This window comes from Melanerpes formicivorus, unplaced genomic scaffold (assembly GCF_026170545.1).
Source record: "Melanerpes formicivorus ecotype bairdi unplaced genomic scaffold, bMelFor1.0.p_v2 SCAF_57, whole genome shotgun sequence".
Classification (NCBI taxonomy): Eukaryota; Metazoa; Chordata; class Aves; order Piciformes; family Picidae; genus Melanerpes; species Melanerpes formicivorus.
In genome coordinates this window covers 4,506,705-4,578,793 of record NW_027142409.1, presented here as the reverse complement: position 1 = coordinate 4,578,793, position 72,089 = coordinate 4,506,705, and the positions used below count along the sequence as shown (strand labels likewise).

Here is a 72,089-nt window from a genome sequence, read left to right as displayed (position 1 = left end):
ATTCAAACACAGCTCCAATTAAGCAAGTAGCAGTTTTAAAGACTAGAAGTGGAAAGGCCAAAGCTGATCCAGGAGATAATGGGGAAGAAGAGCAGGAGACTGATCCCGGTGAGGGACCTTCTACTGGAAAAGATCCTGCTGAGGAGGAAGAGAAGGTTTGTTTTAAAGATCTAGCAGAGTTAGAGAGATCAAAACAGGATAGAGATGCAGCTAGGACAGCAGCTAGCAGTGGTGGTTCTCAGCTTAAAGAGATCCTTAGGAGAGTGACAGCAGGATTATTTGGACAACAAGTTGAGGGAGAGGAGGCAAAAAAGGAAGAGGATGACCTTTCTGGATGTTCTTCCCCCAGGGAAGAATTGAGAAATGTCCGTAAAGATTACACCAGAGCAGATAAGGAGCCAGTTCTAGCTTGGATTAGTAGATGTTATGATACAGGTGCACCAGCTCTAATGGTTGGAGACAAGTCGGCAGCTCAGTTAGGAACTCTCTCGAGGGATAACGGAATAGATAGACATCCAGGCAAGGTTCTCGGTAAGGTTAATCTGTGGATATGCCTTTTATTTGCAGTTGCCCTGAGATACCCTTCCCAAGATGATCTTCCACGGAATCCTAAGCCCTGGACTACATAGATGAGGGAATTAAGCGCCTGAGAGAATTTGCTGTTAGAGAGCTACTCTATGGTGAACATGAAACTCTGAATCCTGATGACATTCCTGTGGGTATTGGTCTTGCTAAAAAGATCATCAAACTTGCTCCTTCTAATTATGCAAACATTCTGGCAAGCAGAATTGTGGCAAGAAATTATGGTGGAGCTCCTCCTACGGTTGGCAAATTCACTGATCAAATGAGACAATTGGAGGATAGCATGACACGTGTTTCCTTGGTTTCAGCCATTGAAACTCTGTCTGGAAAAATTGAGAATTGCATAAAAGAGATGAAAGATTCCATATACCAATTGGCACAAAAGGATAACTCCAATTCTTCCTCCAGGTAGATACAAGTTTCATCTGTGAGGAATACGCGTCCTCCAAGGAGGTCATTCCAAAACAGATCAAATCAAAACAGACCATAAAGGCAGCCACATAGGACCATTTGGATAACTCTGCGTGATCAGTTTGGTGAGAACATGAACCGCTGGGATGGCCAACCAACTTCTCATCTTTTCAGGAGACTGAGGGAGCTGCAAAGTGGCAGAACCCGAGGTAGCAATACCAGAAGGGTAGCTGTTACTTCCACAGTTCCCCAGAACAACTCTAGTAGCTCCAAAAGTGGCTCCAGTTCTAACACTGCACATTGTGCTCAATGCACATGTGGGCATGTTCCCCATAACTAGGGGTGCCCTGTTTCCCACCAGGGGGAGGAGAAGGATAATAGAGATAACAGAATCTATTGGGATGTGTACATCCAGTGGCCTGGCACTTCACAATTTCAGAAGTACAGGGCCTTGGTTGACACAGGAGCTCAGTGCACCATAATGCCATCAAATTATCAGGGATCAGAGTCTATAACTATTCTGGGAGTCACTGGTGGATCTCAAGAGTTAATTAAGGTGGAGGTTAATATAAGTGTAATGGGTTGGGGCAAACCCCCTCCCCACCACGCGCAGAAATAACGACTCAGACAAACAGATTGCAAAAGTGATGGAAAGTTTAAATAGAGAACAGTGAGTGTGTGCAGAATGCTAGGAACACAGTGACAAGAAGAGCCCCAAAACAGACCCAGAAAGATCATATCCCCACCTGAGGGTGCACCCAAAACCCCCACGGCTCCTCCTTCCCCCCCCCCCCCCCCCCCAACTAGAATAGTCTCAGATTGCGAGATCTCAGATTGCCCATCCCCCTCTGGCCTTGGGCCTGATCAGGCCCATGGCCGGGAAATATCTCCCCCAGTTACCAGGTGCCGGAGGGGTAGGAAAGAGGAAGTGCCAGACCCCACCGTAAAACTTATAGGGGTGCAAGGGATCATGGTAGGAAATACATAATTCCCTGTGTCTACCCACTGGGCTGGACTTCTGGACACAGGAAACACCCCTGTAGCAGAGGGCACCCAGCCCAAACTATGACAATAAGTTTAACTGGTAAACAATGTGGGAAGCATACAGTTGTGACCGGACCTGATGCACCTTGTATTTTGGGAATTGATTTTCTGAGAGAAGGGCATTTCAAAGACCCTAGAGGTTACGAATAGGCTTTTGGAGCAGCTTCTATGGAAATTGATGGACAAAAATTGAAGCTGTCTGCCAGACCTGAGCTTTCTGATGAATCTACAGTTGTGGGACAACATAAGATACAAGGACATTAAGTTGCCGGTGGCTTCTCAGGCTGTGCATCACAGACAATACAGAACCAACCGTGACTCTTTGTTGCCCATTCAGAATCTGATTTGTCAGTTGGAGAGTCAGAGAGTCATCAGCAAAACTCATTCACCTTTCAACAGTCCAATGGGGCCTGTGCGAAAGCAGAATGGAGACTGGCATCTGACAGTGGACTACCGAGCCCTGAATGAAGTAACGCCATCTATGAGTGCAGCAGTACCAGACATGATGGAGCTACAGTATGAGCTGGAATCCAAAGAGGCCAAATGGTATGCTACCATAGACATTGCTAATGCATTTTTCTCTATTCCCATAGCAGAGGAATGCAGACCTCTTGGTTTCTGGAGTTGAGGTTACAGAGGTTCAGAGGCTAATTATACTCCAACAGAGAAAGACATTTTAGCTGCCTATGAAGGAGTAAAAGCATCTTCTGAAGTAATTGGAACTGAATGACAACTTCTCTTAGCTCCCAGGTTGCCAGTTTTGAATTGGATGTTCAAAGGCAAAGGCTCCACACCACACGATGCCACAGACTCAACATGGTCTAAGTGGATGGCTCTGATAACACAGAGAGCTCCAATGGGAAATCTTGAAAGACCTGGTCTAGTGGAGGTGATCTCATGTTGGCCTGAAGGTACCAACTGTGCTAAACCTCCAGAGGAGAAAGTAACTCGTGCTGAGGAAGCTCCCCCTTACAATGACCTTTCTGATGATGAAAAGAAATATGCTTTGTTCACAGACGGTTCCTGTCGTCTTGTTGGGAACAAGCGAAGGTGGAAGTCTGCAGTGTGGAGTCCAACACGCCGAGTTGCAGAGGCGAAGGATGGAGAAGGAGAATCCAGTCAGTTCTCAGAGGTAAAAGCTGTCCAGATACCTCTCGATGTAGCTGAACGTGAGAGATGGCCAAAGCTTTATCTCTACACCGACTCATGGATGGTAGCCAATGCTCTATGGGGTTGGCTAAAGAACTGGAAGAAGGGTGGTTGGCAGAGGAAAGGAAAACCCATTTGGGCAGCCGACCTGTGGCAGGACATTGCTGATTGAGTTGAGAGAATTCCAGTGAAAGTGAGACACATCTATGCTCACATTCCTTAGAACAAAGCTACTGAGGAACAGCAACACAACCATCAGGCAGATCTAGCTGCAAGAGTTTCTCAAGTAGACATGGACTCTAATCTTGATCTCGACTGGAAACACCGAGGTGAGATATTCTTAGCTCGGTGGGCTCATGATTCGTCAGGACATCAAGGCAGAGATGCAACGTACCAATGGGCTCGTGACAGATCCATAGACATTTCCATGGATGCTATCACACAAGTCATCCATGGCTGTGACATTTGTGCTGCTGTTAAGCAGGTAAAACGACTTAAGCCCTTGTGGTATGGTGACAGATGGTCCAAGTACAAGTATGGTGAAGCTTGGCAGATTGACTACATCCCTCTACCATGTTCTCGTTCTGGTAAGCAATACGTGCTTACTATGGTAGAGGCGAACACTGGATGGTTGGAAACTTATCCAGTTCCACATGCAACTGCACGCAACACCATTCTCGGTCTGGAGAGACAGATCCTGTGGAGACACGGAACTCCAGAGAGGATTGAGTCAGACAACGGAACTCATTTCAAGAACAACCTTGTCAAGAACTGGGCAAAAGAGCACGGTATTGAGTGTATATTCCACATTCCCTACTATGCACCAGCTTCAGGGAAGATTGAACGCTACAACGGTTTGTTGAAGACCACTCTTAAAGCCATGGGGGGTGGATCTTTGAAAAACTGGGAAAAACATTTAGCACTAGCAACCTGGCTGGTAAATAGTAGAGGTTCAGTGAACCCAGCTGGACCTGCACATTCAGATCTGCTACAGAAAGTAGAAGGTGATAGAGTTCCTGTTGTTAGAGAAAAGAATCTGTTAGGTAAAACTGTTTGGGTATTTTCACCCTCAGGAGAGGCTAAACCTGTCCGAGGGGTGGTTTCAGCTGAAGGTCCGGGTCACACTTATTGGGTAATGCAAGAGAATGGTGAAATTCAGTGTATACCACAAAGAAATTTAACTTTAGCCGAAAGAGGTTTATTTCAAACTGTTGTGCAGCTACATCGCGTCCAGAGGAAGAATCAATGAGGAAATCTACGGTGCACGAACCCTGAGATCCCTGAGAGCCCTGAGTCAGCTAAGGGACCCTGAGAATCCTTGTTTCCCTTTTCTTCGCTTTGTCGTCGAAGAGACAAACTGTTTTCCATTTTTCTCATTTTCTGATTTTCTTGGACTTTTGAATCACCTACATCTGAGCATAGCCGGAATGGACTATGAACTTTACTCAAGAACTGTAAATATCGTCTTGGATTGGATGGACAGTATATTAGTATATAGTAGAAGATAAAGCAATAATAAAAATATATATTCATCTGCCACATAAAATAAGTGAATAATAATGCAATATTCAATAAATATTTGAAGAATTAACTTATTATGTAAATTTGTGAAAGTAAATTCAAGTATTTTTATGAATAGCCAGTTTCAAGCTGTACAGTAAAACTTCTTTCAACAAGGTAATAGGATAAACATTGTTTTCATCTATATTTTCAGCTTGCCATATTCCAAATCAGGATATGTCTGCCTAGAGACAGCATAGTTTATACCAGTCACTTTCCATTAATCAAAAGACAATAACACTAACAGTCCTAATGAAACTACATATACACCTGTATACAGCTGTAATAAAACTCCCTCCCTTCTCCACCCATGCTGTTTTCTCAAAGCAGTAGTGTCTCTAAACCCAATGCCAAAATCCCTTTTTATTAGTGACTGATTAAAATCTGAGCACGTCAGAACATGTTAAAGTTGCCTTCTTAAGTCAGGAAAGTACACGGTGTTAGTTAGATGATTTAAGAAACTTTTTCCACAAGAGCTACACTTGATCAAATTAGTTCTCCTTAGGTATAAGAGAACAGGTGATTTACAAAGTCAATATAGTTTAGTAAGACCTCTGAGCCCTTAATAACAGTCTGATAACCATTATAGGATGAAAATTGCTTTTAAAAGTGTTATCTTCCAGATCTTTGTAACTACACTAGTTCTGTCCACAACAACCCCATGCAGTGCTACAGGCTGGGGTCAGAGTGGCTGGAGAGCAGCCAGGCAGAGAGGGACCTGGGGGTACTGGTCGATGGTAGGCTGAACATGAGCCTGCAGTGTGCCCAGGCAGCCAAGAGGGCCAATGGCATCCTGGCCTGCATCAAGAACAGTGTGGCCAGCAGGAGCAGGGAGGTCATTCTGCCCCTGTACACTGCACTGGTTAGGTCGCACCTCGAGTACTGTGTCCAGTTCTGGGCCCCTCAGTTTAGGAAGGATGTTGACTTGCTGGAGCGTGTCCAGAGAAGAGCAACAAAGTTGCTGTGGGATTTGGAACACAAGCCCTATGAGGAGAGGCTGAGGGAGCTGGGGTTGCTTAGCCTGGAGAGGAGGAGACTCAGGGGTGACCTTATTGCTCTCTACAACTACCTGAAGGGAGGTTGTAGACAGGCGGATGATGGTCTCTTCTCCCAGGCACCCAGTACCTGAACAAGGGGCACAGTCTCAGGCTGCGCCAGGGGAGGTTTAGGTTGGATGTTAGGAAGAAGTTCTATACAGAGAGAGTGATTGCCCATTGGAATGGGCTGTCCAGGGAGGTGGTGGAGTCACCGTCATTGGAGGTTTTCAGGAGGAGACTTGATGGGGTGCTTGGTGCCATGGTTTAGTTGTTTAGGTGGGTTGGATTGGTTGATGGGTTGGATGCGATGATCTTGAAGGTCTCTTCCAACCTGGTTTATTCTATGGTTCTATTCTAAAAAGAATGCAGTACACACTCATTTCTCAGGGTGAGCAGGTGGAGTGCAAAGACAGTGATGGAAAAGTGGTATTAGAAACTTCTCATGACTTCCCCATTGGTCCTTGAGTTATATGTAAGCTACAGTCCCAGATTTCTGTTACCTTCTTTGTTGGCTGTGGTCTAACAAACCCCTGTTTAATTCGGAATTTAATTAGATAAAACTACAGGGATTGTTTTCACCATGCATTACCCAAAATTAAAGCCAACTATGTGAGAGCTGGAAAAGAAGAAATTTTTGTAAGGGACTAGTCAGGGTAACCCTACTATTTCTACCATAGAACCCAGAACAAAAGAGGGTTTTGGAATATTCTGGAGGCATAAATAACCAGATTGCAGATAAAGAGTTTTGTAGTGTCGAAGTACAGTTCTTGCATCTGCATTTTGTGTCTTTTCTCCTTCAAAAAGTGTAAAGCTAAATAGATCAGTTTACTTAAATAAAAAACAGCTAAAGCCCATTACTTCCAGAAGCGAATTAGATCATATACTGTAAGGGATTTGGAGAAAACAGTTCAGATATATTAATATATTCTTGCATTTTGAATTGCCAAGGGGCTTCTGCCACTCTTTCACTTACTGAAGAAAACCTCCTGTTACCCTCATGAAGTCCTGCTCTCATAACATGTTCAACAGATGTCTTCTATTAGGAAGTGAATGTCTGTAGGGTGTAAGACTTCTTTAAACATGGACATATAAGGGATATAGATATTTTACCAGGATTATGTCTCTCTCTCATTTTTTTTTTTCTTTAATGACGGAACTTCAGTGAGAATTTACACAGGAAAGAAGGAAACCTGCAAAAAAACTATCCTTTCTGAAGACATAAAAAATATTCAGGGTACTAAATACATCAGTTGGTAAGGTTCCTTTTCTGATATTGACAAAGCAACTGGAAAAAATACCTGAATGTGAAAACATAACTTTTTGTTGAACATTTGCATTTACATAAACAAAAGAACATGTTTTAAAGTCAGGCTTAGGTTAGGTTTCATAAAGTGGTATCTTGCAGCTAACTTTTAGCCCCCTGAAACGTAAACTTAGATCTAATCTCTCAATAGTATTTGCAAATACTGAGTGCTGCAGAACGGGACCCAAAACCAAACAGCCCAGAACTGGCTATGAGAATAAGGGGGTAGATAGAGGTAGCAGCTACTCTAGCTACGAGCTGTGGTTTTTCATAATATATTGAGTAATGGCCTCAAGATGCACCAGGGGAGCTTTAGCCTGGCTATTAGAAGGAACTTCTTGACTGAAAGAATTCTCAAACACTGGAACAGGCTCCCCAGGGAGGTGTTGAATCTCCATCCCTGGAGCTGTTTTAAAGAGGCAGAGATGCAATGCTGAGGGACATGGTTTAGCACAAGACTTGGCAGAGTTAGAGAATGGACTTGGTGATCTTGATGATCATTTCCAACTGAAATGATTCTGTGAACACAGATCAAGGAAGCTATTAGTAAAAACTGTGAGGAGGAAATTGTGTCTTTGAACATCTCTATCATCAAAATTGTCCCTGACATGCTTATTTCTCTGTTGTCAAAGAACTAAAAGGGATTTCACATCTTATTCCAGAGAAATACCAAGAATGTAATCATTCCATCCTCTTGTGAAATGTAGGAAGTCTTCATTTTGTTCTTCAGTCACACATACTCAGGTAGCTCTTTGAGAGTTGTTGCTTTGCAAGAAGAAAGGATACTCTTCCTATTGCCTGTAAGATCTTTTCACATTGAAGGATTTAAGAATCATCCATTACTTCAATTTTATTTAAAAAAAAACAAACATCAAAGAAGTAAAGACATGACATTGTTACCAGGTGATTAGGATAGTCTTCTGGAGAAGATGAGGGTTATTTATCAAACTGGTACCTGATTAGCATAAAATGTAGAAAGCAAACACAGAGCAGTATTAAAATGAGCTATTTTCCCAGACGAGATGCCTGGTCACTATGATATGAAGTCACAGTCCATCCTCTGAGGTCTCTCATTTTCTGTCTCTCAGTCTCTTAATCTCAGACTCTTTCTAAAATGGCTACACACCTTCTGAAGAGATGCAAAATGCCAGTCAACACCACTCAAAGCAGCTTTAAAATAATATTCTCATAGAGATGTGTTCTCCTGGAATGCACGATCCTCCTTGGACTGAATCTCTTTATGGAGACTGTAACTATGTGCTGTATGAAGAGGAAAAGAAAGATTGGACTGTGCTTGGTTGAGCTTGGCACAAAATTGTTCTCATGTTTGAAAATGTTTCTATTTATACAGGGCACCCACTGCTGGCTCAGCAGCAATCCCAGCCACATAGTGGAACAGAAGTAAAAGATTTGTGTTCAGACTTCTTCATGCTCCACCTAAATGCTTTAAGCATGTAAAAACTCAAAAAACTGTAGGACAAGGCAGGTTGCATGTTAATGTAGCACCTAGGCTGTTAAATTCTGTCTTTCCAATATGAAGAAAATAATAAAGTGGAAAAAACTTATGTTAAATAAACAAACACACAAACAAACAAACAAAAAAACCCAAACAGTTTTGACACCATGCTACTGACTGCAAAACTATGGGCAATTGTGAATCTAAATTAAAAAGAAAAAAAAGTCAATAGGGACAATGTTGGGAGCAAAATGTGCTATACAGAGGGTTGGGAGCAAAGTGGGTTATACAGAGGTAGGGCAGTTGGCAGAGCTAATGCAGTTCTTTCACAAGTGAGGACTATGATGACTATGATAATTATTTTACTGTTTGTAGAAGAGAGCTTTACACATTTGGACTCTAATGATCTGAATAGCTTCATATCATTTGAATACAGATGAAAAAGCACAAACATTTATTGAAATACGTGTGTGATAAATATTAAAAAGATGCATTTCTATGCTTCCTTTTTTAAGGAAGGGGGTTTTGAAGGTTGAAATAAACTTTTTAATAGGTTTTTATAGGTAAATGCTTGGGTTTTTTTAAATTAAGCTTAAAAGGGCTGCATATCTTACTAAATGCTCTCTGGTAGAGACTCCAAAAGTAATTGAACTGTATCATGCTCTGAAGCAAAAAGGCATAGAATCATGAAATCATCAAACTGTAGAATTGTTTTGGCTGGAAAAGACGTTGAAGATTATCAAGTCCAACCATTATCTAACTCTACCAAGTTTGGTGCTAAACCGTGTCCCTCAGCACTACATCTCTACATCTTTCAAGCACAAAGGAGTACCCACTGTGTTTCAGGGAGTCTGAAGTTGATATAAAAACTGCACTCATCTCCCATAGATGAATCTTCCTGTTGTATAAAAACCTGGTTCTATTTATTAAAGACTCAGGGAGATCTGCTACAAGTGAATAATTTAATTTCAGGTACCTAAAAAGAACTACAGAAAAATAAACTCATTCTTTGAAGTTGTATGAACAAAATCCATTGAACAGAAAGTCAAGAAAATAAACTGAGAAAAATTCACAAATTCCTGCCTTAATATTTCCTGTGTCATTGCAAAGTTCTTTATGTTTATTAAAGTATAATTTATGTTTTTCTAAATGTATTCAGTTGTGAGCAAAGCATGCAATTGTTAAACACTGAAACAATGGATATTTGTTTTAACTTTGTGTTACTTGTTTACTGACACTGAAATTGTGGTTAGACTGTTAGCATGCTTCATCCATTTCCAGGACAGAGTTAATGTATTAAAAATATAATTCTTACAACTCTGTTCCATTGTTTGGGATCATTCTAGAGAAGTGAGGTAAAGAAACACTATAACTGAAGTAACTGTAAAAAAAGGAGAAAAGAAACTAAATTCTAATAAAGCACCATAATTTTTCATAGTGACCTTGGAGTTAGTTCAACCCACCAGCAAGTTATCATTTAAAATGGAATATATATCGGTAACATAAATTAACATCTCAGAATATAAAGCTTTAAATTATTAAAAAATAAATGGGATTTTTTTTAACAATGAGATAATAAATTAAAAAACATTGTTTAATTACACAACATAAGGAAATGAAAGAAGTATTTTAAAACTTGGTATTTTATCATAACACATAATGTATATTTGCATGTACTTTACCATGGTGAAGCAAAAGGTAGCATTTTATATTGACATTACTCAGTTATGATTTTGGCAGTGTTCCTCTAGGAAACAAAACAAAAAGCCAGCAACTCACACCTTGATTTTTCTTTTCTTTTATGTTCAAGCAAAAGACTGTAAGTATTTTCACTGAGTAGAAGGTCTGGATTACAAAGTCTCCTGGGCATGTTATGTGATTTAAGAGCTCAGGAATAGAAAACAGAGGGAAGCATCTTTGAAAAGATAAAAACAATTCTGATAGAGAAAAACATAACACAATTTTAACTAAATTTGGCTGCTGAGTACTGAATTTGTATTCTAAAGGGGGGCAGTGGCCTTGCTTATATGGCAAATTGGGCAGGTAAAATCCATCCTTTAAAGCACATGAGTTTTGACAATATTTCTTGTATATCATGGAATATATTAAAGCTGCATCACAGCATTAGGATAAAGAGATTAATGTGTTTTCTAATTATTATATATATACATATATAACAAAAAACAAAACCAACCAATCAACCAACAAAAATATCTCTAAATCTAAGATAAGCCCTGCTTTACACTGTGTTTTCTTAAATAGACACCAAAACATAAAAAAGAAGCATGTCCAGCAGGTCAAGGCAGGTGATTCTGCCCCTCTACTCTACTCTTGTGAGACCTCACCTAGATTTCTGCTTCCAGTTCTGGAGCCCCCATCACAAAAAGGACACGTATCTATTTGAGACGGTCTGGATGAGGGCCACAAAGTTGATCAGAGTGCTGGAGCACCTCTCCTGTGAGAAGGTCTAAGGGAGCTGGGTCTGTTCAGCCTGGAGAAGAGAAAGCACTGGGGAGAGCTTATAGCAGCCTTCCAGTACCTGAAAGAGGCTACAAGAGAGTTGGAGATGGACTTTTTTATAAAGGCCTGTGGTGATAGGTCAAAGGGACATGTTTTTAAACTAGAGCAGGGTAAATTTAGATTAAACATTAGGAAGAAGTTCTTTACTATGAGTGTGGTGGAAAACTACAATGAGTTGCCCAGAGAAGTTGTGGATGCCCCCTCTGTGGAGGTGTTCAAAGCCAGGTTAGATGAGGCCTTGAGTGACCTGGTCTAGTTGGAAGTGTCTCAGCTTATTGGGGAAAAGTTGTAACTACATGATCTTTAAAGTCCCTTCCAACTCAAGCTATTCTGTGATTCTATGGTTCCAAGTGGGAGGGACGATGCACTTCAGAAGTAAACACACCGTGTGTCACATATGAAGCAAGTGTTGCATCTGAAATAAAAAATGAGACTTAGCCCTCTACTCCCTGTGGTAACATTGGCAAATTCCTGACACTGCTGACAGATTTGGCACAAGCACAGCTTAATTCTTGTCCAAATTATGATAACCTGAAAGAGGTTTAAAACTAATTTCTCATTACACATGAAAAGGCTTCACAATCACCCATTTCAAAGGCCTAGGGAGAAGAATCTGAAGTTTATTTGCCTTTGTAAGGCCTCTGGAGTTGGTATAAGAGCTGAAGCCAACAAAAATTCTAGCTAGTTTCTTATATTTTTTAAATATTTACCTAAATTTAGGTTTACAATTACATTTGGATTGAAGATCTAGTTTTATTTTTGAATTCTGAACACACTTTTGTACATAAGAACATGAGAAAATAGGATTAAATGAGTTAGGGGAAGGAATTCATCCTGTTGGTAGGGCTAAGTCTGGATGAGAAACAGATTTAATGTCTGTGACAGGAAGACTGAAGATCTAGGTTGAGTTCTGGATCCTTCAGTGCCTAGAAAGTGGATACAAGAGTATATAAGTGGCAGGGACAATGGCTTCTGTTTAGTTTCAAAGCAGATGTGAGTTGCTCTTTCAAGAAAAGATGTAAGATCAGAACCTGGAGGAAAGAAGTAGCACAGTGTTTTTGATAGCAGTTGAAAAGTGCAGAGGACTTTGAAAGACCTGGTGCTGGAGCATCAAATTGGTTCTGGATAGTTTTCCAGATCTTAGTTCTGCACAGAGTTATCAATATAGATAAAATTCAGTCCTGAGAACAGAAATGGAACTCTCCAGCATCTGAAGAGTTTACCATCAATACTACTGTGGTGGGTTGGAAGGGTAAGGCCAAGAAGCCTCCTCCCTTCCCCCTTGTAAGGTAAAGGGAAAGAAAAATTGAAGGGAAAGGAAAAAAAAACTCACAAGCTGAATTAGCAAAGCAGTGGAGCTTTATATTTACAAAGCAATATAGGGTATGCGGGGGAATATATACAAATTTACAATATTTACAATATATACAAAGATATACAACAGAGTAACACAGAAATGAGAGTAACCCCCCTCGGCAGAGGGGGTTCCCCACCTCCGCTCTCCCCTCTCTCCCCCCCTTTCCCCAGAGTAGGTCAGAAAAGAGAGAGAGAAAGAGAAAGGAAGAAGTTAAAAGCAGTTTTGTGTTAATTGGAAAGCAGTTAATACAGGCCTTCTATCTTATCGGTTTCAAAGCCGAAGTCTTGGCAGAAAGCCCAGCACAGAAAGCTGCTGCCCAAAGAAGAGGCGGAAGCAAGACTGCAGAAAAGTGCTGGGAAGACCAGTATACCTTCCTGCTGTCCCAGTTCAGAAGGTGCTTCCTCCCACTTCACCAATGAAATTAGTTTAGATTATTCTTTCCGTTTACCAACTTCCATCCACCATATTCCCTTTCTTAAGGGGACAACGTCAACCGGTCACAACTACCTATACCAAGTATGGATCAAAGTATAACTAAAGAAAACTTTGATTTAACTTTGAGAATATGAAGAAGCAATGAAAAAGATTCCTCTTCAAGTTCCTACAGACTTGCACACTAGAATATACAATACCAGAGGCTTAAAACGGGTCATATACAGGGCATGGCATAGTCCACAACTGCAGAGTACAAATACAATTTCTGGTTTGGGTGGCAGTTCAACTCCATGAAGCAGGAATTGCATTTTCATGTGTTTGCATGCCTAAGATGGTGTGATTAGCAGGGCCAAATACGTCAGAATGAGATGACTTGCCAGTAAGTCTGTGTCGTGGATATGCCCTCGGAAATGCGCGGCAGATCCATCAATGAAATTATAAGTTTATTTATATATGTACAAACTCTGTAATGGGGTATTTACAATCGCCCTTCACAGGTATCAATATTCGGTTAGTGGAACTATCTTTACAGAATGTTATATATGGGCATTTAAATCAAAATGATTCACAGAACTTATAATCGAAACTGAGTCAGAGAGTGGCGGGGGAGGGGTTGGTCAGTGACCGGCAACCCTCCACCCGGAGCAATATAAACACTATCCTAACTGAAGCTTTACAAAAGGGCTTGGCTTACTCACAAGCTGAGAACTTCGTGGAGTCTTTCTTCAATAATGTTTATAATCCAGACAACGTGGCATGGATGTGCCGTAATAAGGAGACAGGAAATTGCGCCGGCCGCATGGCCACACCGCGTGGCTCTGCTGTTCTCTCCCAGGATACAAAAGTTTCCTCGCTTGGAGGGGGGCAGTGGCAGGTCAGCAACGCTGGTTCACACGGGCTACCAGGTTTTCTCCTACAATGGATCACGCAGCGGTTGATCCCACAGAGTGCTGTCCACGGCACCGCACGCAGCTGGGTGATGGTGGCAAAAGGACCACTAGGCCTCCCGAAGCACTGGCTGGCACGCACACACACAGAGGCTCCAACACCGAGGTGGGGGGGCTCATTCACCAAACGATCCCTATTTACCATTTGCCCCAGTGAATACTGGCCCAATAAGCATCTGTTGCCAACACAAACATTAACCAATGAACTGACACCTACCAAATATGGCCTGAGTATATGCTATACTCGGGGAAACAAACATATAGCCTGCCTCTTGTACTACAGGGGTGAGACCACGCCCAGGTAGGCTGTTTACCTGGACTCAGTGGCGCCAGGATCCCCCCTGCTGCCTCCAGAAAGGAGGGGGAACAAAGGAGGGTTAACACATAGAGAAATATATCCTACCCAAATGTTTGGGGCACAACCCTGATCATAAGCATCCTTCACTACAGTCTGTTGTTCAAGTTTGGTTTATATTTAATTTCAATTTGAAGATTAATATTAAGAATTGCTGAAGATGTGGGCTACACATAACCCATAAGACATAACCCATAAGACTCAGAGTAAGAGACAGAAACTGTTAAATAGCTAACTATTTTTGGGAAGCTGTAAAAAATGGCAGAAAAGATCTGGAAATTGTAGAAACAAATCTCTTATAGATCCTGCCTTTAGCAAAATTAACTGTAATAAATAACCCCTTTTTACCAGCAATCAATGGCTATGTCAATATTAGACATTAGGTTTTCCAAGTCCATCCCTCATCTTGGCTCAGAGGATTCTAAACTATACTGTAACCAAGCTTATCTCTAGAAGCTTTGCTTTATAACACTTTGTCGGCGAAGAGATAAACTGTTTTCCATTTTTCTAATTTTCTGATTTTCTTGGACTTTTGAATCATCTACATCTGAGTATAGCCAGAATTGACTATGAACTTTACTTACAAACTGTAAATATTGTCTTGGATTGGATGGACAGTATGAACAGCCAATGAAATTGTTTAGAAGGGGTGGACTGTGACCGTTTGAGGCTGTGCCTTTAAGAAAAGGACAGTACTGGGGCACTATGGCTGAATGTTTTGGAATGTTGATGAAAACAACTAGATATTCTAAACTAATTTCATTGGTGGATTGGTAAAAAGGAAGTTTTAAGCTTAGGTGCTGCTGGGACTTTCTTCAGTTTGACTCCTTCCCTTCTCCCTTTCCAGCTCATCTGCCTCTGGGGTCCCTGCCAGACTGACCTTGGACAGATAAGCAAACTAAGGCCCACTAACATATTCTGCTTTTTTAACAATTGCTCTTTTTCTTTCTTTCTAACCCTCTTTGGCAAAAAAGGGGAGAGAAGGAGTTACAGGGGGGGAACCCTTCCTCCAGATGGGGGAAGGGAATCTCATCCTGTGTTATTTTGTTATATATTCCTGTGTATATATTGTAAATACTGTAAATTGTGTATATATCCTGCATTCCCCCAAAATTGCTTGTAAATATAGCATTTCCCTTTTGCTCCTCCGGCTGGCTAGCTGTGGTTTTTATTTCTTTTTTCTCTTTGTGGGGGGAGAAGGCTGGGCCTTTCTCTCAAACCCACCACAAACACCTAAACCTTAAAACAAGCATAAATACAGCTTTAAATAAGATATACAACCTAAACCTGCCTCAAACCTATGGAAAACTCACTCATCTCTATTGTTAAACTCTTTTTCAATTTCTGACAAACTGTTACATTCCCTTACAATAATTTATTGTGGATTTATCCTAGATTTATGTGAAGCATACTTGAACTATAAACAAAATCATTTACCCCAGCCAGCAGTGGGATCATCCTAATTCAGCAGGCAATAGAAAATACAAAACTGTCAAAACTTTTCAGTGCCTCTTGTAGAGTCCACATTTAACCTACCTACATTTAACCCTGCCCTCAATACTAGCCTTCCCTTCAGCTATGGTTTAAGGGCCCATAAGCTCCTTAATTAAACTTATTAGCCTTGTATGCTCTGCTTGGTCTGGCAATAAATTCAATTTCTTAATCTGATTCTCTCACCTTACACTGATTTCTATTCCTAAACATCATTATAACAGCAAATACTCTAACACAACCATCAGAAGACTCAAAAAAAGAGTAGTTTTTCTCCTAACAACATTAATCTTCATTCTGTCTCTGAAAAATAAATCTTGAAAGACTTCCGTCTCTGCTGTGCTTAATACTACTCCATGCCATAAAAATCACCATGTACTTTGCCTTTTCCAGAGAACTGTGTTCCCTTCCCTTGCAGAACTAACCTGAACTTCTCATTCAGACCAAATTCAGCTGTAATTTTGGTCCCACAGACCTCACATGAAGGATAAAGCCATTATCTCATCTCTACTCCCTGTTATCATAATTCTACTTCTTATATTTAACATGCGACTACCCCTTTTCCACTATTTTTGAGTGATTTATTTCTTAAGGTTACTGCTGAATCTTGCTAAAAATTCAGATGTTGGATGAAGACTGGGTCTGGAATGCCTGTATCCTTTTCCTCCTTAACTTGAATCTGGTATCACAGCATACACCTACCTTTAGCCAGAAAGGAAAATAAAGCATTTGCCCTGGTGGTTTCAACACCCATTTTAGCTCCGCATGGCTTGCACATACAAGACAGAGTTCCGCTCTATCCATCCCAACACCATTAACTGCATTCCTGTTTTTCATCTTTGCTCTCAATTTGCGTCTATTAGTCATAATTGCTACAAGATGAACCATGACTCTCCCACTCCTCTTGGCACCAACTTTTATTCCAAAAACATAGCCTTTCTTCCAATACTGTATTATCAGCTATATCATCTCACTTTATAATGTTATAAAACTGGTGGATACTATTATCTTCTATAAAGATTTAGGGAAGAATGAAATCTCTTGGCTACAGCTAAATGCCTAAGCTTTTGAAAAAGGTGTGAGGTTCTAATATAACACACAGAAAAACTTAACTTTTCCTGAGTTCTCAAAGGTCAGCAAAAACAAAAGTTGAACTTGCAGAGGTGGATGGGTTCTGTGTGATTATTTCCAGCCTGTATTTCCCATCTATTGAATTCTCAGGATGCTTGATCCATTGAAAAATATAATTTTACTTAGTAAAAGCTCCATTTAGGAGCATAACAGACATAAATTCAAAATGAGACAAGTGCTGGATATGATTCAAGTAAATATTTTACAACTGTTCCTCCAGCTCCTACAGGCACATTTAGGTATGATACAGGTGGGTTTGGGGTACATGTAAGGGTTTGAAACAAAACAGGGACAAGGGCCTGAACTGCAGCTCAGCTCCTGAGCAAACACAGCTTCTTGCAGCTATTTCACATCTCCTTTCACCAGTCTGATCCAGGTTATGTGGCTTCTTGACTACAGGTGGTCAAACTTGAAGAGGGGAAGATAATGCAGGGGATGCTGATGCACTCAGGGCCCTGACTGTAAGAGTGGTTGGGTATCACCTATGCAATGTTTTGGTAATAAATTCCTACCATAAGAGATGAATGAATGTATGATAAAAGGAAAGAGGCACCTATGAGAGCAGAGTGACCTCATATCATGTCTATATCAAATAACTAGGAAGATCTAGCTTTTGGTTTTAGTGAATGCTAGACTACATGTTAACTTGTTATCTTCCATTCCTACAAGAATTTCTGCAGCAGGTCTGGAATTTCCTAAGCTGCCTTCCACTAACTGGATGATTTGACAACCCAAGGGTGTCTGGATCTCAGTAATACACCTGAAAGCTCCAGCAATGCTTCTAGGATACCCTCATTCTGATTTTATTTGGAACCATCATTCCCTATGAGTTCAACATCATTGTACTTGCCCTATCAGTTTTCTTTTTATTATGGTCAGGGCAACAGATTTCAATAACTTTCTCTAGTTCTGAAGTAAAGGTTCAGCACAAGGGCTAAACTGCCCTGTCTCCCAGCACATGAGTGAGGGGAAGAGTAACACACAAAACTCAGGGCTGAGATAAAGAGATAAGAGTTTAATGTAACATAAGATATCGGAAACACAATGTGTAATTACCTTATCTAATAATCTAATAATTAATCTAATAATACAATACATGATTACCTTAGCTTAGCCTATTTGCAGATGAAGCACAGTGAAATACGCAGGGGAAAGCAAACAAATAAACAAACAAAAGCAGCATAAAACAGAAAGCCAAAACCATCAGCTACCTGACTCCTACTCTTTCCATCACCATGCTTACAGAAAAGGAGACCACACCCAAGAACCTGGAACCCAGAAGCAGCAACTGGAACAAAAAACCTCACATGTTGCAATCTGAACTTCAAGCCCATAATACTTTGCTACAGTTAGCACTTTCCCTTTTTTTAAGCCAGCATGACAGCAGCGTGGTATGAATAAGAGTAGTAGGTTCAACTCAATCCATGACACTTGTTTTCAAAGTTAGTAGTGTGTCTGGAGCTTTTACTGTCCCTTAAGTTGTTGCAATTGCTCGTGGGTTATTCTTGAAGCTTGCATGGGAACTGCTGCTGCCCCTGACTCTAGGCGCAGCGGCTGCAACTGTTGCTGGTGGTGTTCTGCTAGCTTCTTGTTTCTTTCCAAGGACCTCTGAATCTCCGTTTCCTACTAGCAACAGGCTTGCTGCACACATTTTTAATCTCAGGTGCAGTAGCTTGGCCTGTGACCATCACAGGAGTACTGCTGGTATCACTCAGATGAACAACTCTTGGTCCCTGTTTCAACACAAAACCAATGCTGTAATTCTACCCAAAGAACAGGGACAAAGCCCTTGTAAATTAAAGGTTCTTTTAGTTATAAGAATTAGGACACATAAAATGGGAGCTCCACTCTTTCAAAATCCATATGTTCTTAAAAAATTGGTATGCAAGTTCTCCTGCTCCTTCTAACCTGGACCTTAATTCACTGAGGTAGGAATTAACTTCCTGGGATTATTGCAAGCATGTGTATAATTGTTTTATTATGGAACACAAACAGTCAATTTGCTAGATTCAAAAAAAGACACACAAACTCTTTTTGATGGAGCTAACAAAATTAGTTCCTGTGAGTCATCACTGAATTGCTGGTAAAGTGAAAATATTCAGAACAGGAAGAATAATTAGCTTTAAACTTGAACCCTGCAAAGCTCACACAGCTAGGATCAAACTAGGAACCAAGAGGAATAGAATGTCTTTTATTTTATTTTCTAGCAAGTTTCAATAGGTAGTTTATAAGGGTAACAGAGCTGGAGAGCAAAGCATAGTCACCTACAGGATTATAATGAGGGTCAGGGATAATAACTGTCATGGGTCTTTGGCCTGCAGTAGAGTTCACTCTGCTTCAAATTAAGATTTCCTCAATAGAAAGTGCTTAAAATATTATTATTTTTTTTCATGTGGATTTTACAACAACTTCAGGTTGTGGCCGGTTGACGCTGTCCCCTTAAGAAAGGGAATATGGTGGACGGAAGTTGGTAAACAGAAAGAATAATCTAAACTATTTCATTGGTGAAGTGGGAGGAAGCACCTTCTGAACTGGGAGTGAACTGAGCATTTCCAGGACTTTTCTATCAGTCTTGCTTCCGCCTCTCCACGGTGCAGCAGCTCTCTGTCTGTGCTGGGCTTTCTGCCAAGGCTTCGGCCTTGAAGTCCAGATACAGGCCGGTATTAACTCCCTTCCAATTAACACGAACTGCTTCTAACTTTTTTTTCCTCTCTTTTCTTTCTCTTTCTATCCCATTCTGGGGAAAGGGGGGAGAGAGGGGAGAGCGGAGGTGGGGAACCCCCTCTGCCGGGGGGGGGGGGGTCACTCTCATTTCTGTGTTACTCTGTTGTATATCTTTGTATATATTGTAGATATTGTAAATTTGTAAATATTCCCCTGTATACCCTACATTGCTTTGTAAATATAGCTCCACTGCCTTGCTAATTCAGCTTGTGAGTTTTTTTTTTCCTTTCCCTTCAAGTTTCTTTCCCTTTTACCTTACAAGGGGGAAGGGAGGAGGCTTCTTGGCCTTTCCCTTCCACCCACCACATTTTTTTTTATTGGCGAACCCAACGCGCGGCAGATAATTAGTTTAATTTATTACTTGATTGATTTAGTGTTTTCCAGCTGAATTAGCAAACATGAAGGTATTGTGGTTTGTGGAGCGATTATTCTTTTCAATTTTTGGGGCTCTGGTTTACAGATATTGTTTGGGTTTGATTTTGGATTACCTGGGTAAATATTTGGTGCGGACAATTTATATGTGGGTTATGTATAGAGTTAAACTGTGGTATGGAAAATGTATTAATTTATTATGGCCAGTGAGATACAGGAATGTTACCTCCACCACTCTCCCAATTGAGATAAAGGGTTTTAAGATTCCGCCTGAGGAGACAGTAACTTTAGGTGATGCCTGGGACCCAAAGGTGATTTATTTGATGTGTATAATCCTGCTTTCAGTGATAATTAACATGTATCTGCTGGTCTCTTTGCGGCGAGAGAGAAAGGTGTCCAGGGCGTGTTTTGTTATTAAAACTAGATCAAAAAGAAAACGCCATGGCTCTAGGTCAGTCCCAGACTCATCTAGTGACGAGGACTGTGGAGAATCCGTGTCAGTTAAAAAGAAGGCTAAAAAGTTAATTGGTAAGGCAGCTCTAAATGACTTTTCTGCTGATTCTAGCAAGCTGCCAAAGGCGGCAGCTGGTATCAACATAGCACCTACTCCTTCTCCTCCTTCTTCTTCGTCGGCCATTAACGGAGCAACGTCACTTCCACCCACTCCCTCGGTGGGACCGGAAGTCACTGCCCCAGCAGCTGATTTATCTCAGGACTTGTCAGCTTCTATTAAGGTGGCTGTAAATTCAAACACAGCTCCAGTTAAGGTGGCTCCTTTAAAGACTAGAGGTGGAAAGGCCAAAGATGGAGAAGAAGAGGAGCTGGAGACTGATCCTGGTGAGGGGCCCTCTACTCTAAAAGATCCTGCTCAGGAGGAAGAGAAGGTTTGTTTTAAAGATCTAGCTAACCTAGTGAGATCAAAGCAGGATAGAGATGAAGTTAGGAAATCAGCTGGCAAAGGTGGTTCTCAGCTTAAAGAGATCCTTAGGAGAATGACAGCAGGATTATATGGACAAAGAATTCAGGGAGACGAAGACCAAGATGATATTTCAGACTGCTCATCACCACAGGAGGAATTGCGAAATGTCCGTAAAGATTTCACTAGGGCAGATAAGGAGCCAGTTCTAGCTTGGCTTAGTAGGTGTTATGATACAGGTGCTTCAGCTCTAACAGTTGGAGACAAGTCAGCAGCTCAGTTAGGAACTCTCTCGAGGGACAATGGAATAGATAGACATCTAGGCGAAGCTCTCGGTAAGGTTAATCTGTGGATACGCCTTTTAATGGCGGTTGCCCTGAGATACCCTTCCCGAGATGATCTTCCATGGAACCCTAAACCCTGGACTACCATAGATGAGGGAATTAAGCGCTTGAGAGAATTTGCTGTTAGAGAGCTACTCTATGGTGAACATGAAACTCTGAATCCTGATGACATTCCTGTGGGTATTGGTCTTGCTAAAAAGATCATCAAACTTGCTCCTTCTAATTATGCAAACATTCTGGCAAGCAGAATTGTGTCAAGAAGTTATGGTGGAGCTTCTCCTACGGTTGGCCAATTCAGTGATCAAATGAGACAATTGGAGGATAGCATGACACGTGGTTCTTTGGTTTCAGCCATTGAAACTTTGTCTGGAAAAATTGAGAATTGCATGAAGGATCTAAAAGATTCCATATACCAATTGGCACAGAAGGATAATTTCAATTCCACCTCCAGGTGGATACAAGTTTCATCTGTGAGGAATACACGTCCTCCAAGGAGGTCATTCCAAAACAGGACATTCCAAAACAGGTCATTCCAAAACAGACCACCAAGGCAATCACGTAGAACTATTTGGATAACTCTGCGTGATCAGTTTGGTGAGAACATGAACCGCTGGGATGGCCAACCAACTTCTAATCTTTTCAGGAGACTGAGGGAATTGCAAAGTGGCAGAACCCGAGGTAGCAATACCAGAAGGGTAGCTGTTACTTCCACAGTTCCCCAGAACAACTCTAGTAGCTCCAACAGTGGCTCCAGTTGTAACATGCAAAGCTGTAACACTGCACACTGTGCGCAATACACATGTGGGCATGTTCCCCATAACTAGGGGTGCCCTGCCTCCCGCCAGGGGGAGGAGAGGGATAACAGAGAGAATAGAATCTATTGGGATGTGTACATCCAGTGGCCTGGCACTTCACAATTTCGGAAGTACAGGGCCTTGGTTGACGCAGGAGCTCAGTGCACCATAATACCATCAAATTATCAAGGATCAGAGTCGATAACTATTCTGGGAGTCACTGGTGGATCTCAAGAGTTAAGTAAGGTGGAGGTTAATATAAGTTTAACTGGTAAACAATGGAGGAAGCATACAGTTGCGACTGGACCTGACGCACCTTGTATTTTGGGAATTGATTTTCTGAGAGAAGGGCGTTTCAAAGACCCTAGAGGTTACAAATGGGCTTTTGGAGTAGCTTCTATAGAAATTGATGGACAAAAATTGAAGCTATCTGCCAGACCTGAGCTTTCTGATGAATCTGCAGTTGTGGGACAACATAAGATACAGGACATTAAATTGCCGGCTGCTTCTCAGACTGTGCATCACAGACAATACAGAACCAACCGTGACTCTTTGTTGCCCATTCAGAATCTGATTCGTCAGTTGGAGAGTCAGAAAGTCGTCAGCAAAACTCATTCACCTTTCAACAGTCCAGTGTGGCCTGTGCGGAAGCAGAATGGAGACTGGCGTCTGACAGTAGACTACCGAGCCCTAAATGAAGTGACACCACCTATGAGTGCAGCAGTGCCAGACATGATGGAACTACAGTATGAGCTGGAATCCAAAGAGGCCAAATGGTATGCTACCATAGACATTGCTAATGCATTTTTCTCTATTCCCATAGCAGAGGAATGCAGGCCTCAGTTTGCTTTCACCTGGAGAGGAATCCAGTACACTTTCAACAGATTGCCAATTGGCTGGATCCACAGCTCAAGCATCTGTCATGCAGTGATCCACAATGCTCTGGAGAAAGGCGGTGCTCCAGAACACATCCAGTTCATCGATGATATCATTGTCTGGGGTAAAACTGCTGAGGAAGTCTTCGAGAAAGGTAACAAAATCATTGACATTCTTCTGAATGCAGGTTTTGCCATCAAGCGAGACAAGGTAAAAGGACCTACCACAGAGATTCAGTTTCTGGGAGTGCGGTGGCAAGATGGACGCCGACACATTCCAGTGGATGTGGTAAATAGAGTCTCTACCATGGCAAGTCCCACAAACAAGCAAGAGACCCTACGTTTCTTGGGGATAGTGGGATTTTGGAGACTGCACATTCCTGGATACAGTCAGATTGTGAAACCTCTGTATGATGTGACTCAAAAGAGAAACCATTTCCACTGGGGACCTGAACAACAAGCAGCCTTTGACCAGATAAAGCAAGAAGTAATTCAAGCAATGGGTCTGGGACCTGTCCGAGATGGTCCAGACATTAAGAACATTCTGTACACGGCTGCAAGTGACAATGGTCCAACCTGGTGCTTGTGACAAAAAGCTCCAGGTGAGACACGTGAACGACCTCTTGGTTTCTGGAGTCGAGGTTACAGAGGTTCAGAGGCTAATTACACTCCAACAGAGAAAGAAATTTTAGCTGCCTATGAAGGAATAAAAGCATCTTCTGAAGTGATTGGAACTGAATCACAACTTCTCTTAGCTCCCAGATTACCAGTTTTGAATTGGATGTTCAAAGGCAAAGGCTCCACACCACATCATGCCACAGACTCAACCTGGTCTAAGTGGATGGCTCTGATAACACAGAGAGCTCCAATGGGAAATCTTGAAAGACCTGGTCTAGTGGAGGTGATCTCAAGTTGGCCTGAAGGCATCAACTGTGCTAAACCTCCAGAGGAGAAAGTGACTCGTGCTGAGGAAGCTCCTCCTTACAATGACCTTTCTGATGATGAAAAGAAATATGCTTTGTTCACACACGGTTCCTGTCATCTTGTTGGGAACAAGCGAAGGTGGAAGTCTGCAGTGTGGAGTCCAACACACCGAGTTGCAGAGGCGAAAGATGGAGAAGGAGAATCCAGTCAGTTCGCAGAGGTAAAAGCTGTCCAGCTAGCTCTTGACGTAGCTGAACGTGAGAGATGGCCAAAGCTTTATCTCTACACCGACTCATGGATGGTAGCCAATGCTCTATGGGGTTGGCTAAAGAACTGGAAGAAGAGTGGTTGGCAGAGAAAAGGGAAACCCATTTGGGCATCAGACCTGTGGCAGGACATTGCTGATCGAATTGAGAGAATTCCAGTGAAAGTGAGACACACAAAGCTACTGAGGAACAGCAACACAACCATCAGGCAGATCTAGCTGCAAGAGTTTCTCAAGTAGACATGGACTCTAATCTTGATCTCGACTGGAAACACCGAGGTGAAATATTCTTAGCTCGGTGGGCTCATGATTCGTCAGGACATCAAGGCAGAGATGCAACATACCAATGGGCTCGTGACAGATCCATAGACATTTCCATGGATGCTATCACACAAGTCATCCATGACTGTGACATTTGTGCTGCTATTAAGGAGGCAAAACGACTTAAGCCCTTGTGGTATGGTGACAGATGGTCCAAGTACAAGTATGGTGAAGCTTGGCAGATTGACTACATCACTCTACCACGTTCTCGTTCTGGTAAGCAATACGTGCTTACTATGGTAGAGGCAAACACTGGATGGTTGGAAACTTATCCAGTTCCGCATGCAACTGCACGCAACACCATTCTCAGTCTGGAGAGACAAATCCTGTGGAGACACGGAACTCCAGAGAGGATTGAGTCAGACAACGGAACTCATTTCAAGAACAACCTTGTAAAGAACTGGGCAAAAGAGCACGGTATTGAGTAGATATTCCACATTCCCTACTATGCACCAGCTTCAGGGAAGATTGAACGCTACAATGGTTTGTTGAAGACCACTCTCAAAGCCATGGGAGGTGGATCTTTGAAAAACTGGGAAAAACATTTAGCACAAGCAACCTGGCTGGTAAATAGTAGAGGTTCAGTGAACAGAGCTGGACCTGCACATTCAGATTTGCTACGTGATGTGGTGTGGAGCCTTTGCCTTTAAACATCCAATTCAAAACCGGTAATCTGGGAGCTAAGAGAAGTTGTGATTCAGTTCCAATCACTTCAGAAGATGCTTACCAACTTCCGTCCACCATATTCCCTTTTTTAAGGGCACAGCCTCAAACGGTCACACTACGGAAAGTAGAAGGTGATAGAGTTCCTGTTGTTAGAGAAAAGAATCTGTTAGGTAAAACTGTTTGGGTATTTTCACCCTCAGGAGAGGCTAAACCTGTCCGAGGGGTGGTTTCAGCTGAAGGTCCGGGTCACACTTATTGGGTAATGCAAGAGAATGGTGAAATTCAGTGTATTCCACAAAGAAATTTAACTTTAGCTGAAAGAGGTTAATTTCAAACTGCTGTACAGCTACATCGCGTCCAGAGGAAGAATCAACGAGGAATCTACGGTGCACGAACCCTGAGATCCCTGAGTCAACTAAGAGACCCTGAGAATCCCTGTTTCCCTTTTCTTTGCTTCGTGGGTGAAGAAATGAACTGTTTTCCATTTTTCTCATTTTCTGATTTTCTCGGACTTTTGAATCATCTACATCTGAGCATAGCCGGAATGGACTATGAACTTTACTCACGAACTGTAAATATCGTTTTGGATTGGATGGACAGTATGAACAGCCAATGAAATTGTTTAGAAGGGGTGGACTGTGGCCGGTTGACGCTGTCCCCTTAAGAAAGGGAATATGGTGGACGGAAGTTGGTAAATGGAAAGAATAATCTAAACTATTTCATTGGTGAAGTGGGAGGAAGCACCTTCTGAACTGGGAGTGAACTGAGCATTTCCAGGACTTTTCTATCAGTCTTGCTTCCGCCTCTCCACGGTGCAGCAGCTCTCTGTCTGTGCTGGGCTTTCTGCCAAGGCTTCGGCCTTGAAGTCCAGATACAGGCCGGTATTAACTCCCTTCCAATTAACATGAACTGCTTCTAACTTTTTTTTTCCTCTCTTTTCTTTCTCTTTCTATCCCATTCTGGGAAAAGGCGGGGAGAGAGGGGAGAGCGGAGGTGGGGAACTCCCTCTGCCGGGGGAGGGGGTCACTCTCATTTCTGTGTTACTCTGTTGTATATCTTTGTATATATTGTAGATATTGTAAATTTGTAAATATTCCCCTGTATACCCTACATTGCTTTGTAAATATAGCTCCACTGCCTTGCTAATTCAGCTTGTGAGTTTTTTTTTTCCTTTCCCTTCAAGTTTCTTTCCCTTTTACCTTACAAGGGGGAAGGGAGGAGGCTTCTTGGCCTTTCCCTTCCACCCACCACAATAGAATTGTCAGGGTTGGAAGGGACATCAAGGATCATCTAGTTCCAGCCCCCCTGCCATGGGCAGGGACACTTTCCTCTAGACCAGATTGCCCAGATCCTTATCCAACCTGGCTTTAAAAACATCCAGGGATGGGGCTTCCATCATCTCCCTGTACAACCTGTTCCAGTGTCTCAGCACCCTTATGGTGAAGAACTTCTTCCTGACATTTAATCTAAATCTACCCTCCTCTAGCTTGGATTCATTCCTCCTAGTCCTATCACTACCTGACATCCCAAAAAGTCCCTCACCAGCTTTCCGGTAGGCTCCCTTCAGATATTGGGAGGCCACAATAAGGTCTCCTTGGAGCCTTCCTTCTCCAAACTGAACAATCCCAACTCTCTCAGCCTGAAGCAAGTATAAACATAATACCATATCATATCATATCATATCATCCTATAATATCATAAATACAGTTGGTTTTCAACAACCAAAGTAGGTTGTAGTGGATGTGATGAGACCCTGGGCTACTATTATGAAAATAGTTTGGTCTGGAGATAGGCTGGGGTTCGGGAGTGAAAAGAACTGGCTCAAGTGCTATACAATTCAAATATTTGCTTGAGTACGGTGAAGGCTGGAATTAACAAGCATGGTTTATGGTAAACATTTTTTGAACTGAGGTCTAGTAACTTGTTGATGTCATGAGTAACAGCATAAATAACCTGTGTCAGGCATTTCTCTCTCTCCCTTCATAAATGAGTAGAGTAGCTGCCACTATGTAGTTTAATACTCCCAACACACAACAGAATAAGACATGGGAAGTCTGAGGAAGTCTCCTTTGAAAGAGAAATAAATTATATTATAGTCAGTGCAGTAACAGCAACCACCAAGAGTGGAGATATTACCAGCCTCAGACAAAGAAATGAAGAAAAAAAAAGTGACAAAACCAATAAATATGTGAATGCTTTGAACTGGTGAACACTTTGAATGTAAAGAAACTAAGTATGCACAGACTTCTGAAGTATCTCTTCATCAGGCACCAGAGGGTTTCCCAAAACCATTATGTCCCATACAAAGCAAACAGATCTTGTAAATAGAGCCTAGACTTCTATAGCAAACATACCCAGTAAGACTCATGTGTTGGAAGGCAAATTATCTAACTTTGCTAACTTCTCAGATGTCCTCTACTCAGGTCTTTCACTTCAGCAGATCTATTGCTTTGCAGGTTTACAACTAAGATTAAGATGAGAGGTGGGATCAGGACTACTCGTGGGGGCAGCACCAGCAAGAATCTAAACCTCAGCAGCCATTTTTCATGATCAGGTCTTCCTGACAAACTTAATACTGGTAAATGCTGTCACATTTTCCAAGGAATGCCTCATTTATGAATATGCTGGAAGCTATCACTCTTAGCATAGATCCCTGAAGGACTGTACTGATAACATGCTTGCACTGTGAAAATTTACACTTTCATCTTCATTTTCTATATTCTAGGCAACTTTGTTTCTTATTTATAGGATGCTTTATTTATGTAGGAGCGTTTTGAGGGAGTTTGTTGACAGTATCAAGCAGATTTCCCTAATGCACAGTGATTCCTCAAAAAAAAAGTACAAGCAATTAGTAAGGCATGACTTTCCTTTACAAAGTTCATGCTAACAATATTGAAGTACAGTGACAGGCAGCTAACACCACCTGAACTATAGGAAAGCTACCAGCAATGGCCAAAAAAATTCCATTTGCGGCCTGGCTGAGTGAGGAATTCTAATGCACTGGAAGATAAATGAATCACAGCAATGAAACAGCACCATAAAACCAATTTAAGGGCTGTAGAAAATGTCAAAAGAAACATTCCATTATAAACTGGCATGAGTCAGTTGTTTTGCCTTGAATAACATGAAAATCTCTTAAAATGAGCAAGTAAACAGTAACATATCTCTGTTAACTTGCATTAATGTATGAATAATCCACTGATATGTGAATAATGCAATTTGGGCTGCTTTCATTAGAATCTCTTCTACAGACATAAAGCACACAGATATTTCATCAACTGAGAGAACTGGGACCAGGTTAATGTGATTCTACTAAGTTAAATATCATCTGAGATTGATCTTCTGTATGTATTTCATGGGAAAAGATAAGAAAAAGCCATGCAATTTCCCTTTCATGGCAGCAAAAATGTACCTGTTTTCCACATTACTGGCAGCTACTAATCAGAGCATCCTTTTACTCTGGACATATATATGATCAATATTGGAATAACAGCTTGTTTGTGTGATTGTCTCAAGGAAAAAGAAAGATATTTTAAAATGCTGCACTTTTTCTGAGGATGGAAATTGTGGATTTCATCTAGCTCCTAATCACTATTACCTGGTCAAACCTGTGAGTATTGTCCTCTTGCTCCTCTAACAAGTGAGGAATGGACAAAGAAAAGGAGATCAATATCTGTGACCATTTGAGGCTGTCCCTTTAAGAAAGGGGACATTATGGCTGAATGTTTATAAACGAAAGACAGGTCTAAACTAATTTCATTGGTAGATTGGTAGAAAGCACCTTTGAACTTGGAGTACAGCAGAGACTTGTGGGCAGTCCTGCATTTCTTTCTTCCCCCTCGCAGCTCGCAGCTTCTGGGCTTTCGGCCAGACTGACCTTGGAACTGATAACCGCAAGGCCTGACTAACTGCTTTTAATTAACAATTATTCCTTTTTCTCTCTTTCTAACCCTCTCTGGGGAAAAGGGGAGAGAAGGGGGGTACAGGGGTGGGGAACTCTCCTCAGCAGAGGAGGGAATCTCATTTCTGTGTCGCTTTGTTGTATATTTCTGTATATATTGTAAATACTGTAAATTCTGTATATATTTCCCTGCATCTCCTAAACTGCTTTGTAAATATAGCACACAATCCCTTTGCTAATCCGGCTGCGTTTTTTTTCCCTTTCAATTTTCTTCCCTTTACTTACAGCGGGGGGAAGAAGGCTTTGCGGCCTTCCCCTTCAACCCTCAACAATATCTCAGTCTGAAAGAAGGGTGGGGATTTTTTGAACTCCAAATGCTGCGTTTTCAAAAAGAATAATTGCGAAGTTCAAAGCTGCATTGGGCAACACTGACCAGGGAACATTCTCATACTGTGACAGCATCTAACAGAAACATCTGACTACAATGCCTGACAACTGAAACTACCAAAGTGATATTTCCACTAAACTAGTACTGCAATAGAAATAAGATGAGCATAAATAGACATATCTATTTACATACCTGATGGTAGCAATAAAAATCCATCTGCATGCCTTTAGAGACAAATTCTTTGATCTATCAGAACAACACGTTACAAAATTTGCATACAAGAGAAGTAACCACTTGGTTGAATATTTAATTGGAAATTAACATTTTAGGACATAAACTTTTCCCTTGTGGCATTTGTCACTATGCCAACTGACTATGCCAATCAGAAAAGGTGGAAACAATTGCATTCCTTCTCTTATTCAGGCTGAACTCCATGTGAAATCTCATAGTGAATCTCCATTTAATTTTTTATCTTTCTTTATAACAAGCAGGAACAAATTAAGCAACATAAGGTTTTCTCATACTGAGACCTGGTGCTTTGTGGTTCTTCTTTTTTTTTTAGATTTTTTAAAATTTAACTATGTTTCCTAAAAAGAAACAAGTTGAGTGAAAAGTGTAGAAGAGAACTTTAACGGTGTGACATTTTTTAGTATGACACTTTAACACTAACCAAAAAATAAAAAATAAAAATTGAATCTTGGTCCCACTTTGTGATGTATCTATGTCAATTTTCAGTTTCAGAACCATTTGGTATTAGTGTTCCGTGAGGCAGACTTAGAATAAGCTGACATTTTAGCTTAGAATAAGCCAGAAAGTGAATAATAATAACAACAACAACCACCCCTCAAATTAATAGAACATTTTCATCTGCCTCAAAATTATATTATTCTGTTATGTGTGAAAATTTCTTCATCAAAAAACAGAATATTAAGTTTTGGGGGACAACCAGGTCAGAAAAGAGGCTGAGGGCAGCAACTGCAATAATAAAATGTATTGTTACAGCTTGTTAAATATAATGTAATGTGAGGCAAAATAATTTTTTGCCTTTGAAGAAAGACCATCTTGTAAAGGTCATACAAACTTATTTTTCAACCTTTTCTTTTCCTTTGGGCTAAAACTGAAGCTATTGACAATTCTTGTCCATTGTCATACAAGATATAAAAGATCTAACATTTATATGTACATGAGGGGGGGAAATTGTATACTGCACTGTAACTAAGTTGATTTCAATGTGATTCTGCCCAATTTATATTGATTCTTTGCTGACTCCAGTCAAAGCCCTGTACAGCTGCCTGATCATAAAGACATGGAACTATTTTTTGAAGCTGCTTTCAAGTTATGAAGCTGCATTTTGAAGTTGCTGCAGTTCCCAGATTTCAATGCTTATTTCATTCTTGTTTAGGCCATGATGCAAAAAAGCTCCTGTCAGTTCTACCAAGTGGTAAGTTCTACCAAGCGGTAAGTGTCCCCAAAACAATGGCCAGTTTGCAGATGCCTCTGTCTCTTGCAATAATGGTGGGACCCACCTCTACCAGAGGACAAAACTGAATGCTGCCAGGGTCAGTTCCTGGTGCTGGAATGCAGACACCAGCAGTGTTAAATGGTTAGTCTGGGACAACTCTGATTCCCCAGTGCTGTTGGGAAGCAAGGCAGCCCAGGAACTGTTCCAATGAATAGTTTGTGTAAGGCTGCCCTCTCACAGACATTAAAATGGATGCACAGAATGGATGTGGCCTATCCTGTGCCAGCTGGCTTAAGTGTCACAGACTTTATCAATGCTCTTGAGCACATTATATTTGGCCCTGCAAATTTAGCCTATGTATTACAGCTCCTGGACTTCCTGCAGATTGGCTGGTTCAGGATGTTTCTCTCCCCTAAATGACAGTAGACTTCCACACAAGAAGAGACAATATTCACAGCCCTCTGATAGTGATGTACAATATATTACACTTGTAATGGGTTGGGGCAGGCCCCCCTCCCCACCACGCGCAGAAATAACGACTCAGACAAACAGATTGCAAAAGTGATGGAAAGTTTAAATAGAACAGTGAGTGCGTGCAGAGAACTAGAAATACAGTGACAAGAGAAAAAGAACCCAAAACAGACCCAGAGAAATCCCATCCCTACCTGAGGGTACACCCGAGACCCCCAGGGCTCCTTCTTCCCCCTCCCATTGCTAGGCTAGTCTCAGCTGGCCAGATCTGAGACTGCCCATCCCCCCGTGGCCTTGGGCCTAGCAAGGCCCAAAGCCAGGAGATCTCTCCCCCATGTTACCGGCTGACGGAGGAGGAAGAAAAGAGGAAGTGCCAGACCCCGCCGTGAAACTTATAGTGGTGCAAGGGATCATGGTAGGAAATAACCTAATTTCCTGTGTCCACCCACTGGGCTGGACTTCTGGACACAGGAAACACCCCTGTAGCAGAGGGCAGCCAGCCCAAACTACGACAACACTGAAAATATATTCTGCATTTTAATCTCTTTATAACACTGAGTGTAGAATCAAGAAAGGCTAGAGTCAAGATCTCACCTCTATAGTCTGCCCTTTTATAGTCTTCTACTGCTTTGAACAAACTTTGTCTTTCCCTGGAAAGCAGCTTATTTCATTATGAAGTTGTTCATGAGGAGGCTACCTGGGAACAGTCAGAACTGCAATTCTGGTTTCTGGAATGAGAGAAACACTGGTCAACGGTGAACACAAATATAACAGGCTCAGGGCTGCACAGTAATTGTGCAGCTGCTTATGGCCTGAAAGACAGTTTCTTAGGAGATTAACCCCCTAGTCCTCCCTCATCTGCTTCAGTAGACACATGATGTGACAGTTTAGGCTGTGCCTTTAAGAAAGTTAGCTGCAATTTTTCTAGCTGAATAGTTGAGTGTAAAAAGGAAAACAAGAAAGATAATCATCCAAAGAGTAAGTATGCTTGCCTACAAGCCCACTCTAGGCCATGATCCTGCTGATAGGTCTGCTCCACATCTGATCTGTCAAAGTCACCCAGCTGTCCACCAGCCAGTCACAGGCCTGCTCCCTAAATGAGCAGTGTGCCTGCCTACTGATGACCACAAAAGGAAAAAAGTATCTCTGCTTTTTAAAGCCTTGATACTTGTGCTTAACATTCAGATGCTAACAGTGAGTCATATGGGATATCCTTATGTTGCCTGAGATGGCATTTGTTTTGTAGCATAACATTTTTAAGAAGCAGTGCAAATGCACTATGACATAACATTCTCAAATTCAGACTATACCATCAAAACCTGTTATTATTTATCAGCAATGGCTCTAAAATACACATGTGATCCACTTGTCCCTCCAAGCTAAGAAACACAGGGGAAAAAAAAACTAAAGAAGCTATCCTGCCTCTAAATCTACTGAGCTGTTGCATATTCTGAAGCCATTCTCCTTCCTTTGGCACAGAGAGATCAGAACAGGCCAGAAAATGTAATGCACTCTATCAGCTAATGAGATGTCAGCCAGGTTTTTTTACAAATAGTCTTATTTTGATATGGGAAGGCAGTTTCTGCAATTGCAGCTATATAACTCCTATATAACTCAAGGGAACAGACAGGAGTCAACACTGAACACACATATAGTAGGCTCACTGCTGCACAGTAGCTACAGAACTGCCTATGGCCTCAAAAGTAGTTTCTTAGAATGAGATTAAACCCACAACCTCCCTTAGATGCATAAGTTAGGGGTCTGGTCTCTGTTAGTGTCCTCCTGTAGGCAACAGTCTGCAGTCAAGAGAGGTTTGACTTGCTTCTTTGACTTGCTTCCCTGGGGCATTTATCTTTACTGTGCAAAAGAATGTATCTCTGAAAACTTACATATAGAATAATTCAGGGGAGTGGTCTGTGGAGATTTCAGGGGATACTTTGAAGACCATGAAAGGCAACTAAAAAAGAGAAACTGTTCTCATAAGACCTAAATTTGCTCCCGCTAGTTCATCAGCATTTCCACAGCAGCTTTGAGCTGCATTGGTGCAGCACTGCAAAGCTGATAATTTTGAAAATGTCTCAGTAATGTATGCGTTGGTCAAGTCAGAGCTTGGATTTACATGCAAAGTTATAGCCAGAAATCTGGTTTGGGTTTTTCACTGTGGTTTGTTCTTCTTTGAAAACTTTCTACCAAACACAAAGCTAGGCCTGTCTAATACTGATAAAAGATTTGGAAATTGTATCCAAGTTCTTCAGTTTTGGTTGCGGTGATAATTGATGGGATTTTAATCCTGTTGGCGTTTGCATCAGGTAGGAAGTGGGGAAAGCCCTTAAAATGCTCAATTGGCTTTAATACTCCTAACATCTGTTGAAGTTTTTGTTCTAGTTATATATGTTCTCTGGCTGATTTCAGTGCTATAGGAATTCTTAATGCCTCATCTTTACTCCCCCCAGGAGCTATCATTGGGCAGTGCCTCTGAGAGCTGGAGGCTCATAGAGCTGACTGAGCCAGGTGCATAAATATTATTTTATACTTATGTACAATACATTACATTGAAGATATATTCTGCATTTTCAGAACTTGGAGCAGAGATTTTGGAAAGGATCATCTATTGGATGCCATGTATGTATTTTTCTATATAGATTGAAAAAGTAGCTATCACACATGTAGATTCCATGTGTGTGGACAATATTGTGGAAGTCCAGTTGCAATGCCAACCGATACATACACAATTAACCCTACAGTGTTACCAGCCCTGTCTCATTCCATCACATTTATCTCTAGCAAGACTGACATGTAACCTGAAGAACAAATACCATTTTTCTGTCAGTTTGCAAGCTTTTCTTTTGGTTTTCAAGCCAGCAGTGCAACTTAACTGCAGATTTTTGTAAGCTGATGTGACACTTAAGGGGAAAAAAATGCATTTTGGAATATTGTTTTGAGGTTCTGAGGTCCATAAAGAGTAATGCAAGAAGCACCTTTATAGTCTAGTGTTATGATGTCCACTGGAATTTTTTCCCAAGTGTAAGCTCAGTTCATGTATTGGTTATGAGCCTGATTTAGACAATGAGCTCTGTTCTGCAATCACTTCAGAAAAAGTTGCACTTGCTTTTATTAAATATAGATAGGGACCCTTATGTCTGTTATAATCAGCAGAAACAAGAGCATGCTTGAAGCTGTAGGGCTCTTAGCATGAAAATTTCACCAGTCTTAGAAGACAGAACCGAAGGGAACACATTTTCTTGTTTTCATGTACATCACAAAAGTAAAAGAAGTCAAGATGCGTTTCCTTTAGCATGGCATAACAGAATGGAATTGGTGAAAACAGTGACTAAAGTGTGTTATTTAACATAGCTAGAAATTCCGCCTGGCGTTTGTTCTGAATCCCAAATATAGTGCCTCTGTTTCATAACCACTAAGGGAACATGGAAGTGTACACTGGTTAAAACTATCCACCAAATAGTGCTTTTGATCTTCTCATTCATGTGTGCTAACTTCACAAGCTCTTAATTCTGAGGATCTTCATGTTTACTTCAAAAATGTGACATTTATAATAACACTGTAGATTGATCTATTCATAGTTTTTGATGGCAGAACAGTTGACTAACTTTACATGCTGTTAAAATAAGCCAAAATAATCACAGCAGATGTTTTAAAATTGAACCTCCCACTCTGGGATAAGCCAAAATGCTCATTAAATAGCATTACCTCTATAATCTGATCTCCCAGGTTCATGCTTTTTGAGACTGAGTTTTAGATCTTCCTCTCTGCCTACTTTCAAGGAGAGCAAGAAGGTTTTTGTTCAGGATAGGAAGATGTGTTCATCTTTCATCTCTGCCCGAAGGGACTAAAACTTATGTCTTGTGAATCCCAGAAGAATGCTTTCTTTGCTACTCTGGATGTTTAGTGATGACAAGAGTCAGGCACTTCACAGTATCCACGGAAAAAGTCCAAGAACCTCTGAGTGGTCATGGCAGCTGGTGCATCTATTCACTTTAGAAGCCTCAGGAGTGAGACTAAGTGTGTGTGGAAGTCTCAAGGATGGCAGTATAGATGCAGAGTAGCAACTTAGTAGCAGTTAGGTAGTTAGCTTAGATGGAGCCCTGAGAAAACATGCTTAAGAAAACATAACCTGTTGGAAGTTTGTGGTGAAGAGGTTATTAAATTTATGAATATTAAATATTAATTATGAAAATATAATTTTATTATTTATCAAACTATTAATAACTGATGAATCACCAACTTCTATACATGTTCTAGTGCACGTTCGTGAAATAGATTCCACAACTGGCTTAGTGTTGTGATTATAACGTAATTGAACTATCTATAAACCCTTTCTATATTTATATAACAAAGGGTGCAGTTCTGCCGCTTGGCCACTAGATGGAGACTCGGCGGGACGCGGGCGGCTTCTGGCTATACACAGCAATATTACAATCCCTCTATGCGTCAGCGCTTACTCTGCTAGAAGCGGATACTTTGAACTGAGTGCTAGTGGATGAAAAGCACGTGGAAGATATTCTATTCCCTGCAGACAACAGAGATCAGTCCTGGTCAGGGTCGGCCTGTGGGGTCGGCCCTCAAAAGTCGGCTCGCACGGCAGGGCGGGGCGATGGTGGCCGGTAGGCAGGCTCGAACGAAGCGGCAGCAGGCAAAGCCACGGGGGTCGGCCCAACCACGGCGGTTCTCAGGCTGATGCAAACAGCCTCAGGGAGAGAATGCGGCTGCGTTAGGCGGCGGATTCTCGTTTACTGAGCTTAAAGGAGCAACGGGACTCTCGGAGTGGTCCCGGGTTCGGTGCAGTAGAGGCACGAATAATGCTTTAGTCTTCCCTGAGGTTCACAGGGCTCAGAGCGGCACTCGGCAGCTTCTTTCCTGCTACGGTGGGGCTAGGCATACATGGACTCGGTATCGATCAAGTCCCTTCTCCCCGGTAACTGGGCAGATCTTACCCTCGGGGGTTGGTCCGGTGGCACAGTGGGCTCTCCCGGTCAGTACGACTGGCTGTAGCAACACTGAGCTCCTCAGAAACAGCGAAGGTCCTCCCTCTGGGCTTCTCACCATGCACGGGCTTTCAGTATGCGTGCATGTATAACAGAAGCTAATAACAATAAGCTCAATGGCAAAGGCTGCAGCTCGAGAGTTACTCTCTCGAGCAAGCACAGAGACAAAGTGAATGAGGGGGCAACTTGTTTACCAACTGGGGTGATACTTATAGATTCCTCGAGGCTGGGCTTGACCAATAGGCACTCTCATAAACAACTGGCTTCAGCCTATAGAAAGCGTGAAGATAGAATTATGCCCATACTTGGTGTCAGCACGAGCACTGCATGCGCTGGGTGCGTGCAAGCCTGGCTAATGCCTTGGCTTTTGTCTTCTTCCAAGGGAGGGGGAACTTGCCCACATGCTGGGACAAGATTCAGTATCTGGGCATAATGTGCCTTCACCACAAAGTTAAATTATCCTAAATCAACTGGTGTGAATTTCAACAAACTTCACTGAAGTCATGGAAACTACTGCACATCTTTGTATAATTCAGTGTAAATCCAACAGGTCTTTGCCTCAGCTTCTGCATGCATAAAGAGGCAACAAGTTGTTTATTTATCTACCTCATATCTTGGATATCTCCATGGTACTTTGAGTCTATTTCTATATTAGTAAATTTAAAGGAATGTTCCTAAGCACTGCAATGAAATCATCTATGATGTAATTTGTCCTTGTTGTGTCTTCGGTAAATGCCAGTTATCCCATTTCTAGACTCATGGTGGAGTTACCTCCTTAGAGGTATTAAGGCAGTTTCTAATTGTGTCCACTGTCTCCTCAAAAGAAAGAAAACTACATTAGCCATACTACTCAACAACTCGAAGGTTGTTCCATGCCAGCTGGTCTCTATGTCAGACAGGACAGACAGGTCTGGGTACTTACTAGGAAAGACGTAGCCTGATGTTCCTGAGTTGAACTGGTGTGAACACAAAACTCAGACCGCTCCTTACATAAGGGATGGTGACCAAAAATAACACAGAAATTGTAGCTGTAAGCCAGAAGAGAATCAGTCCAGGTGTTTAGTTGGCTTCTTGGATACCTCTTTCACGTCTGTAGCTTTATCTACCTTTTTCCAGAGATTACTTCATGTGGAGGACTGCTTGAATTAGAATAGAATAGAATAGAATAGAATAGAATAGAATAGAATAGAATAGAATAGAATAGAATAGAATAGAATAGACCAGGTCGGAAGAGACCTTCAAGATCATCATGTCCAACCTATCATCCAACACCACGTAATCAACTAACCCATGCAACCAAGCACCCCATCAAGTCTCCTCCTGAACACCTCCAGTGATGGCGATTCCACCACTCCCGGGGCAGCCCATTCCAATGGGCAATCACCCTCTCTGTGTAAAACTTCCTCCTGACCTCCAGCCTGAACCTCCCCTGGCGCAGCCTGAGACTGTGTCCTCTTGTTCTGGTACTGGCTGCCTGGGAGAAGAGACCAACCTCTGCCTGTCTACAACCCCCCTTCAGGCAGCTGTAGAGAGCAATAAGGTCACCCCTGAGTCTCCTCTTCTCCAGGCTAAGCAACCCCAGCTCCCTCAGCCTCTCCTCATAGGGCTTGTGTTCCAAGCCCCTCACCAACTTCGTTGCCCTTCTCTGGACTCATTCCAGCAAGTCAACATCCTTCCTAAACTGAGGGGCCCAGAACTGGACACAGTACTCGAGGTGCGGCCTAACCAGTGCAGTGTACAGGGGCAGAATGACCTCCCTGCTCCGGCTGGCCACACTGGTCTTAATGCAGGCCAGGATGCCATTGGCCCTCCTGGCTGCCTGGGCACACTGCAGGCTCATGTTCAGCCTACCATCAACCAGTACCCCCAGGTCCCTCTCTGCCTGGCCCCTCTCCAGCCACTCTGACCCTAGCCTGTAGCACTGCATGGGGTTGTTGTGGCCGATGTGCAGAACCCGGCACTTGGATGTGTTAAATCTCATGCTGTTGGACTCTGCGCATCTGTCCAGCCTGTCGAGGTCTCTCTGCAGAGCCTCTCTATCCTCCAGCAGGTCAACTCCTACCCACAGCTTGGTGTCATCTGCAAATTTACTGATGATGGACTCAATGCCCTCATCCATATCATCAATAAAGATGTTAAAGAGGATGGGGCCCAGCACTGATCCCTGGGGGACTCCACTACTGACTGGCCGCCAGCTGGATGTGGCACCATTCACCACCGGTCTCTGGGCTCGGCCATCCAGCCAGTTCCTAACCCAGCTCAGAGTGCTGCTGTCTAAGCCATGGGCTGACAGCTTGGCCAGGAGTTTGCTATGGGGGACGGTGTCAAAGGCCTTGCTGAAGTCCAGGTAGACTACATCCACAGGCCTCCCCACATCCACCAGGTGGGTCACCTGCTCGTAGAAGGAGATCAGGTTGGTCAGGCAGGACCTGCCCTTCCTAAATCCATGCTGGCTGAGCCTGATCCCTTGGCCATCCTCTAAGTGCTGTGTTATTGCACTCAGGATGACCTGTTCCATAATCTTGCCTGGCACTGAGGTCAGGCTGACAGGCCTATAATTCCCTGGCTCATCCAACCGGCCCTTCTTGTGGATGGGCACCACGTTGGCCAGCTTCCAGTCCTCTGGGACCTCTCCAGTGAGCCAGGACTGCTGAAAAATGATGGAGAGCGGCTTGGCCAGCTCATCTGCCAGCTCTCTCAGCACCCTAGGATGGATCCCATGGACTTGTGGGGATCCAAGTGGCTGAGCAGATCACCAACTCCCCCATTTTGGAACAGAGGAAAACTATCCTGCTCCCTGGCTCCTTCTGCCAGCTCTGCAGGCCAGCTGTCTGGAAGACATTCTGTCCTGCTAGTTAAAATTGAGGCAAAGAATGTGTTAAGTATCTCTGCCTTTTCCTCATCCTTTGTTACAACATTCCCCTCCGTGTCCACCAAGGAGTGGAGGTTGTCCTTGCACTTCCTCTTGTTATTAATGTATTTATAGAAGGACTTTTTGTTGTCCTTCACAGCAGAGGCCAGTCTGAGCTCCAAATGCGCTTTTGCTTCCCTAATTTTCTTCCTACAAGACCTAGCAACATCCTTAAATTTTTCATGGGTTGCCTCACCTTTCTTCCAAAGATGATACACCCTCTTTTTTTCCCTTAGTTCTATTAAAAGTTCATTAACCATCCAGTCTGGCCGTCTGCCCTGGCGACTCATCTTTGGGCACATTGGCACAGCCTGTCCCTGAGCCTTCAACAATTCTTCCTTGAAGTAGGTCCAGCTCTCCTGGACCCCTTTGTTTTTAAGGGCTTTATCCCATGGAACACTCTGAATTAGTTCCTTGAGTAGCCTGAAGTCCGCCCTCTGGAAATCCAGAGTGGAGGTCTTCTTGCTACCCCTCTTAGCTTGACCAAAACCCGAAAATTCAATTATCTCGTGGTCACTGGACCCCAAACACCCTCCGACCACCACATCACCCACCAGCCCTTCCCTATTGGTGAAGAGGAGGTCAAGCATAGCCTTACCCCTGGTAGGCTCTCGCAGCACCTGGGATAAGAAGCTGTCCTCCATGCATTCTAAGAACCTCCTAGATTGCCTCTTCTCTGCTATGTTAAGATCCCAGCAGATATCAGGCAAGTTGAAGTCGCCCATGAGAACAAGGTCAGGCGATCTTGAGACAGCCTTAAGCTGCCTATGGAATGACTCATCACATCCTCCTCCTGGTTGGGTGGTCTATAACAAACTCCAACCAGGATGTCAGCCCTGTTGGCCTTCCCTCTAATTCTCACCCACAGGCATTCAATCCGATTGTCCCTGATCTCCAGCTCGATGGCATCTAGTGCCTTCCTGATGTAAAAGGCCACCCCTCCACCCCTTCTTCCTTGCCTGTCTCTCCTGAAGAGCCTGTAGCCATCAATTGCAGCACTCCAGTCATGTGAGTTGTCCCACCAGGTCTCTGTGATGGCAACTACATCATAACTTTCCTGCTGCAGCAAGGCTTCCAGCTCCTCTTGTTTGTTGCCCACGCTTTGTGCATTAGTGTACATGCACTTCATCCAGGCTGCTGGTTTCACCTCTGGCTCTGGCTTATCACCCCCAGACCCCAGCCTGGGGGGACTGGTTTCAGCCCCTTCCCCCTTCAAAACTAGTTTAAAGCCCTATCTATGAGACCTGCCAATTCCCTTCCTAGAATCTTTTTCCCTTTGAGGGATAGGCCATTCTCGTACACTCTGATCTTACCCCTCCTCTGGGACAGATGTACTCCATCTGTTGCCAGCTGGCCTGGTGCAGCAGAAAGTTTTTCAAGATCGAAAAACCCAAAATTCTTTTGACTGCACCAGCCTCTAAGTCACTTGTTGACTGCAGCTGCTGACCTGTTCCTTCTTGTATTCCCTCCTGCAACTAAGGGTATAGACGAAAACATTATTAGTGCACCTGACCCCTCAACCAGATCTCCCAGGGCCCTGAAGTCATCTTTGATAGCCCTGGGAGTTCTGGTTGCAACATCATCATTCCCTAACTGCATGACTATTAAGGGATAATAATCAGAGGTCTGCACCAGACCAGGCAGTCTTCTGGTAACATCTCCAACCATGGCTCCTGGAAGGCAACAAACCTCCCTGTGAGTAGGGTCTGGCCAACAGACCCTCTGTTCCACTCAGGAGGGAATCACCAATAACAATTACCCTCCTCTTTTTTTTAAGGAAGCAAGTCCTGAATGCAGGGAAAGGCTGTTTAACACAGAACACCAGGCTGTACACTACCTGGCTCATTTTCTACTTTGCCTGTCTCCATTAGGTGACCCTAACATGTCAATATTTGATATGACTAACTTGTAAATACAACCATAGTTATGCAAAGAGCCATTCTTTCTCTTTGTTGAACTGCTTGTTCAATTAATTTTATTTTTTTCCCCATGAGTGTTAAAGTGACTGGAAACAAATCACAAAGACAAAGAGGAGGTGGGATTCTGGACTCCTGACAACATGTTCTTGCTCAGTCTTGCCTCTGGATGTATTTCTTCACCATGTGGCTTATTTTCCCTTTTTTTTAAAAAAAAAAAGAAAGATAAGTTGGCTAGCATAGATGGAAATAATACAGGTGTACGGTCAATGGACACAAACTGGAACACAGAAGATTCCGTGTAAACAGGAGGGGGAACCTCTTTGAGGGTGTCAGAGTACTAGAGGAAGCTGCCCAGAGTCGTGATGGACTCTCCTTCTCTGGAGGCATTCAAAACCCGCCTGGACGTATCCCTGTGTGATTTACTCCAGGTGACCTTGCTCTAGCAGCGGGGGTTGGACTAGATGATCTCCGAAGGCCCCTTCCAACCCCATCCGTCTCGGACTCTGTATTTAGAGAACACAACCCCGCGCGGCGGGGACCGGCGATTCCCCTGAGGGACAGAGAAACCATCGCTAACGACCTCGCCCCTCAGCGCCGCCCGACCGCGGGCGGCGGGAAGGATGCAGGCAGCTCCGCGAGCTCAGGCTCAGCAGCGGCCACTGGGGGTCACTGTTACTGCTGACTGAGGAGGGGCCAGCGGCGCGCGTTACCTGTCCGCGGGGGCCTACTCGCTCGTAGCGGCCGCGGCCCGTGCGTATTCCCGCCCGCCGCCGCTGCTGCCGCCTCAGGAGACGGACCCCGAGCGCTTCCCACTCCCAGCTCGTGGTCTTGTAGGGTTTGGGAAGTGCGCCTGCCACGCGATCCAGCCCTGTATTTGCCCGTTTCGGCTGCCAAGGGAGAGGTTTTATCCAGACAATCAAAGTAAACAGAAAGTTCTGCCGGAGCGTGTTTCACCCTCTATGTTCCGCACGTTGCGAGGGGCGCTGCAGGGAGGGCAGTTAGTCAGTTAGAGGGTAGAAAGGCTCTGTAGAGGGACCTCGACTGACTGGACAGATGGGCAGAGTCCAATGGGATGGCTTTCAACAAGTCCAAGTGCCGAGTGCTGCACTTTGGCTACGGCAATCCCATGCAGAGCTATAGGCTGGGGTCGGAGTGGCTGGAGAGCTCCCAAACAGAGAGGGACCTGGGTGTGCTGATCGACAGCCACCTGAATATGAGCCAGCAGTGTGCCCAGGTGGCCAGGAGGGCCAATAGCATCCTGGCCTGCATTAGGAATAGTGTGGCCAGCAGGAGCAGAGAGGTCATAGTGCCCCTGTACTCTGCTCTGGTTAGGCCGCACCTTGAGTACTGTGTCCAGTTCTGGGCCCCTCAGTTTAAGAAGGACATCGAAACACTTGAGCGTGTCCAGAGAAGGGCAACAAGGCTGGTGAGAGGCCTTGAACACAAGCCCTATGAGGAGAGGCTGAGGGAGCTGGGATTGTTTAGCCTGGAGAAGAGGAGGCTCAGGGGTGACCTCATTGCCCTCTACAACTACCTGAAAGGTGGTTGTAGCCAGGAGGGGGTTGGCCTCTTCTCCCAGGCAACCAGCACCAGAATAAGGGGACACGGTCTCAAGCTGCACCAGGGGAGGTTCAGACTCGAGGTGAGGAGGAAGTTCTTCACCGAGCGAGTCATTCGGCATTGGAACCGGTTGCCCAAGGAGGTGGTTGAGTCATCGACCCTGGAGGCGTTCAAGGGGAGATTGGACGTGGCACTTGCTGCCATGGTCTAGTCATGGGGTCTGTGTTGATAGGTTGGACTCGATGATCCTCGAGGTCCTTTCCAACCTAAGTGATACTGTGATACTGTGATACTGAGGGCGGCGTGTTTGGGCTGCGTTTATTTATACTGTGTTTATTTATTTCTGGGGAGGCGGCTGTGGCAAGAGGGGTCTCGCTTTTGGAAGCACAAACGGTTGCAGGAAGCTGTTGCCCCACTCACTGTCCACCAGCGGGTCCTCACGCCGCTTCCACCCCTTCGCTCAGGCCGTCACCCGACGCTGAAGGAGCCGGCGGCTGAAGGAGTGTGACCGTTTGAGGCAGAGCTCCCCTGCCAGCGACACTGCCTTCGCTCTCCTCCTCCTCCTCCCCCCACCCGGCCCCGCCGGGAGCGCTTCCAGGCAGTGCCGCGCCGCGAGCCCAGGAAGCTGCCTCGCCACCCGGGACTGCCCTTGCCAAGAATCGGCGAGAAAGGCGACACGCCCGCCTCTTCCACACAGACCCCGCTCTAGCCACCTTTCCGCCAGCTTCCCGCTCGGAGGGAGCAGAAAATAGCCTTCCTCTTCCCCGGTAGCTCGCCCCCGCCCCAACACCTCCCATCCCTTCCCTGCCGCAGCCAGACCCCGGAATTCCCGGTAAACAGGCGGATTCCCCGCCCGCCCCCGCCGCGCGGCCCCCCGTGGGGGACGGCGAAGAACGCGGTGCCTGCGGCCGCGGGGCAGAGGACCCGCCTGACGGGGAGCCGCGCCAGGCCATGAATATTTCAGAGGCTCCTCAGCGAGTTTCTAATTAAAAGCTCGGGCGAGACGCGCCTCTCTATCCCTTCGGTCCCCATCTTCCCGCCGCCGCCCCCTCCCACTCCATGAACACACTTGGGACCGTCTCCTTACGTCGGAGAGAGACGAAGGAGTGACTGAGCCCTACCCGGGAGAGCCGAACGAGGGGGAGGGACGGACGGACGGACGGACGGGGGGGGGGGGGGGGGAAGGAACTGGGGCGGGAGGGAAAGGAGGGCGGGAAGGGGGGGACTTGTGCAAGCAGCGACGCTCCCGAGGTTGCCAAGTGGACTTTTATTGTTTTCCACCCACTTCCAAGTCGATACTATCTACCGTCTCATGCCCACCCTATAGCCTATATAAGCGGCTGCGCTGGGACTTACGGCGATGGAGTAGTTTGTGGATACAGAGAGAGTGCAGGGACAGGAGGGGGGGCGGGCAGGCCAGCTGCGGAAAACTTGGACTCCCCGGAGCTCGCTGCGCGCTGCCGTCTGAGGAGAGCCGGGGGAGAGGCTCCCGTAAGGAAGACACAGGTAAAGCGGCCGGGAGGCACTGAAAAGCCTCCTTCCTCCCTGTCTCTCTTCCCCACGACCCCGTCCCTCTCGCCCCGCTGAGCACGAGCACTGCTTGCGGCGGGACTGGTGGCACTGTCGGGCCACGCCGGTGACAGGACGCGGACGCCGCCGGACTCTCGCCGAAGTTGTCATGGAACAGCCGCTACGCACCGCGGGGCAGCCGTTTGTGTGGGTCGGCCGCCCACGGCACGCCGGCATAGGGGGGCACCCAGCCGTCCGAAGACGAGTGGCCCCGGGGATGAGACAGCGTCCTCCGCTGCAGCTGGCTGCTGTGTAGGCATCGCCGCCCGCGACTCTTCCCCGAGTTGGGAGGGGGAAAGCATAGAGGATAAAAGACTCGGCTGGCGTTACCGTGCGCTACCCCCCAGCCGCGCAACGCCCATCCCGCCCGCAGCCCCGCAGCGAGGGCTGGGGGGCTCACTCGGTGCGCAGTCGCTGCGGCTCTCCGGCAAAACTAAACAACAACCAACCAACCAAAACCACAAAACAAAACCAACCAAACGAACAAAAGCCACCAACAAAAAAAAGCAAACTTCGGGGAAAGTTGTCGCCCGTCGCCCGCGCTTCTCCGCTCCCTCGTCGCGTACTGCTAGCCCGTCGAGGCGGGAGATCTGCTCCGCCTAAGCGCAGGGGCCAAGGGTCCTCCTGCGGCCCTTCCGCGGGACTCGTGCGAGCGCAGGCTGCCGGGAGGGTGGGCGCTGGGGCGGATGTTCCCTGGGGGGCGGCTCGGTGTGGAGGGTGCTGGCAGCCGTGGGGCTGACGGAGCGGGCTGGGCTCCCGTCTTCTGTCACCTGCGAAGCGGTCTCCGCGCTTCCCTCCTGCTGTCACGTTTCTGATTGCACCCCCATGTGCGTCCCCACGTCCGACCCATCTCCCCTTTTTTTCTTCCAGTGAAAATAGGCTTCCCACAGGAGCGGATCCTTCTTTTCCCGCTGCTCCTGCACCCCTCTGGTCAGACTGCAATGAGTGGACTGAGGTCTTCTGGGCTGCTGGGGCTGCTGCTCTTAACGTTCTCAGCAGGATATTGCAAAGAGAAAACTGACTCTGCAGATCTGAAGGATAGGCAAAGTCTCCTAAATCTGATCATGGAGATCATTCAGGAACTGAAAAGGTATCATCTGGAGAAGGACAATGGGCTGCAGTACTTCTCCAAGCACGACTATAACTTAGATCGAAGAGAAGTGCCAGACTATGGAGGATACCAGGATGAACAGAGAGTTGGTAAGTCACAGTCCATGACTTAGGAGATTTTTAATTTTTTTTTAATTTCTATACTACCTTGGTGAATGAGACATCACATCAGGTTACTAATTTGATATCAAGGATTCACCACTCAAGATACCTGCAGATTCCTTTTGGTATCAGAAACAGACACAGATGGCAAATTTGGAATAGAAAAACTCCATTCACATCTCAGAGTCTCTCTGGATAATGTATGCAACTGAAAGTCCAACTTCCTGTATGTTAGCTTTGAACAAAACCTATCAAAATGCAAAAAGACTAAAGCGGGCTGAGATAAAAAAAAAAGGAATGGAAACATTCTTTTTTCCTGGAAGTTCACCACTTCTTAAAATGTGCTTAGTTTGTTTACTGGCAATGACCCCAGCAAGAATTCGTATAGTATGTCTTTGTAGATCTCATATCTAGAAGTCTTTCCTGCAGCTCAGCCTCAGTAAACCTTTCACTCTGCTGGTTAGTTCTTTCTGTGCTCTGAAGGCAGCACCTTTGAAATACTAGGGAATTGAAACCTAGTGCTCCTCTGTAGCTGTACAAGCAATGACCACTTTGAGATACTCCTACAGTCATCCTTCTACTCGTTTGAATGGCTCTTCTCTAACCTCCAGTGAAAGCCTGTGTTGCTTTGTTAGGATGCTCAGGGTTATGAAGAGCCATCTGGAAGCAGTTGTACAAGCTACATAGTGACTGATAGCTACTGCTCACTTTCATGATATACTTTTGTGCATTCAGTTGAAAGTTGATTTGGCTTCTCCTGATGCCATGCCTAATTTACTGTTCACTGTCACTCCCAAACTTCTGCAGTATTACTGGTGCTCATTGTACTCCTACTGAAAGTGACTTTCTCAATGTTTTCCAGCAGATGTCTTTTTTCAAAAGTAGTTTTCATGTCACCAGTATGCTATTTATTTTACCTTTATTGGTCTCATAAAGCTTCATTCTACCTTTTCTTCATTCTCATTCATATTCACATATCCTCACAATTTGCATTTGATGGTTGTCATGAAAATGTTACTTCTCCATCTGGATGATTACTCAATATACAAAGGCAGATGATTTTGTTGTGCTTAAGATCAGCACAGTAAGAATATTTTGTTTTATAAATGTTGAAAAGTTAAGGAGGCCAGACTGGACAGGGAACCCTGATCTGCACAATATATGGGCATAGCTTTTGGCCACCTTAAATCATCATATTGGTGTAAAACGTCTGGTTTGTGCTGAACAGTTCTCTGTGTAAATAATAAACCTACTTCAGAGCGGATTAGTTGGTAGTGGCATTATTGACTCCTAAGCTGGATTTTTCATTGTTACTACAATGGATTTATTCCCAGCAACTCTGAAAAAGGAACTACTGCCTAAAGTCTTTCATTTCATTTTTGGCATCACTTTCTCAGTGAGCCTGTCCCATGGGAAATTTCTGAGTGAAGCATGTGTGTTTTTAATGCTCTTCATGACATAATTAGGTCAAATATGATAAGGTCAATTTTACTTACACTGACTAAAGTAAATGAAGAATGGCTTTTGAGAAGTGTCTAACCTCACAAGTGAATCAGATCTGGATGGAAATGCTCTCTGCTTTATATCTGATAAGAGGTGCCAGGGGAATGAAAAAGGCTGCTTAGGCATTTATGGTCAAATAAATAAAGCACCATGTAGTGTATCATACACAATCAGCACTAAGCTATCAGCATAGAGTTCATAATGGAAAGCAATCAAAGATAGATGTAAATCAGGAAGACACCAGCAAGGGTTAGGGCTAAAATGGATTTCAGTAAACCAGTTTCATTTTGCCATCTGCTGAACACAAAACACAAGGCGGTAAACCACAAACATAGGGACCCAGAAGAGAGCAATTTGCTTGGGATCATTTCCTGTGAATTTTATTTACTGCTAAAGGGAAGAAGAAAAAAAATTCCTGTAAGTATATTAATCCAGTTTCATGACTACAGCAGGACAGCGCTTGTGACAAAAGAGCAGATATTTTTGCTTAAGAGAAATAAAAGACACAATCCCAAATTTCAGTGTAACTTTGGATCTTTGCCACCATCAGAGTGTGCTATTTCTGAGCAACCATGAACTAAAATTCCTGGAAGAACTTAAATCTGGGTAAACTTGATAATATAAATCTGACTCTTATTTAATCATCATCATCCTTAATGACTGCACAACAGACAACTCATTTCATCATCACAGTGTGTTTCACAGTGCATTTCACAGTGGCTTCTTATGTAAAAGCAATCCTTGTAACTTGGCCTGCTGTATTTAAAGGTCTTTTGACATTTGTGCATCTGTCAAGACAGAGGTGATGTTTGCTGGACAGAGCTTATTCCCTGTCCACATATTATGCTTGGCAAGCATAGTTCCAGTGCAGAAGTGACTATTCTTTATTCTGTCCAACAGAAATAGTTCCCAGAGATCTGAGGATGAAAGACAAGTTCTTAAAGCACTTAACAGGTATGTTTTAATTTTGCATTGGTATCTTTCATGTCATGTACATACCATGCACTACTCTTCCCTGTGAGCTGTACTCATTTATCACTTATTTTTTCTTTATATTTCAGGTCCACTTTACTTTAGCCCAAAATGTAGTAAACACTTTCATCGTCTTTATCACAACACAAGGGACTGCACCATCCCAGCATGTAAGTGCCAAAACCAGACTTCCATAAAACAGTGACTGTGTAGAATGGACCTTGCTTCCTTAGGTGCTGATGTATGTGCCTCTTTGGTTCCAAACCAAAGCTGTTTGCTTGTCATAGAAACACAACTTTTCTCACAAACCTCTCATATTTGATTTCTAATGCTGTCAGTTAAAGATAGGATAAGAAATCCATGTGGGGTTATTTCATTTTCATTGGTGATTTATGTAGAACATATTTTGTAGACATTTTCTATTTTGACTATTCAACAACCAACCTACCAGTGATGTTGACATGGAATATTTGCAACCCTCGTCTTCAGAGAATTACAAAAGTATTATTTCTTAAAGCTCACTAAAATAATGAAATAATTAAATACAGAAGTGCTGATGGAAACAAATAAGCAAATGCAGTTTATGATATGTCATCAGCATAGAGAATTTTGAAAAGCAAATCAAACATTGGCAGTTGTCAGAAGATGTAACTTCAGGTTCATAGTGAGGTGGACCTGTTGAGTAAGCAGATGCTATTTTAGTACAGCCTTTTCAGAATGGAAGCACACTTTATTTAACTTGTCTGAGGTCAACCAGTTGGGTCAGTAGCAAAGCTGGGAATAGAAACAAGAGTTACAGATTCCAAGTTTCAAGCATTAACAAATATGCCAGGCCAATATATTTTAAAGGCATATTTGGTAAGAATTGCAGACTTTTTCCCTGTTAGTAAGGCTTCAGATTGTAAGGCTTCAGACTAGGAATACCTTAGAAAGGTAAGAATTTATAGATAGTGGTTAACAAGATCACGTTCCATTTACATTGATGGAAGTTGCTTATAACTACTCTTGTTTTGAACAAACAAATGGTCATATTGTCCTTTTCACAACATAGCACAAACACCATTTGACTCAGCATTAAAGAGTACTCCCAGCTGTGATGCTGCAAACTAGAGTTGGTCTTAAAGCCCTTTTCCTCCTGACAGGTGACATACCCACCAGTATAATGTCTGGATAATGGGAGGATAATTTGTAGGAATGGCAATTACAGCATATCTATGCTGTGAGTTAGGGATTGTTAACATTGCATCTCTAGGAAACATCAGATGTAGTTACTCATTAATGAAATAATGCCTAACAAAAACCAACAGCAGTCACCAGACTAGACTGACCAGTGTCTCCTTCAAGTGACTTTCTTCTAGGAAAATAAGGTAAACAGCCCACTTTAGTTCTTCACACACAATGTGACGTTACTTTTTGAGATTTTCCTGATTTCAGGTAATACTGTGCATTCCATGTAGAAATTCAAAGGCCAAACTCTGGGGACGACGGAGATGGGAATCAATACGGCTGATCAATATGATCTAGTATTGTTCATTTATTGCTTCAGCATTGTTCCATTATAAAGCAAGCATAGTGCAAAGCAGACAGTAGAGCTGACAGGCTAGTAAGAAGTGCGCAGAAGAAGTGCGTATTAAGAAAATCTTTACAACTCATATAAGCTCGGGGGGCATTGCTGGCATGGCTTCATTGGCCCCTCACGAGTGACCACACACTGTACTACTGTGGATTATTGGTTAACACGCGGGATTGTTGATATATGTGTGCGTCCTGTTATTCCAAGATAACTCTCTATGTTTATGGCTACCAGTGCCCTGCTTTGGTTACACAGTGCGGGCACAGCACTGTTCTGCTATACTGCTAGCCACTTCCGCACTCATGCTGGGCACGGCCTACCACCATGTCAGGCTCTAGGCCTACACTGCCAGATTGCTCACACTGCTTGTTACAACCATTACCACACCAAACAACAAAGAAATTCAAAGCATCTATGATACTGTAATGTGATGGTAGCCAGTACAAAAGCATTTTGTTGGCATATCTTCTAGTAGTATCATTACCTAAAAAGTCGTTTACTCTGCTGTCTGTTCATAACCAACTTTCACAATATTTGCTTTCAGTTTGCCACATTAAAGAAGAAAAAAGATTTTATTTTTCTTAGCTTTGCATTGGTTCTGCCCCTTATGAATGCATTAAAAAGCAGAAGGTACCTAAAATAAGTACTACTAGTAGGGCTACTGTGGAAGAAAATTTTACTAGTTTTAAGATGAAACTATACAGTTAGGAATTTGTGTGACGTGGTCACCTACATGGGCTGGAATTAACATTCCTATGACTAGGAGATATTATTTGCCTAATTTAACAGTTTTTCCAGTAAGACCATTTATTGGAGACTTCTACTACTTAAGCTGATAGACTTGCTTACTGACGGTTGCGTTTCAAAGATGAATGAGCACTCCTTACTCTTCCTCTGGTACAGAAATATTACAATCACATGTTTACATCCCACGTTGAAGCACATTTGCATACTTACATATGCTTGGAGAGCCTCCAAGCACATTGGTGCTATTTGTTTATAGATAACTATGCATAAGTCTGTTGCATAGCGACATGTGCCATTAGACATGGCTTTCACTTAGGCAGTTTTTACACACTCCTTTTTACATGGTGAAGGGTCTGGAGAACAGGTTTTATGAGGAGCAGCTAAGGAAACTGGGGCTGTTTAGTCCAGAGAGGAGGCTGAGGGGAGACCTCATTGTTCTCTACTCCCTGGAAGGAGGTTGCTGCCAGGTGGTTGTTGGTCTCTTTTTCTTAGTAACAAGTGATAGGATGAGAACAAGCTGTCTCAAATTGTGCCAGGAGAGGTTTAGGTTGGATATAAGAAGAACCTTCACCTTGGAATTCCGAAGGGCGAACTTCAGCCTATTTAAGAAACTTATTTGCAAAGTCCCCTGGGTACCAGCCCTCATGAACCAAGGGGTTCAGGAGGGTTGGACCTACTTCAAACAGGAGCTCTTGAAGGCACAGGAACTGGCGGTTCCCATGTGCCGAAAGACAAGCCGGCGGGGAAGGCGACCGGCCTGGATGAGCAAGCAGCTCCTAGAGGATTTAAGGGGGAAAAAGAGGCTGTATCACGTTTGGAAGGAGGGGAAGGCTTCTCGAGGTATGTTCAAGGAAGTTGTTAGATTATGTAGGAATAAAATTAGGGAGGCAAAGGCCCAGTTGGAACTGAAGCTGGCCAGCTCAGTCAAAGACAATAAAAAGCATTTTTATAAATATATTAACAATTAGAAGAAGGGCAGGAAGAACCTCCACTCCTTATTGGACCTGGAGGGGAACACGGTGACTGAAGATGAGGAAAAGGCTGAGGTCCTGAACACCTTCTTTGCCTCAATTTTTAACAGCAAGGCAGGAGTTCAGGACGAGTGGCCTCCTGAGCTGGGCGATGGGGTCGGGGAGCAGTGTAGTGCCCCAGTAATCCATGAGGAATTAGTTCGGGACCTGCTGAGCCACTTGGACACTCACAAGTCCATGGGACCGGATGGGATCCATCCTAGGGTGATGAGAGAGCTGGCAGATGAGCTGGCCAAGCCGCTCTCCATCATTTTCCTCCAGTCCTGGCTCACCGGTGAGGTCCCAGATGACTGGAAACTGGCCAATGTGGTCCCCATCCACAAGAAAGGTCGGATGGAGGAACCTGGAAACTCCAGGCCAGTCAGCCTGACCTCAGTGCCAGGGAAAGTGATGTAGCAGATTATCCTGGCGGTAATAACTGCGCACCTGAAGGATGACCAAGGGCTCAGGTCCAGCCAGTATGGATTTAGGAAGGGCAGGTCCTGCCTGACCAACCTGATCTCCTTCTATGATCAGGTGACCCATCTGGTGGACGTGGGGAGGCCTGTGGATGTGGTCTACCTGGACTTCAGCAAGGCCTCTGACACTGTCCCCCACAGCAAACTGCTGGCTAAGCTGTCAGCTCGTGGCTTGGACCACTACACTCTGAGCTGGGTTAGGAACTGGCTGGAGGGCCGAGCCCAGAGAGTGGTGGTGAATGGTGCCACATCCAGCTGGCAGCCAGTCACCAGTGGCGTCCCCCAGGGATCAGTGTTGGGCCCCGTCCTCTTCAACATCTTCATTGATGATCTGGATGAGGAGGTCAAGTCAGTCATCAGCAAGTTTGCAGATGACACTAAGTTAGGAGCAGATGTTAGTCAGTTAGAGGGTAGAAGGGCTCTGCAGAGGGACCTCGACCAACACTTGAACGTGTCCAGAGAAGGGCAACAAGGCTGGTGAGAGGCCTTGAACACAAGCCCTATGAGGAGAGGCTGAGGGAGCTGGGATTGTTTAGCCTGGAGAAGAGGAGGCTCAGGGGTGACCTCATTGCCCTCTACAACTACCTGAAAGGTGGTTGTAGCCAGGAAGGGGTTGGCCCCTTCTCCCAGGCAACCAGCACCAGAACAAGGGGACACAGTCTCAAGCTGCGCCAGGGGAGGTGTAGACTCGAGATGAGGAGGAAGTTCTTCACCGAGTCGTTCGTCATTGGAACGGGCTGCCCAGGGAGGTGGTTGAGTCACCGTCCCTGAAGGCGTTCAAGAGGGGATTGGATGTGGCACTTGGTGCCATGGTCTGGTCATGGGGTCTGTGTTGATAGGTTGGACTCGATGATCCTCGAGGTCCTTTCCAACCTTAGTTATACTGTGATACTGTGAAGAAAGTTGCTGACTGAAAGGGTTCTCAAAGGCTGGAACAGGCACCCCAGGGAGGTGGTTGAATCCTTATCCTTGGAGGTGTTACAGAGATGTGCTGAAATACATGGTTTAACCATAAGACTTAGTAGAGTTTGATAGTAGTTAGATTTTATGATCTTCAAGGTCTTTTCCAACCAAAGCAATTCTATGATTTCAAAGTATAAGGAGTTTATTTCAATAGTGTTGAAAACAAAGGTGTTACTTGAACTTTATTTTTACAACAATTTGCACACTTACCAATTTTTATATTTAAAGGCAAAAATGGTTATTATAGTGATCTATTTATGCTCTTTATTTTTTCATGACAGACTATAAAAGATGTGCCAGGCTTCTTACTCGGTTGGCAGTAAGCCCAATGTGCATGGAAGGATAAAGGTAAGCTTCTTCATAATACTAATGACATTCAACTGCATAGCAAAGCAGTGGATTTTGTGTTTCATACATGAAAATTCATAGGACTATAATAACAGTCATCTTTTGGCTGAGGTATTCCCCTTTCAGAGTACTTGAAGTACCCCATTTTATCTCACAAATACTGGCAATAAATAAAGAGTACCCCTTACTGGAAGTCATCATAGAGAAATCTGTGTGCATCAGCTGTGAATTATTCACAACAGCATCTAATCTGCAGATACAGATTTTGTTGTGAAAGAACAAAACACAACAGCTGTAGCTTATTTTTCAAGGGTCGAGTCAGTACACAATTGCCTGCACTGGCAGCAGCAGCAGCCCTTTTTTCTGTGTGCAGCTGTAGATCTGTAGATCTGTATAAGTTAATGTATACATAGCTGTACACATGAAAGCTTCATAAGTGAAGATATGTTGCAGGTGCTTTTATAGTAGCTCAATTAAAATACATTGTTAGTAACATTGCTGAACTAACTAAGCTACTCTGACTTCTTGGAATTTTCATTGTGTTCACTTCTCAGGTCTATGGGCTTCTTCCCTCCCTTTTTACCTAGATGTGCCTCTAATTCCTATAAATGCTTGGGAAATTTTACCATACACCAAAATAAAACCAAAAGCAAACCAACCAAAAACATACTGTGGTGAAGAGGTTATTAAATTTATGAATATGAAATATGAATTATGAAAAATATTATTTTATTAATTATCAAACTATTAATAACCGATGAATCACCAACTTATATACATGTTCTAGTGCACGTTCGTGAAATACATTCCACAACTGGCTTAGTGTTATGATTATAACGTAATTGACCTATAAACCCTTTCTATATTTATATAACGAAGGGTGCAGTTCCGCCGCTTGGCCACTAGATGGAGACTCGGCGGGACGCGGGCGGCTTCTGGCTATACACAGCAGTATTACAATCTTTCTATGCGTCAGCGCTTACTCTGCTGGACGCGGATACTTTGAACTGAGTGTTAGTGGGTGGAAAGCACATGGACAATATTCAATCCCCTTCAGACAACAGGGATCGGTCCTGGTCGGGGTCGGTCCGTGGGATCGGCCCTCAGCAGTCGGCTCGCACGGCAGGGCGGGACGACGGTGGCCGGTAGGTGGGCTCGAACGACGGAAGCAGGCGAAGCTACGGGGGTCGGCCCAACCACGGCGGTTCTCGGGGCTGATGCAAACAGCCTCAGGGAGAGAATGCGGCTGCGTTAGGCGGCGGATTCTCTTTACCGAGGTTAAAGGAGCAACAGGACTCTCGTAGTGGTCCCGGGTCCGGTGCAATACAAGCACGAACAATGCTCTGGTTTTCCCTGGAATTCACAGGGCTCAGAGCGGCACTCGGCGGCTCTGAGAGAGCGGCACTCGGTATTGATCAAGTCCCTTCTCCCCGGCAACTGGGCAGATCTTACCCGCGGGGGTTGGTCCAGTCCTCCGGTGGCACGATGGGCTCTTCCGATCGGCACGACTGGTTGTAGCAATGCTGAGCTCCTCAGGCTCAGCGAAGGTCCTCCCTCTGGGCTTCTTCAACAATGCAGAGGCTTCCAGTATGCATGCATGTATAACAGAAGCTAACAACAATAAGCTCAATGGCAAAGGCTGCAGCTCGAGAGTTACTCTCTGGAGCAAGCACAGAGACAAAGTAAATGAGGGGGCCACGTGTTCACCAACTGGGGTGATACTTATAGATTCCTCGAGGCTGGGCTTGACCAATGGGCACTCTCATAAGCAACTGGCTTCAGCCTATAGAAAGCGTGAAGCTAGAATTATGCCCATACTTGGTGTAAGCACAAGCACTGCATGCGCTGGGTGCGTGCAAGCCTGGCTAATGCCTTGGCTTTTGTCTCCCTCCTAGAGGGAGGGGGAACTTGCCCACATGCTGGGACAAGATTCAGTATCGGGGCATAATGTGCCTTCACCACACAGACTTCCAAACTATCCCTATTTCTAGAAGACTGTGTTGGGTTGACAGTTGGATTCGATGATTTTAGAGGTCCAATATTAATGATTATATGGTGGAATATAAAAGGACTAATTTACATTTTGTCCTCAAAATGCTTACCTGAGACAAAAATGTGACCTCTGACAAAGGGAGATTTAATAACCTGTATGGATTTGTCAGTAACAAATGCTGTTGAACCACAATAGTTTAACTCTCTGACAAAATACACACCTTGTGGAGTCAGTGAGAAAGAGCAAGAGATGCTAAGCATCCTAGTTTTACTGGTTTGAAACACTAACACTGTTTTGCATGACGTTGTCACAAGGAAGCCAGGGAAATGTGGGGAAAAAAATGTAAAAATGTCTGGAAAAAAATAGAAATGTTATTAGTGCTTCACTGACTAACTGGAAAAAAAGTATTGAACACAGTCACAGCTTCATTATATTGTTGAATATTTTCATTAATAACTCAGGTGATAGGACATTTGTGGGTGACAGTAGTGTAGGGGAAGTAACCATGATTGCATACAATCTTGAAACCGAAAATAATCTTGGAATATTAGCTGAAAAGTCTAAAACCAGGATAAGATTTAGAGGAATGGGCAGAACTATGTGGGAGTAACCAGCTGCACAAATACATGGCAAGTTGTGAATAGCTAGACATAATTCTGTAGAAAACATAGGGGTTGTAGTAGGTCACATATGAAATGTGTCTACTGTGTCACATTTGAAAGCGAACAAACAACATACTGGAATTTATAAATAGAAACATTGTTTATAAACCACTTGAAACAGTAACTGTTGCTGAATACTGTACTTAATTAAGCCCATCATGAAGACACATGGGTGCTTCTTGTGAGAGTCCAAAGAGCAACATGGATGACCAAAGACCTAGAAAACTCAGTTTACAAGAATAGCTGAAACAAATTTGGATTATTGAATCCAAATGAAAGATGACTGCAGAAAAACATGATGGAGCTATTTCATTTCATAAAATATGGCTGTCAGCCATTCTCTATCCAGTGTAGATAAATAAAACAATTCAGCTTTGCAACAAGAGAGGATCCCAGCTGGATGTTACAAAATACTTTTCTAATGGCAAGGACAGAGATAATATACTAAATCATCATATGTAATTCAGCATCCTGACTTTATGCTAAACTCCTCAACATTTCTTCAAGTATTTTTTGTCTGACTTTCTAAACAAACCTAAAGCAGCCCAACTTCAATGCAGAATGTCTCTCACGTCCAGTAACTATTACATTAATCATAGTCTTAACTTGAAAGATGCAGCCATGGAGATGAATCTCTCATGCATACATAGTATGTTCAAGAATGGAATCCCAGAAACGATTAATAGTATAATTAATACAGTAATGTTAGGACAAATAGAAGTTAAAAAACATGTAACTCCTTTGATCTAACTAGGCAAAATGCCAGAGATTCAACCTTTCAATTGTAAAACCCAGAAAAGGGGTAAAAAATTAACTATTATAAAATAATACTCACCTGCCAAAGAGAGGTGACTGATGTTATTACCAGTGCTAATGAGCATACATCAGAGTAAGGAATTATTTTCTCCCTTCCATTAGAAAGTTTTAGCTATATCTTTGCCTCCTATCACAAACTCATTATATGAAGGGACAATAACTAAAGTATTTCACATCTCAGACTGGAAGCCTATTTTTAAAAGTCCCACTCATTTTGCCAAACAACTGCCTTGCTAAGCTGGCAGACACATTTCAATGCAAGTAATCCTCCATTTCTGTTATTCTCCTGACACAGATCATTAATAGTATCAGCACTCTTAATCAACCTCTCCTGGTAGAAAGGAAGGCTATTCTTTGCCACATGCCCCTTGAGATCTACAGGTGTCTCCAAAAATTAAGCATTCTTCCTCCTCGGAGTTTTTCCACTGCATCAGTTCAAGATAAGTGGGTAAGACATACCTCACAGAAAAGTAAAATGCTCATGGACTGAGCTGCAGAAAAATGGGTTCTTTTTGCATTTTCCACTTACCAAACCATATTTTTCATCTTCATAAAGTGTACAGTTATTAACCAAAAGTGTTTTCAAAAAGATTCAAGGTTTTCAACATAGTACCGCTTAAACATAGGAATACAACATTTTGAAGTAATTTCTTATGTAAGATGGCTCTCTAGTGTAAGAAATGTTATTTACTCTGACAATAGGTAACCACTTCTGTATCTGCTATAAGGCTACTAGTCAGTATTAGTTTGGAAGCTCAAACTAACTCCTGAATCAGGTAACAAATTTTTTTATGTGATACTACTCCACTAAGGTGTAAATTCAGAAATAGAATTTGACTGTTTAATTGTAATCACAAGTACAATTTTTTAAAATATCTTTTGAAACTCTTATAGACTAGTAAAATAACCTACTCTTAATTATCCATACTAACTTTCCTTCCCCTGCAACAAATTCAATTTCTGATTTTGCTTAGTAGCCAATTTTATTTGAGGCTTATGACTGGACTAGGCTATAGATGAATTATTGGGTTTTGATGCTCTACAAGACTAGTAGTTTTGGTGCATTTTTCAGATCCATAGCTACATGTCCATGTTTAGAGAACACCTTGAGGGGAAGGAAAAAAGAATAGATTTGGTTTTATTTGTACTTAAATGGCTTGAGTTGGAAGGAACCTTAAAGATTATCTAGTTCCAGCCCCCTGCCATGGGTAGGGACACTACTTACTAGACCAGGTTGCTCAAAGCCTCATGCAGCTTGGTCTTGAACATTGCCAGAGATGAGGTGGCCTCAACTTCTATGGGCAACCCATTCCAGTGTCTCACCACCCTCCCAGTTGAGAACTTGTGTGTCAGGAACAAGACTCCAGTAGTCTTATTCTAAAGTTCCCAATTCAGATCTTGTAGATTTCCCACGACATATAGCTTTTGTCACAATCACTTTGGCTACAGTCATACAGATCTGAGTGCTTTGTTTTGAAAACTGCAGGTGCTACTGTTGGTGCCCTCCCTTTTCCATTAGCTGGTCTTGAAGTGTTTACTAGGGACCAATACTGATCTCATAAGGTATGCTTAAATCTTACTTGTACCATAAGGAGCAGTTCAAGGACTGAGGATTGCATTATCATGTATGGTTACATATTCCTGCTTTGAAGAGTTCTTATCATTATTGTACTGACAAGTATTGATGTACTTTTATCTCTTTTTAAGCTTCTACAGTTATTTTAAATGAACATAAGTAAACCAGTGACACAAAGAGTTTTACACTGATAATCACAAGACTAGTGCAAGTAGCAGGAATTTCAGGCTAAGCAGAGATAAAAAAACATATGAAAAAGATCTAGCAGTTGCTTTTTTTCCCAGGGAAGCAGATTAATTAACAGTATTTAAAGGAAAAGCAGCAGATACAGTATTTCTTGCAAGAATAAATATACACAAAAGTCAAAGACTCCTTATGTGGCCGGTTGACGTTGCCCCCTTAAGAAAGGGAATATGGTGGACGGAAGTTGGTAAACGGAAGGAATAATCTAAACTATTTCATTGGTGAAGTGGGAGGAAGCACCTTCGGAACTGGGAGTGAGCTGGACATTTCCAGCACTTCTCTGTCAGTCTTGCTTCCGCCTTTTCTTCGTGCAGCAGCTCTGCCTGTGCTGGGCTTTCTGCCAAGGCCTCGGCCTTGAAGACCAGATAACAGCCGGTATTAACTCCTTTCTAATTAACACAAACTGCTTCTAACATTTTTTTCCCTCTCTTTTTTTTCTCTTTCTATCCCATTCTGGGGAAAGGGGGGAGAGAGGGGAGAGCGGAGGTGGGGGACCCCTCTGCCTTGAGGGGGGGTCACTCTCATTTCTGTGTTGCTCTGTTGTATATCTTTGTATATATTGTAGATATTGTAAATTTGTAAATATTTCCCTGCAAATCCTACATTGCTTTGTAAATATAGCTCCACTGCTTTGCTAATTCAGCTTGTGAGGTTTTTTTTTCCTTTCCCTTCAATTTTTTTTTTTTCCCTTTTACCTAGCAAGGGGGAAGGGAGGAGGCTTCTCAGCCTTACCCTTCCAAACCCACCACATTTTTTTTATTGGCGCCCAACGTGGGGCAGATAATTAGTTTAATTTATTATTTGATTGATTTAGTGTTTTCCAGCTGAATTAGCAAACATGAAGGTATTGTGGTTTGTGGAGCGATTATTCTTTTCAATTTTTGGGGCTCTGGTTTACAGATATTGTTTGGGTTTGATTTTGGATTACCTGGGTAAATATTTGGTGCGGACAATCTATATGTGGGTTATGTATAGAGTTAAATTATGGTATGGAAAATGTATTAATTTCCTATGGCCAGTGAGATACAGGAATGTTACCTCCACCACTCTCCCAATTGAGATAAAGGGTTTTAAGATTCCGCCTGAGGAGACAGTAACTTTAGGTGATGCCTGGGATCCAAAGGTGATTTATTTGGTGTCTATAATTCTGCTGATGGTGATAATTAACGTGTATCTCCTGATTTCTTTGCGGCGAGAGAGAAAGGTGTCCAGAGCTTGTTTTGTTATTAAAACTAGATCAAAAAGAAAACGCCATGGCTCTCGATCAGTCCCAGAGTCATCTAGTGATGAGGACTGTGGAGAACCCGTGTCAGTTAAAAAGAAGGCTAAAAAGTTAATTGGTAAAGCAGCTCTAAATGACTTTTCTGCTGATTCTAGCAAGCAGCCAAGGGCATCGGCTGGTATCAACATGGCACCTACTCCTTCTCCTACTCCTTCTCCTTCTTCTTCTCCGTCGGCCATTAACGGAGCAACGTCACTTCCACACACTCCCTCGGTGGGACCGGAAGTCACTGCCCCAGCAGCTGATTTATCTCAGGACCTGTCAGCTTCCATTAAGGTGGCTGTAAATTCAAACACAGCTCCAGTTAAGGTGGCTCCTTTAAAGACTAGAGCTGGAAAGGGCAAAGATGGAGAAGAAGAGGAGGAGACTGATCCTGGTGAGGGGCCCTCTACTCTAAAAGATCCTGCTCAGGAGGAAGAGAAGGTTTGTTTTAAAGATCTAGCTAACCTAGTGAGATCAAAGCAGGATAGGGATGAAGCTAGGAAGGCAGCTGGCAAAGGTGGTTCTCAGCTTAAAGAGATCCTTAGGAGAATGACAGCAGGATTATATGGGCAAAGAATTCAGGGAGACGAGGAGGAAGATGATCTTACGGAATGTTCTTCGCCACGGGAGGAATTGCGAAATGTCCGTAAAGATTTCACCAGGGCAGATAAGGAGCCAGTTCTAGCTTGGCTTAGTAGGTGTTATGATACAGGTGCTTCAGCTCTAACAGTTGGAGACAAGTCAGCAGCTCAGTTAGGAACTCTCTCAAGGGACAATGGAATAGATAGACATCTAGGCGAAGCTCTCGGTAAGGTTAATCTGTGGATACGCCATTTAATAGCGGTTGCCCTGAGATACCCTTCCCGAGATGACCTTCCATGGAATCCTAAACCCTGGACTACCATAGATGAGGGAATTAAGCGCTTGAGAGAATTTGCTGTTAGAGAGCTACTCTATGGTGAACATGAAACTCTGAATCCTGATGACATTCCTGTCGGTATTGGTCTTGCTAAAAAGATCATCAAACTTGCTCCTTCTAATTATGCAAACATTCTGGCAAGCAGAATTGTGTCAAGAAGTTATGGTGGAGCTTCTCCTACGGTTGGCCAATTCAGTGATCAAATGAGACAATTGGAGGATAGCATGACACGTGGTTCTTTGGTTTCGGCCATTAAAACTATGTCTGGTGATATTCAGAATTGCATAAGAGAGTTAAAAGATTCCATATACCAATTGGCACAGAAGGATAATTTCAATTCTTCCTCCAGGTGGGTACAAGTTTCATCTGTGAGGAATACACGTCCTCCAAGGAGGTCATTCCAAAACAGGACATTCCAAAACAGGTCATTCCAAAACAGACCACCAAGGCAATCACGTAGAACTATTTGGATAACTCTGCGTGATCAGTGTGGTGAGAACATGAACCGCTGGGATGGCCAACCGACTTCTAATCTTTTCAGGAGACTGAGGGAATTGCAAAGTGGCAGAACCCGAGGTAGCAATACCAGAAGGGTAGCTGTTACTTCCACAGTTCCCCAGAACGACTCTTATGGCTCCAACAGTGGCTCCAGTTATAACATGCAAAGTTATAACCCTGCACAATATGTGCAATGCACATGTGCGCATGTTCCCCATAACTAGGGGTGCCCTGCCTCCCGCCAGGGGGAGGAGAGGGATAACAGAGATAATAGAATCTATTGGGATGTGTACATCCAGTGGCCTGGCACTTCACAATTTCGGAAGTACAGGGCCTTGGTTGACACAGGAGCTCAGTGCACCATAATACCATCAAATTATCAAGGATCAGAGTCGATAACTATTCTGGGAGTCACTGGTGGATCTCAAGAGTTAAGTAAGGTACAGGTTAATATAAGTTTAACTGGTAAACAATGGAGGAAGCATACAGTTGTGACTGGACCTGATGCACCTTGTATTTTGGGAACTGATTTTCTGAGAGAAGGGCGTTTCAAAGACCCTAGAGGTTACAAATGGGCTTTTGGAGTAGCTTCTATTGAAATTGATGGACAAAAAATGAAGCTATCTGCCAGACCTGAACTTTCTGATGAATCTGCAGTTGTGGGACAACATAAGATACAGGACATTAAATTGCCGGTTGCTTCTCAGACTGTGCATCACAGACAATACAGAACCAACCGTGACTCTTTGTTGCCCATTCAGAATCTGATTCGTCAGTTGGAGAGTCAGAAAGTCGTCAGCAAAACTCATTCACCTTTCAACAGTCCAGTGTGGCCTGTGCGGAAGCAGAATGGAGACTGGCGTCTGACAGTAGACTATCGAGCCCTAAATGAAGTGACACCACCTATGAGTGCAGCAGTGCCAGACATGATGGAGCTACAGTATGAGCTGGAATCCAAAGAGGCCAAATGGTATGCTACCATAGACATTGCTAATGCATTTTTCTCTATTCCCATAGCAGAGGAATGCAGGCCTCAGTTTGCTTTCACCTGGAGAGGAATCCAGTACACTTTCAACAGGCTGCCAATGGGCTGGATCCACAGCTCAAGCATCTGTCATGCAGTGATCCACGATGCTCTGGAGAAAGGCGGTGCTCCAGAACACATCCAGTTCATCGATGACATCATCGTCTGGGGTAAAACTGCTGAGGAAGTCTTCGAGAAAGGTAACAAAATCATTGACATTCTTCTGAATGCAGGTTTTGCCATCAAGCGAGACAAGGTGAAAGGACCTACCACAGAGATTCAGTTTCGGGGAGTGCGATGGCAGGATGGACGCCGACACATTCCAGTGGATGTCGTAAATAGAGTCTCTACCATGGCAAGTCCCACAAACAAGCAAGAGACCCTACGTTTCTTAGGGATAGTGGGAGTTTGGAGACTGCACATTCCTGGATACAGTCAGATTGTGAAACCTCTGTATGATGTGACTCAAAAGAGAAACCATTTCCACTGGGGACCTGAACAACAAGCAGCCTTTGACCAGATAAAGCAAGAAGTGATTCAAGCAATGGGTCTGGGACCTGTCCGAGATGGTCCAGACATTAAGAACATTTTGTACACGGCTGCAAGTGACAATGGTCCAACCTGGTGCTTGTGGCAAAAAGCTCCAGGTGAGACACGTGGACGACCTCTTGGTTTCTGGAGTCGAGGTTACAGAGGTTCAGAGGCTAATTATACTCCAACAGAGAAAGAAATTCTAGCTGCCTATGAAGGAGTAAAAGCATCTTCTGAAGTGATTGGAACTGAATCACAACTTCTTCTAGCTCCCAGATTACCAGTTTTGAGTTGGATGTTCAAAGGCAAAGGATCCACACCACATCATGCCACAGACTCAACCTGGTCCAAGTGGATGGCTCTGATAACACAGAGAGCTCGAATGGGAAATCTTGAAAGACCTGGTCTAGTGGAGGTGATCTCAAGTTGGCCTGAAGGCATCAACTGTGCTAAACCTCCAGAGGAGAAAGTAACTCGTGCTGAGGAAGCTCCTCCTTACAATGACCTTTCTGATGATGAAAAGAAATATGCTTTGTTCACAGAGGGTTCCTGTCGTGTTGTTGGGAACAAGCGAAGGTGGAAGTCTGCAGTGTGGAGTCCAACACGCCGAGTTGCAGAGGCGAAAGATGGAGAAGGAGAATCCAGTCAGTTCGCAGAGGTAAAAGCTGTCCAGCTAGCTCTCGACGTGGCTGAACGTGAGAGATGGCCAAAGCTTTATCTCTACACCGACTCATGGATGGTAGCCAATGCTCTATGGGGTTGGCTAAAGAACTGGAAAAAGAGTGGTTGGCAGAGGAAAGGAAAACCCATTTGGGCAGCCAACCTGTGGCAGGACATTGCTGATCGAATCGAGAGAATTCCAGTGAAAGTGAGACACATCGATGCTCACATTCCTAAGAGCAAAGCTACTGAGGAACAGCAACACAACCATCAGGCAGATCTAGCTGCAAGAGTTTCTCAAGTAGACATGGACTCTAATCTTGATCTCGACTGAAAACACCGAGGTGAGATATTCTTAGCTCGGTGGGCTCATGATTCGTCGGGACATCAAGGCAGAGATGCAACATACCAATGGGCTCGTGACAGATCCATAGACATTTCCATGGATGCTATCACACAAGTCATCCATGACTGTGACATTTGTGCTGCTATTAAGCAGGCAAAACGACTTAAGCCCTTGTGGTATGGTGACAGATGGTCCAAGTACAAGTATGGTGAAGCTTGGCAGATTGACTACATCACTCTCCCACGTTCTCGTTCTGGTAAGCAATACGTGCTTACTATGGTAGAGGCAAACACTGGATGGTTGGAAACTTATCCAGTTCCACATGCAACTGCACGCAACACCATTCTCGGTCTGGAGAGACAGATCCTGTGGAGACACGGAACTCCGGAGAGGATTGAGTCAGACAACGGAACTCATTTCAAGAACAACCTTGTAAAGAACTGGGCAAAAGAGCACGGTATTGAGTGGATATTCCACATTCCCTACTATGCACCAGCTTCAGGGAAGATTGAACGCTACAACGGTTTGTTGAAGACCACTCTCAAAGCCATGGGAGGTGGATCTTTGAAAAACTGGGAAAAACATTTAGCACAAGCAACCTGGCTGGTAAATAGTAGAGGTTCAGTGAACCGAGCTGGACCTGCACATTCAGATTTGCTACGGAAAGTAGAAGGTGATAGAGTTCCTGTTGTTAGAGAAAAGAATCTGTTAGGTAAAACTGTTTGGGTATTTTCACCCTCAGGAGAGGCTAAACCTGTCCGAGGGGTGGTTTCAGCTGAAGGTCCGGGTCACACTTATTGGGTAATGCAAGAGAATGGTGAAATTCAGTGTATTCCACAAAGAAATTTAACTTTAGCTGAAAGAGGTTAATTTCAAACTGTTGTACAGCTACATCGCGTCCAAAGGAAAAACCAACGAGGAATCTACGGTGCACGAACCCTGAGATCCCTGAGAGCCCTGAGTCAACTAAGAGACCCTGAGATTCCCTGTTTCCCTTTTCTTCGCTTCATCAGTGAAGGAATGAACTGTTTTCCATTTTTCTCATTTTCTGATTTTCTTGGACTTTTGAATCATCTACATCTGAGCATAGCCGGAATGGACTATGAACTTTGCTCACAAACTGTAAATATCGTTTTGGATTGGATGGACAGTATGAACAGCCAATGAAATTGTTTAGAAGGGGTGGACTGTGGCCGGTTGACGTTGCCCCCTTAAGAAAGGGAATATGGTGGACGGAAGTTGGTAAACGGAAGGAATAATCTAAACTATTTCATTGGTGAAGTGGGAGGAAGCACCTTCGGAACTGGGAGTGAGCTGGACATTTCCAGCACTTCTCTGTCAGTCTTGCTTCCGCCTTTTCTTCGTGCAGCAGCTCTGCCTGTGCTGGGCTTTCTGCCAAGGCCTCGGCCTTGAAGACCAGATAACAGCCGGTATTAACTCCTTTCTAATTAACACAAACTGCTTCTAACATTTTTTTCCCTCTCTTTTTTTTCTCTTTCTATCCCATTCTGGGGAAAGGGGGGAGAGAGGGGAGAGCAGAGGTGGGGGACCCCTCTGCCTTGAGGGGGGGTCACTCTCATTTCTGTGTTGCTCTGTTGTATATCTTTGTATATATTGTAGATATTGTAAATTTGTAAATATTTCCCTGCAAATCCTACATTGCTTTGTAAATATAGCTCCACTGCTTTGCTAATTCAGCTTGTGAGGTTTTTTTTTCCTTTCCCTTCAATTTTTTTTTTTCCCTTTTACCTAGCAAGGGGGAAGGGAGGAGGCTTCTCAGCCTTACCCTTCCAAACCCACCACACCTTATAATATAAATTCCTAATAAGGTAACACACACTGATAACTGCAATTTCCATTGGAACTCAAGAGAAATCTGTGTAAACTCCTCAAGATGTATTGACCATACCACTAACACAGGTTGAAAAAGATGACAGTACAAGATAATCTTGGAAACTTTAAATAGATCAAGACATCTGAAATACCACACTAAGTCCAAATCCTGTACACTGTACTATATATCAATTCAAAGAATCATAGAATTGTTTTGGTTGGAAAAGACCTCTAAGATCAAGTCCAGCTGTTGACCTAATGACCAACATGGATATTCATCGAATCCAGAATGGTTTAGGTTGGAAGGAACCTTAAAGATCATCTAGTTCCAACCCCCTTGCCATGGGCAGGGACACCTCCTGCTAGATCAAGTTGCTCAGGGCCCCGTCCAGCCTGGTTTTTAAACACTTCCAGGGTTGAAGCCTCCACAGGGCAACCTGTTGCAGTGCTTCACCACCCTTGTGGTGAAGAGTTTCTTCCTAATGTCTAATTTCAATCTATCTTCCAGTTTAAAACCATTACCTGTCAACCTATCACTACATGCCTTTGTTTACAAAGTCTCTCTCCAGCTCTCCTGTAGCTCCTTTCAGGTACTGCAAGGCTGCTCTAAGGTCTCCCCAGAGCCTCTTTTTCTCCAGGCTGAAATGCCCCAACTCTCTCAGCCTGACTTTATAAGAGGTGCTCCAACCCTCATCATCTTTGTGGCCTGCTCTGGACATGCTCTAGCAGTTCCATGTCCTTCTTGTGTTGAGTGCTACTGAAAATTACATATACTTACGTATATATATACAAAATACATTTATGTATAGATTATATCAAACTATTCTTAAACCCGAATAATGTTTGGGCTCTGAAGTTTTGCTTTGTGTTTTCTAACAATAGAAACAACAGCCCTTAATTGCGTTTTCTCTGAGTGGTCCTTATTCAGAGTAACATTGAATGCATTCAAGAAGTGTCAGCCCTTTTTTGTTTGATAACAGAAGTGAAGACGGAATTACAATGTGAGTTTTGTGCATGAGTGAAGGTAAACCCTAACAGAGCACAAAGCTGGACCCATCACATTCAACTTTCAATTACTTCTGCTTAATGGCAGGAAGCAGTGACTTTGAAGTTCTGCTACAAAACCTTACTGGCAGTGTTTTAGAGCTCATACTGATATTTCAAACACTTAATTCTACTCTTATATAGATTAGTTTTCTCTTATATCATCATGCACAGGTAACGACTAGAACATTGGGGAGGCTGTGTCATGCCTTTACAATAGCTTTCATTTGTGCTTTTAAAATTGGAACAGTTGTATGGTTTGGTTGGTTTCAGCCAAGATTGCTGGTTGGGTTTGTGTTTTGGTTTGTATTCTTTGCATTAGCAAAAAAGAACTAAGAATGGGATGAAAAGGGAGGAAGGATAGCTGCAAAGACTGTAGCTAAGTAGTATTCAGGATCTCCACTAAGTCTGCCTGCCATCCTTCAGCTCATTTCCAGTCTAATTTTCCTAGAGTGATATATACAACAGACTATATGAAATAAATAGAAAACCACAAGATTGATCAATGCTGAAAATCTGTGGCTTTTTCAAGGGTTTCTGAGAACACAATGGATTTAGAAAACTGCTATTTAGCTCAGCATTGGGAATCTTTAGACACAGCTTATCAGATATCCATACAAAAGCAGCCTGAGATGAGATGATGAATGAAGCATTCTAGTCACTTCCATTTTTTTTTACCCTCAGTGAGCTGCATATTCCCCTTAGGATTAGTAAGGAAAAAATAATTTATTAAATTCCCAGTGTTTAACTTGTCAGTTGTGACACACAATGATCAAACCAAAAGCAGGTTAATTTGTTTATGAACATCACAGCTTAAACATGGTACATTAGTGACATACACACAAAAAAATAAGATAGATGGAAATGCAAGGCAAAGCAAATTTATGCCAGTTTCACCTCTAAGGAAGGATATTAATTATAAAAAAATAAAAGAGTATTTGTCCTATCTGCAAAGCCAGGAAAAAACCTTAATTGCATTAAGCTTTTCTGTAACATTATTACATTTCCTAATAACTTTAAAAAAATGCAAACCTAAATATGTTTAAATACTACTAACAAGTATTTCTGTATGCAGCAATACCTTGATTTCCAATGGATTATGTCAAGTCCAACTGACTCTGCATTCAAATGATTCTATTACAAATTACACTTGAGCAGTAGAAAATGCAGAGAAACTCAAAATATCAGAGAATTCACACTGACCATGGGAAAGAGTTATGCATGTTCAGACAATACACAAGTTCTAACTGTGAAAACAAAAAAATGACATCAGCAGAACACTGGTATCAAACAACCACTGTTTTTTAGTTTCCCATGTGGACTTGTGGTGTCTATAAGACACACCAGCTTCAGCAGAAGTCTGTCTGCATGTAAGAGTAGTGTTTTTCACCTGTGCAGTTCTTGTTGACTAATAGAGCATTTTTAACTTTAAGGGCATTAACAGGTTATCTTAGAAACACATGAAACATGGGTAGACAGACATGCTGCATTCAATGGTCACCTGTACAGAAAATGCGATTGCAGAAAAACAAATTCAGAAGTACCTGGCAAGGGTAGATTTCTAGATGTGTGCACAGAGAAACTGGTACATTATCTCAGAAGGCTTAAAGGTGTGTGATGGGAAAGAGTTGGGGAAACCTTCACTGGTCAGCCTTAGCATTAACATTTCTAGAGTACAGACAATATACATTACATCAGCAATGTGGAAACCTACAATTTTTTTATCAGTTTTTTGATACCAGTGTCATAGAAATTGTTTTGATTTCATTACAAGAAACTATTCTGGAGTGTTAATAGAATGGGAAGCAAACTGAACCACTGCAGCTCCTACTTGGTGCTACCTCAGTGTTTGCATGTCCATGGGGCTATATTTATACGACCAAATCTCAGAAAATTACTTCTGTTTGTTTCTTGTTTATGAGTCCACATTTCTTCACTAGTGAGCCCATTGAAACATCAAATGCTTCCTACATCCTTCAGACCTTACCTTGACAGATTTCTATTAGTGGACATTCTATCAACAGCTTCCACCAACACATTAAGACAGAAATCTGCAACATTAATACTATTCCTGAGGTTTGTTCAACTTTTTTAGTTCACAACCACATTAATAGGAACAGGCCAAACAGAACTATGAGCACGCTTTGAGCAGATAGGAGTGTATTTTCTGTATTTTGTCTACTTAAAATGAACCAGCACAATAGTGGACACTTTCTAACATTTTAGTCCTGATTAAGAAACTAACAGTAATGAAGCAGTCAGGCTATAGGAAGTACACCGAGCGAAATCAGAAATGCAGTAGTGGACTTTTCCAAAGTTATTACTGAACTCTCCAGTTTTATTTACAAATTTCAATATAATTACACTCTCTAGCACATGTATAAAAATGATGAAAGGCAATTTTCTTCTTTCTTTTAATCCACCAGATGTTATTACCATGAAAAGAAACACCAAGAACCAAGAGAAGTGCCTTGGAAATCAACAGGGAAATAGAACTTATTACCTTTATAACATATTCCACAGTGAACAAGAGATTTATTTTTGCAGATTAACAGACTAATTCCCATAATTCTTTTAACATGTGTTTTGTATGTTGTCAGCAGTTTGCAGATTGACATTCTTTACAGTAGCATAACTGCCAGTAGTACTTAATGCTCCATACTTAAAAACACACTTTACAACTGATGTGTAATGCTGCCAAAAATTATGTAAACACAAATATTTCACTAAGAAAATTGATGTTCTATTGCTTAATTCTAGAATTTTAAGGAATGTTTGTTTGTATATTTAGAACTACTAAAGATCTGCTCCACAGTAGTTGTGGTCACTTGATATCCTTCATGCTTATGCAATTTTTTAAAAGTTTGGTTAAAACAGACTTGCATTGGGGTCACATTGTACCCTAGGAGTACAAACCGCATGACAAATAGGAACGTAATTCCAAGTAGATATATTTTTTTGGACAGTGGAGCATGGATTTTGTACACAAACACAAGCTGCCATTAACTTACTTTATATAATTAATGTATAAAACATTCCAGCAAACGTGCAATATGTAAATATTGTAAATAACAAGCATAAGTAAAAAAGTGTTTGGTATTAAGTTGTTCTCAGTTTACTTTCTGTTCACTGAATCCAGATAAACAAGCTGTATTCCAGGAGCTACAATCATATACTCACACTCAAACCTCTTTCCAGTAAGACTTCTCTAGTGAAGAAAGCAAGGTACCCCCACCTCAAAGAAGTCCAGTAACTGGGACACTCCATGGATTTGTGAGGACAGACAGACCCATGTCTTCCAGTCCCACAAAATGCCAAGACCACAAGGCTGTTCCGGTTCTCCACAGCATTATAAATTTTGTGACCGTTTGAGGCTGTACCTTTAAGAAAGTGTGCTGGGTTGAGGCAGCCCCCTTCCCCACCACTGGCAACAATAAACACTCAGACAAACGGATTGCAAAAGTGATGGAAAGTTTAAATAGAAAGCAGTGAACTTTTACAGAAAGCCAAAAGCACAGTGACAAAGAAAAATCCCAAAACAGACCCAGAGAGATCCCATCCCCACCTGAGGGTACACCCAAGACCCCCAGGGCTCCTTCTTCCCCCTCCCCCTGCTAGGCTAGTCTCAGCTGGCCAGATCTGAGACTGCCCATCCCCCCATGGCCTCGGGCCTAGACAGGCCCAAAGCCAGGAGACATCTCCCCCAGTTACCGGCTGACAGAGGAGGAAGAAAAGAGAGCGTGCTAGACTCCGCACTGGATCTTACAGTGGGTGCAAAGAATTGTGGTAGGAAATACTACATAATTTCCTGTGTTCATTCCTCCGGGCTGGACTTCTGGACACAGGAAGTAAACATTGCAGGGGGGCACCCAGCTCAAACTGCAACAGAAAGGGACACGGTGGCTGAATGTTTTATAAACGAGACAGGTCTAAACAGATTTCATTGGTAGACTGGTAGAATGCAACTTTAAGTTTTGAGTCCAGCTGAGACTTTCCTCAGTTCACTTTCCCTCCTCCCTTTTCGCAGCTCGTCTGCTTCTAGGCTCTCTGCCAGACTGACCTTGGACAGATAAGGCCTCTACTAACATACTCTGCTTTAACTAACAATTCCTCTTTTTCTCTCTTTCTAACCCTCTTTGGGGAAAAAGGGGAGAGAAGGGGGTACAGGGGGGGAACTCTCCTCCAGAAAGAGGGGGGAATTTTGTTCCTGTATTACTTTGCTGTATATTTCTGTGTATATATTGTAAATACTGTAAATTGTGTATATATACCCTGCATTCTCTAATACTGCTTGTAAATACAGCATTCCTTTGCTCCTCCAGCTGTGGCTAGCTGTGGTCAATTTTTTTTCCTCTCTTTGTGGGGGGAAGAAGGCTGGGCCTTCCTCTCAAACCCACGACATTTTTTTCTTGGCGGCCCAACTCGGGGCTTGAGGATAATTAGCTTGATTTATTGCTTGCTCTAGTCGGACTAGCAAACATGAAGGTGTTTTGGATTTTGGAGCGTACGTTTTTCTCAATTTTGGGGGTTCTGGTCTACAAGTATTGTCTGGGCCTCCTTGTCGATCATCTAGGTAAATATTTGATGCAGACAATTTATTTGTGGTTTATGTACAGGGTGAGGCTCCTGTATGAACGCTGCGTGGATTCTTTCAGGCCAGCGAGATGCAGGAATGTGACCTCTAGCACTCTCCCGACTGAGATAAAGGAGTTTCAGATCCCAGTAGGGGAAAGAGTAACTTTAAGTGATGGCTGGGATCCAAAGGTCATTTATTTGATGTGTGTGAATCTGCTGCCGGTGATAGTGATTGCGTATTTGCTATTTTCCTTGCGTCGGGAGAGAAAGATGTCCAGAGCATGTTTTATTATTAAGCCTAGATCAAAGAAGAAGCGGTGTTCCTCTGGGCCAGACCCAGAGATGTCTAGTGATGAGGAGTATAGAGAATCTGTGTCAGTTAAAGAGAAAGCTAAAAAGTCTATTGGAAAAGCTGCTTTGAACAGTTTTGCCTCTGATTCTGGAAAACTGCCAGGGGCAGCAGCAATTGCCAATACGGCGGCTCCTCCTTCTTCTCCTCCTTCTTCTTCTTCGGCCATTAACGAGGCAAGGTCATTTCCGCCTTCTTGCATGGCGGGACCGGAAGCCACTCCCACAGCAGCTGATTTGTCTCAAAACCTGTCAGCTTTTGTTAACGTGGCTGTAAATTCAAACACAGCTCCAATTAAGCAAGTAGCAGTTTTAAAGACTAGAAGTAGAAAGACCAAAGAGGATCCAGGAGCTAATGGAGGAAAAGAGCAGGAGACTGACCCTGGAGAGGGACCCTCTACTAGAAAAGATCCTGCTGAGGAGGAAGAGAAGGTTTGTTTTAAAGATCTAGCTGAGTTAGTGAGATCAAAACAGGATAAAGATGCAGCTAGGACAGGAGCTAGCAGTGGTGGTTCTCAGCTTAAAGAGATCCTTAGGAGAGTGGCAGCAGGATTATTTGGACAACAAGTTGAGGAAGAGGAGGCAAAGGAGGAGTCAGATGACATTTTGGAATGTTCTTCCCCCAGGGAAGAGTTAAGAAATGTCCGTAAAGATTACACCAGAGCAGATAAGGAGCCAGTTCTAGCTTGGCTTAGTAGATGTTATGATACAGGTGCTCCAGTTCTAACAGTTGGAGACAAGTCGGCAGCTCAGTTAGGAACTCTCTCGAGGGATAATGGAATAGATA

At 43.3% G+C, this 72,089-nt stretch overlaps 1 protein-coding gene across 2 annotated transcripts; it reads left to right on the top strand.

Annotated features, from left to right (window-relative positions):
* The first annotated feature begins 43,860 nt into the window (after positions 1-43,860).
* Positions 43,861-69,598, top strand: ALKAL2 (ALK and LTK ligand 2). 2 transcript variants are annotated; one of them, XM_068161360.1, is made up of 6 exons: positions 43,861-44,100; positions 45,034-45,363; positions 47,779-47,832; positions 47,940-48,020; positions 52,904-52,970; positions 68,806-69,598. In XM_068161360.1, the coding sequence occupies exons 2-5, from the start codon at positions 45,105-45,107 to the stop codon at positions 52,966-52,968; spliced, it is 459 nt and encodes a 152-aa protein (XP_068017461.1). In that variant the 5' UTR covers positions 43,861-44,100; positions 45,034-45,104; the 3' UTR covers positions 52,969-52,970; positions 68,806-69,598. The 2 variants fall into 2 exon arrangements, with proteins under 2 accessions (XP_068017461.1, XP_068017460.1); XM_068161359.1 differs by lacking the exons at positions 43,861-44,100; positions 68,806-69,598 and adding an exon at positions 57,928-58,398 and having other exon boundaries at positions 45,037-45,363.
* The last annotated feature ends 2,491 nt before the right edge of the window (positions 69,599-72,089 follow it).

Coding starts and splice junctions, on each gene's coding strand:
- ALKAL2 (XM_068161360.1), top strand. CDS start 45,105: ATGAGTGGACTGAGGTCTTCTGGGCTGCTGGGGCTGCTGCTCTTAACG. Junction 47,833..47,939: donor GTTCTTAAAGCACTTAACAG/GTATGTTTTAAT, acceptor TTTATATTTCAG/GTCCACTTTACTTTAGCCCA. Junction 48,021..52,903: donor GGACTGCACCATCCCAGCAT/GTAAGTGCCAAA, acceptor TTTTCATGACAG/ACTATAAAAGATGTGCCAGG.